This window comes from Liolophura sinensis, chromosome 7, assembly GCF_032854445.1.
Source record: "Liolophura sinensis isolate JHLJ2023 chromosome 7, CUHK_Ljap_v2, whole genome shotgun sequence".
In the NCBI taxonomy this organism is placed as follows: domain Eukaryota; kingdom Metazoa; phylum Mollusca; class Polyplacophora; order Chitonida; family Chitonidae; genus Liolophura; species Liolophura sinensis.
Window position 1 is genome coordinate 41,590,164 of NC_088301.1, and position 72,089 is coordinate 41,662,252.

A 72,089-nucleotide genomic window follows, 5' to 3' on the forward strand; every position below is an offset into this window, starting at 1 on the left:
CATTATAACCATGCCCGTAACACGACTGAAGTAACTACTGCATATAGGTTAACTGAATTTCAAGAAATAAAATTTTTATATCATGAATAAGACACACATCTGCGACTATCGTAGGCACAAATGCTTCAGCTTGTACGCTTATGGTTGTACAATTATATGTGTACACAAGTACAACACGACTTCAGTATTCAAAGGACGACTGTGACTGGTTTCATGATTTACTTTCTGTTTGCCCTCACACAAAGTCCAGGTGAATAGCAGCAATCACATGTGCACGCTTTGACGTCACCAGTAGGCGGTTGTTGGCCGGTACCCAGTGTAGTGTGTGCGTGTTTACCTAAGCGCGACTAGCAAGACGGAAACAAGTGGACAGAGCGAGAAGTATGACCACCATGGCAAATCTCGTGAGCCAGATGACCCTTGTCTTACTGAGTCTGCTGATTAAAGGTGGGTGCACTTATATCACAGTTACAGAGATGTTGGAAGACAGAATCCACCTTTTTAACCTAAAGTATACAAGCCTTCGAACAAACTTGAATCACTGAACCGTACAGTATACCACACTTGACAACGTATAACAACACGCATAAATGCTGTGGGCTGTGTATAGGCCTTAAAAAAGTACCCACATACATACACATATATAGCTGAACGTTAAAGTTCAACAGCATCTCAAAGGTAAATGAGATTAGATTTAGGTTCGGTTATCAAAAAATCGCACTTTAATATCGAAAGTATTTGCTTTAGTTTATCCCTGACATGGTTAACTAATAATCAAATAAGCTGTAAGTAAGACTGGAACTTTAACACTATATATTCAGCTGACTGGGACGCGCTTGGTATGATTTTGTGCCGCATAAAGTGAACTATAACGCCCACCGGTCCTAATAATATGATGTATACTCCGGTGTGATTAAGAGAACAGTGTATGTTTATCAAGTTAAAAAATAGGTCAGTGTTCAATTTTTTTACACTGCGGAGATATACATTGCTTGGTGGATCTGGCCAAGGCTGGATTCGTGATCAATTCTCGTCTATAGCCCAGCAACCTGGTATGCAAGATTTCAGTGGTTGGCTTTTAGCCTACAGCTTTTGTACGTTATATATACATGTGTTGTGGGACAAATGTATAGGACGGGGGTTAGGGGTGGAGTTGTTATGCAAATGTTGCGTCGAAGTCATTTTAGTGTGTATATTAGTACGTGTAAGCTTATTCTTTCTAATTTATCTGTTATTAAATAGGGCTTTTACACGTGGTTAATTCCCTTAGTATGCTCCTACATGAAAAACCACAAATAAAGCTACACAAGGAAAAACAGCTTGACCTCAGGAAGTATATGGAACGTAGTAAATATTTCTTTTTAGTCTGTAGAAGATTTACTTTAGCTAATGCTCACAGTCGAATCCATTTAAGCTAATATAAACAGTCGCCCCAAACGCAAGTATCATCATTGGTTAACTCGATTTATGTTGGCACAAAAATCCGCACGTGAGAATGGTCAGTAGATTCAAACTTCCTCAATTTTGTACGTATTCTCTTATATCAGCCAAAACGTACGTATACCCTGTCTTTTTTAGGAATGGACGCTGACCAAGGTGTCAACCCGAAGTAAAATGTGATACAGCAGAACTAAACAGATTTCATTCAAAGCGATTTAGTGTCAAAATCACTTTATACCTACAAGTGCGACATTTGTGCAAAGGCATATCCAACGCGATTGGGCGATTTTTCATGGTTCATGAAAATATAACACCTAGAATGATGAATATGTCATTTATTCGTCAAAGTGAAGTTAAGAAGTAGTTAACATTTATAAGCCGAATGAGCACGAGGGATGGTTGGAGAAGGTAATACTGACTGGCAACTGCTGGACAATCTTATCATGTGAAGCAGAGTCCCCAAAATATATATGGCTGAAAATATAGTGTGTGATAGAATATTTTCAGTCAGATTAAAATGTCCTTGGCGACATTTTCGGTGTGTTTGTTGGTGGTAGAAATTTTCAAGCTCATATGCAGAAAGATTTGCCTTGACCTGTTTGCCTCAAATTCAGAAAAGTTTTGTTTCAATATGCTGCAGATGGAGAGAAGTCAACAATAATTTTTAAAAAGTGAGCGTCCATTTCATTGGGTATAAGCTTTCTTCGCTTTCCAAAAAAATGATGTAGTATGAACATTTGGTCACTTGGTGAAAGAAATACCGGCGAATGTTAAGATAAAATATAGAATAAGCAGTTCCGCTATCTGCTATGTAATCAGTAGAACCCGGTGTAAACTCCACTATAAAATGAAGTACTCTATTTTCTACGTAATACTGTGAATTCGTCCTCTGTAAGAAAGGCATGGAAGGCAAGAAGCAGCATCGACCCCAACTGAGGTAAATTTCACTGGTGACATGTCTATCGTCACCAACATTGGTAAATTGGTAGACGATCTACTGTAAATCTTCAATCTTTTCAACCTGTAAAGCACTTTTTCCAGAAAAGGATGCGAAAAATGATTTGTTTGTGTCACTGAAGATGCAAACTTCATAAAACTGCGCAGATTATTTCTCTTAACCCTATAGTTCTCTTAGAATGTTTCATAATATTGGTCCCCGTGGTGGATGAAAGGTTGAAGAATTAGGGTAAATTCTTGACGAAGTTTAAGCTTCCTCATATACTTCGGTCCTTTTGAACCATGGGTTTGTCGGATCTTTTTGATCTGAAAATTTCAGGACAGATGTGTATAGTGATGAGGTGAAATGGGAAATCATTCCACGATAAGATAGTAATGTTGCCGAAGGATGGAAAGAACCGAGTATTGGTTACAGTGTGTAGATAAGGGGTGAGACAGAAATAGCTTTACAGACAGCCATGGTGGCAGATGCTGGGCCTCCTGGAAACGGAATCGAGACAGTTTGGCAGATATCACATTGTTATCGCTTGTGCTTGGCTTGAAGTAAATGAGATATGTAAGAGTTGGCATTAGCAGATCCCGTAGACATTTCATTTTACTTTTACACCTATTATGTTTAATGGTATGATGTCAACAAGGGCTGTGAGATCGTTAGATCGTGAGTGTTTTGTGTGGCGATTTCAATGAAGGTCACAAGTTACTGCAAACACTAGCTCGTCAAGGTTAATCTATCCAAGGCCTCCATCATTTCTCTTGTAAATAAAAAATATTGACGAAGTGTCCAGAATCTCGATATACAAAGTGGCCACCAAACTAAGTGACTTAAAAGTCCCAAAACTATTAAAGGTAATATCCGTGAGAATTTTGACGCCAAATTTCAAAGAGTTGCGATTGCAGTTTTCTACAAAAACTACCAAAAGCACTGTTCGAAAACAAAACTTTTTTATATTCCAAGCATGGACTATAGGGTTCCATGCAGCTTCGACAATAGAACCACAATAGAAGCAAAACGGCACATATTAATAGAAAGTCCCGAAACTAGACCTGTAACTTGCCAGGGTGAAGGCATGTATCATGTTTCAGTCAGTATGATGAACCATTTTAGATCAGACAAATTGTTTAAAACCAAAAGTATCGGAATAATTGTATCCAACATTTTGTCCAAAGACGGCGAAACGGCCAGAAACTCGAATATGACCTGTTATATGTCATGGTGAAACCATGTATCAATTTTTCCTTGATCCATTTCGAAACAGGTCACGAATATAAGTTGGATGGTACCTAAGTTGAAATATTTGGACAGGCTTCTGGTAAAGTTTAGAGTTTAGAGTTTAGAGAAGACGAAAACTTTTTGGCGAACTGGGAGATCTGGGTTTCTGCCAAAAGCGTCTATCCTGCCAGAATTATCTTGCTCAGTGCATTTTCTTTGACTGTTCGTCTAGTAGGATGAACGTTATACACGGTGGCATTGGATTTCAGAACACGTGACAACCACTTTGTGTTTCAAACAGGAAGTGTTTTATTAGATCTCACGTCATAAAGAGGTTTGTACTTTAAGTGTTACTAAACAGTTACTTCTCCAGTTGCCAACTATTACAATGAATATCATGTTCAAGAATATTCTGCATGAATTCTCCCTCACTTTTAAGTGCCTTATAAGGCTGTGACCATGGGTGCTGAGCAGCAGAGGTTGGGCTAACGGGTTTTATTCTAACTGTCCATTTTAAATGCTTAAATAGTAGCAACTTATATGCCCCCCCCCCGCACCATGGATTAAGCAGAATTGTCCCCTAGCACCATGGATTAAGCAGAATTTTCCCATAGCACCATAGATTAAACAGAATTAGGGAAATAAAATGCAGAAATGTTAATGCCTATAATTACTCAAAATGCTGTATTGTCATCACATTTAACATATAATAAAATTAAAGCAATTCAAAAGGATCGGGGGGGGGGGGGGCAGGAATTGTCAGGCACGTTCAGCGTTTCACATTCATTCGTGATAACTGTTGGCTTTTGATAGTGATCTGGAAACGTGTATTCCCAGATAAACCACATAATCCTACATAATACTGCTTGTGGATTAAGCGTCCGTTGTCCCTTCGGATTGTTTTCATGTGATTGTTTATTACATGGGATGACAACACAGTCTTTGAGTATTTATGGACCAGTGACGTCTAATAAATTGCGACAGACAGTATTGTACTTTTTTAAAACTCAGTTATGCTTTAAGATACAGTTAGAATAAAACCCTATAACTGGGGTAAATTGACAAGGCTGCATTCCAGCGGTAACGAGCGAAAAATTGTTAACTGCCTCATGGTCATCTCAGTTCTGGCTTATTCTGTCTGCTGTGGTCTGTTACGTTTGTTACATTTCAGGGGTTAAAATTTTTCGTCATTCAATCGTTCTTCAGAGCTCAAAAAAAATGATGACCTTAATTTAAGAGGACTTTGCATTATGCCAACAATAACCATTATGATGGCTGGTGAAGGACATTCTTGATCAGTGTGACTTGCCAGAAAATATTCCTGCACAAGACATTCCGTAATGACTGATTTCCAGGTCGAATGCTTATATAGTGTCTCTGTCGCGCTTTGATTGCAACTATTCTTAAAAGTTCCACGCTGTATGATGTAGTAACCATGGACGCTTATATCACTCCAAGCCCGGGGGTTAAGCGAAATTCAGCTATCATTCAGCTATGACGCAGATCGCCCTGGGATCTTGAACGCTCTGTCCATATTTATCAGTAAACAGTGGTACTCACTGCAGAATTCAAGAAACTTAGAGAGGGGGCGTTTGATGGAATATCCTCGGCAAAAGCCGCACACAACTAGCCTATAGTGTTGATTTGTTTTAGAACTTTCTGAACTTTGGACATTGTTTTTTTAAACGTCCCATGTTCTAAAAGTTTTGCGTGTATCAGAACTGAAAATATTCTTCACAAATCACGCACTATGTATATAACGACCTGGTCATGCTTCAGTCTCTATGTGGTGTCTTCACGGTTTATAACCTATACTTGGAATCATATTTGAAAAGTTGAGTACCCTATGTGGTTGAAGTCTATTTAATAGTAAGTTGACGAACGTGCGTATCCATTGCATCATGATCTATGTTCAACTTTCCAAAAAAAAAAAAAAAAAAAACAAACAAGAAAAACACTTATTTCATCCTGTAGGTATATATAAAGGAAACTTTGTTGTTTACCAGAAATTAAAATAGGAACAGTCATGCATGCGCCCTTTCTGGAAAAGTGTACTTAAATCACAAGTGAAAAGACTACTTGCATGCGTTAACGGAAGACTTGTTTGAGCAGTTTTATGAATCACTGACCTACATAGTCCTATCCCGTGACAACGAGAAAAACAGTCGTGAATGTATACAGACCTTACAACCAATGGCTCTTTCGCAATACCTAGGTGTTCATATACATGGCAGTACCGTAGAGCAGACAAAGAAGATTTCAACCCTTTACAATATATGAAAATGACCCGTTGGTCTAATGAAAGATGGACCCCGAAAAAATAGGATTATACGTGCGAAAGTCTTTCCTCCTGCATATTTGACTTTCATTATTTTCGCGAAAATTATAGCCTTATGAAACGGTATGGAGAGAATTTAGCTTCCAGAAGAAGGTTTGAGGATGGTCTGGAATAAGTATCGATTTCCTTAGTTCCCTTTAATTACATTTTGAAAAACTATCATATTGCCATGTACAAGTTTATAATCTTTAGGAATTAAGTTGCAAATTTCAGCCTGTTTGGTATAGCCTTGTTTTAGGGACTGTGATTCTTCTAACTTTATGTGAGATTGGGGATATTTAACAAAAGTATGATCATATGGATGCAACGGCATATTACACTGACTTGGCTATATTGCGACACGTATTTTGTGCAACATTTCATTAATCAGCACAAGAGGGCAGCTTATTTAAGTCATGCTGTGTTATTGCATTAAGCAAAGTTAATTGACCATGCTTGACCTAACCTATGTAAAGTCGGAAATTTTCAAGACATTGCTCTGTGCAAGGGATTGCCCCGATCAATTGCCGCTTGTGGTGTCTTTTACAAAACCACCATGTAAAGCTTTTGAAAGTCTTCAACTTTTACACTTGTGTCAAAATGTTGTTTAGTTTGACTATATGCATGTAGCGAGTATGTCTGAAAATATACGCTCAAATTGTTTTACGAGTTCGCACATTATCCACGATGATAATGTAGTCATATATGTTCCATACATAAACGAATGAAGGGAGATAACAACGGAGATGAGTTGACTGAGGTCACATGTGCGACAGTTTAATAAAAGGATGCAATCTTTGAAATAAGATTACATCCGACATTGAATATACAGTTACTATGAAATTCAAATCAACATTAATACAACTACATTATACAAAATTCAGTTTGGATAGTAATAATGTGATTTGAAAATTATCAAAGAATTCTGTAATATTGGAATGTCGCATTTGCCAGAAAGAGGGGCTGAACCACCATCCCCATAAGGCCTCCTAGTGCAGTAGGGTTGACATAGAAGGTGGAGGAAGGGTTGGTGGAGGTCAATATTTGAACAAAGGACATGTTATTGCAATCTTGACAATTGAACGAATGGGGAGTGATGAGGGACCCGTATGAGGGTCACTTGCCCTGCTTTTGTGTGTTGTCACACAAAGTCGATTTCAGGAAGCTGAAATCACTGATTTAAAAAGCCTTAAGCGCCAGATTTGTATGCATTCTAACTTCTAACATTCCTTATTCAATTCATGATTTTCGTATTAGTGAAGGATCACCAGTGCGAGATGTAGAAATAGACAATGCATCAGGATTTCTATAACTTGCTTTTCAGTATTGCGACAAGGGCAGAAAGATACTTTGTGGCACTGATCTATTTTTGATATTAACGCTATCTCAAGAGACTTGTAGTCTTGTTAATTGCTGATGATTCAGTTATACCATCTCGTCTTTTATTTCCAGGGTGCGATGCGAGCTACTGCTACTTTTCCTACTACTACTCCTATTACTACTGTTATTACTACTACTCTTACTCACTGGCGTAAGTATATATGCATGTCTCTTTCCACTACAATGCCGGCCGTATGCGTGAAATATCCATGAGTACGGCGTAAGATTTATTTATATATTTATTTGATTGGTGTTTTACGCCGTACTCAAGAATATTTCACTTAAACGACGGTGGCCAGCCCGGGGGAAACCCACGACCATCCGCAGGTTGCTGGCAGACCTTCCCACGTACGACCGGAGAGGAAGACAGCATGAGCTGGACTTGAACTCACAGCGATCGCATTGGTGAGAGACTCCTGGGTCATTACGCTGCGCTAGAGCGCTAACCAGCTGAGCCACGGAGGCGTAAGATACCAATGAAATAAATAAATAAATGTATATGCATGTTTGCATATTCTTTCCATTACAAATAACCTTAAGTTCAACGATTTTTTTAAGAACTAAAGAAAGCCTCAATGCAATGAGTTTATACACAATCCGAAATTGTGTATATGAAAGCTGGCTAATTAAGTTGAAAATAGGCCGTTCTTTATTTTGCTTTTGAATTCGTAGCTCGAATTAGGTACTTGCAACTAATGCAGGCCGTTAATGCTTAATGGATTTTTGTATGTGCGAAATTTAAAAAAAAATCACTTGCTGGAGTACGGCGTAAAACACCAATCAAAATAAATAAATAAATAAATACTTGTATGAGTCATTCTGTTTCTATTTCAGTGGTGGCACCATTGCTGGCATTGTGATCGGCTGCATTGTGTTTGTGGGGTTGTGTATTGCTGCCTGTGTGGTTTGCTGCATTAAAGCTACATCGAACTCTTCCCGAGGCACTGTTGTCAGGAACCCAAACATGGCCGGCAACGTAGCTGTTGTCACCACAAGTAAAGCAACATTTTTACGCTTCTGTTGCAAATATTATTTACACCTTCAGTAAACTCTGTTGTCCAAATTAAAATGCAAAATGCATAGTTTACAAAAACAGCATAAGTTTGCTTAGTTTGTCTGAACAAGCCTCTTGAAAGTGTTTAAAATGGCTTAAAACAATCGATAAAAACACAAAACTAAAAACTAGGCGATAGCCTCTGGTCATCAAACTTCCCACCACCTTTCCTTCTCGCAAATAAGTAGACAGTCATATTTCTAATGAATGAAACGCGATAGTCTGTTTATGCAACAAATACAACAAATTCTTCTTTCTCTTCTGCACAGCTGCTGCCCAACAGGGCTATGCAATGCAAGGTTACACCCAACCTCCACCTGCATACGGCGCCTATCCGAACTACCCTGCGCCAGCATACCCGCCACCAGGAGCTGTGCCTACTTCCGGACTTCCTCCATCTTACCCCAACAGTGGCCCACCCAAACCGCCAACATTGGGTTGATGGGTGACTGGGATCAGCGTGTGTGCTTCTCTGTACACATAACTGCTCACTTACGATGTTTAAACGTGTTGAATACAAGATATACCAAAACTTATGCTTATGCAGTCTATTATTATTTCTGCGTCCTTCGATGAGTCACCCGCTTTCTTGCTTATAATAATTACATTTACCCTCAACACGTTCCATATATTGATTTTGTTGTACTGTTCTTTCTACATGCTGACAGGCAATATGCCCTTAGGTCGTACATTCGGTTTGCAGATTTCATTTTATCCCTATTTGTACATGAATTTTAATATCTACTATATATTATCAGTGCTTTTGTTTATGAATGTTTGCATGTTAGCATTATGTGTGTTTGCGTACACCATGAGGGTAAGTGGCCTAAGGATACAGGTGCCAAAACATCTCCCTATTGTGATTAAACCAGTCCCGGTCATTGCCAACAGATGTGACATATTTTGTACCTTTCACAGGGAACTTATCCAGATAATCTTACCTTCCTACCGATTTTAGAAACTGTGATAAATGTTCCATAAGCGTTATGCCATATAAATAAGTCGTAATTTCAGACGTGCGTATACACCCATGTTTTATCCAACGCCTCCTCCTCCCTCGACTTTCCCTAGTCCCTCCTCACTCGATTTTCCCTAGGGCAACCTCAATGGATTTTGCTGCTCCCCTCATCACCTGATTTTCTCTAGTTGGCCCCAATGAACTTTAATCCTGTCCCTTCTCACTCGACTTTCCCTAATGCATCCTCAAGTCCTTCCTCTCTTGATTTTCCCTAGTTAATCCTCCAGTTCACTAAAATTTTACTGCGATCTCCTCACTTGATTTCCCTGAAATCAACCATATTTTCTTAACACAGGAAATCTTTGATTGAAAACTTTCACCTGAAACCCGTTGGAAATGGGAATTTTAACTTCGTTAAATGAACTTTAATCCTGTCCCTTCTCACTTTTGAATAGAATGAATATCCGTATACAGTGTGGTCTCTTTTACGCTACAATGGGTTGATTTTATATGTCACTTGTGTCTGTATGTATAAAAGATACCAGTGATTCGCTACAGCCAATTTATTCTAACAACATCTGTGATATGAAAACGTATGTTGTTATATTTCAAAAATAAACTTTTTGATAAGATTTTTTAATCACTGCCTTTCATTCCTTACCTTAAATAAGACCAAGACCAGCTGTTTTTGTTGTTTGTACTGCACGTCTTACTAATTGAAACCAGAGGAGTAACAGGTAGAATTTTTATTAGGCCGACTTATACCTCGATGCATAATATGTACTATATTTCGCTTCAAGGTGATTCTTTCAGACCCGGCGGTCAGATAACGGTGAATATACGAAACTACGAAAATCCCCTATGGAGACCACCAAATTGTAGCAGGGGGTCCACATTCAACAGATCTACACATTCTCATAATGTTATTAAAGGCCAGCAGGATGGTAATTCGACCTCAAACACCCGCCAACCGAGTGCTTAATGTCTGAACTGACGACGAAGAGCTTCCTCGGGCAGCGGAGAGCCATATATAAAATTTTGGAGAGAACAAACTTGATCCATGCAGACAATCTGTTTTTTCTTGATGTAATGTCAGTAAACCGCCAGAATTAGGAGCCTTATGGATCTGGCACATTTCATACCAACGGCCGAGTGTTAAATTTGTGGCAATTGTAAACATTTAGGGCTGTAGTAATTATTGCTCGGCCTTCATCAGAGAAAATTATATCGGGGTTCAAGACAAATGACCAATGGCATGTAACATGTGTAATGTTACTTGTTTTGCGGTGGTGTTTGGAAACTCTAACAGATAGATCGGGGCCAGTGATTGTCAGTTAACTCGGACCCCGGTTTATGCATCTCAGGGCCCGATACCCAATCGTAGGTACGTCTACTTAATACTGACATAGAGCTTGGCTTCGGTCGCTGTGAGTTCAAGTCCAGCTCATGCTGGCTTCCTCTCCGGTCGTACGTGGGAAGGTCTCAGCAACCTGCGGATCGTCGTGGGTTTCCCCCGGGCTGTGCCTGGTTTCCACCCACCATAATGCTGGCCGACGGCGTATAAGTGAAATATTCTTGAGTACGGCGTAAAACACCAATCAAATAAAGCTTGGCCATGCAAGCGGATGTAAGACTGGCCAATTATATTGGACCCCGAGATAAGTAAGTCTGGTTTGAACTTCAGCAGATCTTTTATTAATGGGTTTCAAATGCCATCAGACACTTGGTAAATTAGAACATACTTGCGAGACTATCGAACAGTTCGTCTTTGCGACAGTGAGAGACTAAGCTTTCTGAATTGGTGCCCCTGAAGTGTCACAATAGCTATGTTACATGTCCTTAATGTGCCAGTAACGGCCAACCTGTCTCTAGCACGTTTGTGGTATTTTGATGTAGAAGTATTCGATCTCAGTTTCTCTTAGTTCGTCTCGAAATTCTTCTATTTCGCAGTGTGTAAAATAGATCTAATTCTGAATGGAAGATCTGGTTTCTGCGGTGATGTGTCATAACCTGTCAGTCACACTGAAGGTGGGCCTACTTCCGTGAATAACAGGTTGGCCAAAGTACAGCCTAAAAATAAATTTACTAATAACATGCATGCAAACCAATACGGAAATCACACGCACACAACAGATACCTGCATCTAATGCCAACGAAAGTTTAGTCGAGAAATCCAGATACTGAATATGCTACGTTAAAATTCACTTTCACTTGGGTAAAGGCACATTATTTACGTGATATGCATATTTACATCACTGATATTTTACTACAATCTATACAGTCTGCAATATTTCACCCGAAGATCGCCATCCGGTAAAATCGGGCAGGGTAGTCATGCATTTGTGGTTTCTCAGCTAAACGCATATAAACACAAGGCCTGCAAAGTCCAACCAGGTATGTCCAACCAAGGCAAATGCAAAGGTTTATAAATGCAAAGTCACTTTTAAAAGAATAAATTGTACACATCACACACAAGTTGTATCTAAATCAGACAGTCTGTCAATTGGAGTACTAGTCTTGAATGATGACAATCTCTGTTCACTGTTCGGCTTCTCTGAAGAAGTGGAGATAAACGTAGAGGAGGGTGAACCTGGGGGTGCCGATCCAACCACTGGAATCGTAGATGACGCTTTTGTGGATGGCAAAGTCACAGGGGCATCGTCAGGGTTTTCTGTTCCGCTGTTGCCTCTTACTCCATTCGACAACTGGAAATCTGAACTGGAACGGGTTGCATTAGCCTCATCAGAAGTGTTTAGCTGCAACACAACTCAAATAGATATATTTGGGAGATACTACTTCCTGCAATATCCATGCCAATAAGTACCTTTATTCAAGTACGGAACTACTTTTTTCGTAAATGTTACTGAGGCAAATTGAAAAGAGACCGCTTTTCATTGGTTGCACAATGACCATTTGCGAACTGCCACACTGTAGTCTCTGCTCTGTTTTTACTCTCCTCGCTGTAAGCTTTTATTTTCAAAATAACCCAGTACGCTACAGATCCGTTACTTGAACAATCAGCACAGGTTGCGAATGTTACCCAAATGACAAAATAATAAATAGTTTAATATATACTGATAGAATTGTATATTATGAAATGACAACAGTTATATGCCGTTTGTATTAAATTTGGAGTATGTATGTCATTTAGTATAGTCGTCTAGTAATGATCTTACCTGGAGGTCATGCTCAGTGTTTTGGTCTGGACGGCTACTCGTCTTCATGTTAACGTACGTGTTTACTGATTCTCGTGGCTCTTTCATCTCCTGATGCACGGTACCCACAATAGTTTTAGGGTGAGTGTTGTGGTCAATGTCGTTTTGTGCTGCAAGTCTTTGATTTCGCATCGGATGTGTGTACACATTTAGGGTAGGGGGTGTGTTTGATACGTTTTGGTGTGTGGGGAGGTCATTGAGAACTTTGGGAAATGTAGTATCTGAATTCCCGAGCCGAAGGTAACGTCGATCTGAGGGACCGCTAGGAGAATCTAATGTCTTGTGTTGGGTTTGCTTTCGGCTAGAAGTTCCAGATCTGCTTTCTGTGTTACTACTACTTGAAATTAGAGATGCTGGATTAAGATATTGACTTTCATGTGCCCTTTGAATTGTTGGATTATATTGCTGGTTTACGGAGAAGGCCCCTTGGGGGATAATTGTTCCTCTACCATCAATATTTTCTAGTGTACCATTTGGATTATGTGAAAGATAACTGGAATTGTAGTTAGAAGGCGGGTTCTGGAACGGAGAAAAAGAGTTAGCAACTCTATTTGGGTTAACTTCCTCAGAGGGATGTCTTCTCTCCGGAATGACAACTGTACCATTTGTCTTGTCGATCACTACATCTGAGATAAGAACAAAAATATCTGTCAATATCAAACCCAGTCTCCATGGTTTTCCAAGCCTTGCTCAAAACCAGGCCATCCGTTTTTCAAATAAATAAATTGTTACACATTCATTGCCAACGATGGATGTATGTTATGGCCACTGCATCCAAATATTATTTAGGTGTTTTGAAAAAAAGAGAAACGTTTATAGTATATTCATGATGTCGATAATTGCACATTCTATGCCCCGAAAGAAGCTATTGCAGACAAAAATAACACGACAAATGAAAATAATGTCTCAAGAATATAGACATTTTAGCTTCTAAAATGCTGCAATGTCAGCTTTGTTATGCAGTTGAAAAAAAAACTGTAGATAAATTAAAGTAAGAATGTAAATAAGCTATACTATTCCACTAATGTTGGACCAGAAGACGATTATCACACGTGGTTTTAGTTCAGTGAAGATTGTCTTATGATTTGTACATGGTATATTACGTAAAGTTACCTGTTACATACCTTTATTGTGTTTCCTCCGGATGATAAATACAAGAATCACCACCACCAAAACAACCAGAATACACAAAATAACAAGTATGGCCACGTGTAGATGGTTGCTATCGCATGAAGATGAACTTAATGCAGACTCGCCAGTTGATGTAGAAGCTTCACACATCCGACAGATTTTTTGCACAGTACAGCTCCCGTCTATTTTTTTGACCTCTCTGTTGTTTTTATAAAATTTCACAGGGCTATTCTCGTTCAGCTGGAGTTTCCCTGTCAATGTATCATAGCTGCCTACCTATAAAAAACACAATATTTTACAGTTTGAATCTCTGGACGTCTTTTGTTTACATCTTCAAAACACCGTTAGCTATGTTTTAAAGTGAACATAAAGTCTACCACTAAAGCTGAATTAATTAATAAAGTAGTATTCCAGAAATGTTCTAAAAATAGTTAAAAACCTCTACCCCACTTAACAACAAAATAACTAGCAAACAATCGTCAGTAACCAGGCATTCACTTGGTGAGGCCATTCTGCCATGTTATAGCTATATAGCGTGACGTCACAAAACCTGTAGAAACTCTCCCGTACCATCGGTATTAAACAATGTGACAATGAGAAATGCAAACAAAAACGCCTGATACCAAACCAATGAGTATCAGCTCTGTTCCGTGTTCAAGGGGTCGATGTTTCTTTAGTTTGATGCTCGGCTAGGGCGATGTTCGTGGACACAAGGGCAGTGTTTTAGTGGTCCTGCCCGCCTTCTTGCATGGGTGTAAGGATTTGGCCTAGCTGGCTGTACCGACTTAAGGAATTTACCGAACCTAGCATCACCTTCTGATTAATAACAGACCCTTTCATTCAGATTTTGGCAAGATATTTTCGTCATAAATGAGTTTGCCGAGGAAAAATAACGCAAAGTCACAATATTTTTCTTACGCAAAGATTCTCCCTTGGCGGTTTTTTTGCCAGCTCACCAGGACAAGTTACTGCTGCCTTCTGCCCAACATGTACGCACTGTGACACGGTCAGTCGTTCTCAGTTCCTTGCTCATAAATGTGTGCTTCAAAATGCATCAGTTTAACACTTAAACTGACCGTAAAATTTGGTTTACTGCATCGATATTTGTCTATCCATTATAAGAAACCACACTGAAAATCGAGGGCTATTAGGTGTTTTGACGTAACGGCAAAATTATCACGGGACGTTTTCAGGGCTAGTGATTGGCTAAGTTCATAGGGGCTTTTTCAATATGGCTACTCGGAACGAATTTTTCGCCAGTGCCATATCCCCAATGCTGAACTTCATCTTCTCAAATATTTATAGCATTTTTCAAAATGCTCTTGTGATAACTGTGTCCTGTATCATTTTTTCTATGTTTATTCTTTGTGTTCACTTTTAGTAAACGATTAATTCTTGGTAAAACCACCAGTCGTTAAATGAACATATTGAGAGTATGTCTAGGGAAATAACTTAGATGCAATGTTGAGCAAGAATTCCATCAAACAACCAAAATTACAGCAACAAAAATATTGCAAAAAAAAAACCCTGACCAACAATATCAACGCTTTTTTTTTGTAATGCCTCACAGTGCTTGGTTGGCGTACGGCCACATTGCACCGAACATGAAGAGAAGCAATACTATTTTACTTACTGCTTTACTGTTGTTGTATGGCTATTTTACTATTTGATACAAAGTAGTAACGTTGCCACATGCTGAAAACAGCGAAGCCCACAGGAATAGGTAGTATAGGTAGTATAATGCATAGAGATACAACACGCTACAGCTAAGTTTGTGATTGTATATTAATGTGATGACAACGCGACAGTATCAGTAATTTTAGACTGGTGATGTCTAATATTAAAGTTGCAAATAAGATCACTGCATTTCTTTACCTAATTCTTCTTAAGCAATGGGGCTAGGAAACGTTGTTACTTCATGAGCATATACATATGGATGTGAACAGTTATAATATAACCCTAATTTAACCGGTAATATAATTTGCCAGCTATCATGCTCTCATGACTTCTCTGGCTTTACTCTCTATGATCTAGTCTCATGTTGTATACAATAGTCAGCTTCGGGGAAGATGCTTGGTCAGATAGATTAATTTCCTTTCATATACTAAAAAATAAGGTTTCAGTGAAAAGTGACACATCGTGATAATTGAATCACTGAAAATTGATAAGATTTTGGAATACCGGTTATGATTGCTCGATGAGGTCATCTTAGGAAATGGCATTTACCATATGCTGTAACAAAATTCAATTAATTAATTATCAGATACTCTAATGAAGAGCTGAATGGTTGATTTACCCCTGGTATCGTTTTTACTGCGTAACCGATCGGCCAGATAAACACACCCAGTCTGCAATAGTTCAACGATGTATGCCAAAACAAAAAAGAAATTTTATCTAACAACATTCATTTTAAGTACCCATGTACACCCGAATGTGTACTTTTGTGCACAGCTTGCCAGCTCTGCCGTTTATATTAGGATTTAAACTTACCGGAACATATACGTAAGAGCCATTGGTCAGCCTCTGAAGATTAAGCAAGCGGAAATTCACGTTTCCGTTCCCATCGTCTTTAAAAGGGCGGTAACTCTGATCTTCAGCTCCGAGGCTCACTCTTTTGATGTATGCTGTGACGTTCGCCGGATTTTGCTTCAAAGTTTGACAAGCAAAGTCTGAATGAGTCAGACAGAGGAACTTATGTGCTTTAAAGATACCTGTTATCATCGAAGCCACTGCATTTATGGTATTGCCCACCCTAAACTGCCTTGCCCAAGATTGTGCCGTTGACAGCTTAATTGAAAGATTGCTGTTACAGTCTATCGAATATCGATTTTGAAATCTTTCAGGTATATTGCACTTAAAATGACTCTGCCAAAACATGTCAAACCACAAAGATGTATTCGTCCACGAAGTAGGCACTTTGGTTAGATATTCAGGAAAGTCGTTCCAAGGTAATTTTGGAGCCATTGGAAGTACAACAATGGAGCCAACCGTTGCCTGTTCAGCACCAAGATTAGGTCTAAGAGAAACTGCCCAGTCCTCAAGCGCTAAAAATACCAAATCGAGCTTTTGAAATTGTATTATCTTTTGAAAAGCTATTGAATCTTCTTCCAGTCCAATGTAAACGACAACCCGGGCTACATTAGCGTTGAGAATTTTCACTATATCAGTAAGATCTTTCTCGTTTGGTGTTACTTTAATTGGAATAGGTTTTGCTACACAAATATTTTGATCTTTTGCCTTTTCGACAGTAAGCAACATGGCCTTGTATCCATAGTTGTTGTTACTGTAAACGATGTTAACATAAGTCCAACCAAAATGCTTGATCAGCGCGACAATAACTTCTACACTATTCCTGTCACTAACAGATGTTCTGAGGGAGTAAGGGTACAGTCCCTTTTCGTCCAAATCTGGGGAGGTTGAAGCATAACTGATGATAGGTAATCGTAGACGTGTAAAGCTTTCTGCAAGTGGCAATGAAACTGAGCTGGATTCAGAACCGATTACTCCCACAACTTTAGATAGATCGATGATATCTCCCGTTTTTGGATCAGTCAACTGAGTTTCCCCTGAGAAGTATTTCGAGATTATAGAATCAGCTTTCAAAAAGCTATAGCAGTCGTCAAATATGATTGCCCCGAAATTCTTTCCAGTTTCCTGTCTCATTTTTCTAACGGTATAGAAAAAGGCCTCCACAGAAATAACAGTGTGGACCTCAGTTCGAAACGTTCCACACCCAAAAGGTTCTTCTTCTGGAGGAGCCCAGTGGAGTGAGAAGAAACCTGCTAGTAGAATCTCTCCGGGCAGGTAGACAAACCCAGGGTCATGCACGCATCCTTGACAGATCTTACCACATCGGGACAAACTCTTTGTGCTTTGATTTAGATCCAGTCTTCCATTCTCGTAGTAGGAACCGACCTGTAAACATTAGTATTATTGGTACACATAAAACCGACAAATGAAAGGATAGCAAATATAGCTCGCTCTCTCAAACTGAAAGTAAAATTCCCTTTGGTACCTTATTCATCCATGCATATATAGACCACATACTGGTCTACTAGAATAGTAGAATAGTCAAAATACAATCATAATGACTAACATTTTTAAAAAAATGTAAGTATATATATATACATGTGTATGTGTATGATCCAGAATTATGAAATTGTATGTGTTGTAATATTCGATATTGTGTTAAATTAAACAAAACACTATATCTGGGAAACTGGATATATGTCTAACAATTTCTGATGGTCAACTGGATATATTAAACAATTTCTGATGATCCACTGGATATAAATTAAACAATTCCTGATGGTCCACTGAATATATATTAAACAATTTCTGATGGTCAACTGGATATATTTTAAGCAATTCCTGATGGTCAACTGGATATATCTCAAACAATTTCTGTTGGTCAACTGGATATATATTAAGCAATTTCTGATGGCCAACTGGATATATATTAAACAATTTCTAATGATCCACTGGATATAAATTAAATAATTTCTGATGGCTCAGTGAACATATATTAAACAATTTCTGTTGGTCAAGTGGATATATATCAAACAATTTCTGATGGTCAACTGAATATATATTAAACAATTTCTGATGATCCACTGGATATAAATTAAATAAATTCTGATGGTCCACTGAATATATTCCGATGGTCCGCTGAATATATATTAAACAATTTTTGATGGTCAACTGGATATATTTTAAGCAATTCCTGATGGTCAACTGGATATATATCAAACAATTTCTGTTGGTCAACTAGATATATATTAAGCAATTTCTGAAGGTCAACTGGATATATATTAAACAATTTTTATAGTCAACTGGATATATATTAAGCAATTTTTAATGATCCACTGGATATAAATTAAATAATTTCTGATGGCTCAGTGAATATATATTAAACAATTTCTGATGGCCAACTGGATATATATTAAAAAATTTCTGATGGTCAACTGGATATAAATTAAACCATTTCTGATGGTCAACTGGATATATATTAAACAATTTTTGATAGTCCATTGGATATATAAAACAATTTATGATGTTGTGACGGTCACAACAGCCTTGTGGCTATTTCACTACGAATTATTAATGTGTATGGTGATTTCGCATGCAAAAGAGAAAAAACTATCTATGTAAAAAAAGCTAAGAAATACCTTTATGAAATCCTGCTCTGAGAATTTGTTTATGGCGAAAATCTCCTCCTCTTGTCTGTGGGTCATGTCGCCATGATCATCAAAAGATATGCTGGTTCCGGCTATCGCCATCTCAGGGACAGTGTGCCTGGCATCAAGATCGGCATACTGAAAAGAAACTTTGCGAACCTCGTTCAAAAGTTCTATGGTTTGCTTACTTTTGAGTCCATCGCAAATTCCTGGAGTTCCGTTGCATGACTTATCATGCACATGTTTGAGCGCAAAGCTCATAGCATACACAGCATGAATTACAGACGGAATATAGCTGCCTTGTTTGAACTCGGAACACCCTGCCTCAGCAAAAGGTGGTTGACATGAAGTTTGGATAAACTCACTTAACCACTGATTTGGCGTACTTGAAAAATTATTTTTGGCTCTGAGCATTTCAGAGCGAACAGTTTCCCTGAACTCAACAAGCGGTAGAGATGTAGGAGATATACTCCAGACTGATCGCAGATGTCCCTGTTGCGAAGAACAGTCGAATCTGTTAATGATTTCTGTGCTCGTCCCAACGCTGTCTGGTAGTATCCACTTCAAGTTGCCGATCGAAACTCTTTTGTCATTGTACTCAGTACAAAGTCTGTTCATCAAGAATTTGACCCATTCACCCTGTCCCAAGTACACCACTCCCAGAGAGTTGTCGGCCGTTTCTGCTTGCTGCTGTAGCAGGATCTTGATGGCTTCGTTTATACCTCGTAGGTCGTCTATACTCAGCACACGGAGGACACAAATCTGATTCTGCTTGGCCAGCCGCTGTACTGAGGAAGACAGGTCGGTTGCATAGCTATCTTCTGTGTGTAATATTGCAATCACTGTCCAACCTAGCCTTTTGACAAGAGAGATAATTGCCTGGAAAGGCAAATCAGACATTATTGAGAAATGAACTTAAGATTAAAATGAGTGGGTGATACGTTAGTACAGTTTGACATGCATAATACAAACAGAAGCACAAACTTTCAACGGTTGCAGTATCCCGAAAAAATTTGATATCGTCTTTCTCTCAGGTCTTCGTGAAGTAAATAACCCACATTAAAAGATATGATGCCAAGAATTTAACCCACAGGTAGATAAACAGAAACAGAGTATCTCTCGCTGCATACGAGTGGCTCTTGACTAATGAGTGCGGCTTTCATCTCCCTTTTGTGTAAAAAGATTGCAGGTCAGAATCCACTCATTGTATACGTGGGCGTTCTGCCTTATTGAGCATTTGAAAGCTTGAGTTTATACTGAATTCTCGGGCCCAACTTATTTCGATACTCCCAGGACAAAAAGCATAGTAGCTACAGACTAGAGTACAGATTGCATGGCTATCTCATATACTAGTATATGGAATATTCAAGATGCGGAGTAGGGTAACACAGTGCGAGTTACGGAGAGAAACAGCCCCAAATGTGTTGGATTGACGTTAAGGAACATTTGCACACGTGCTTTAAATCTTCCGTAGCATAAATTGGTTAGCTAGCCTTTTCTTAGGTTGGCCTAACCAAAAGTAGCCCATAGCAATAACACAAACTGACAAATAAAGTACATTTTCAGGGTCTACTTTACTGCAGCAGCCTCCTCAAATGTTCTTTACAGTCAATCCGATACATTTAGGGATGTGTCTCCAGTAAGTCTCGCAGCTGTGTTGTTCGATGAGAGTTACCCTACTCCGCTTTTAGGAATATTCATGAAAAAAAATCAGCCACATAGTATAGTTCCAAATTAATCAGTCATTTTTTAGATATGTTGAAAATAGGTTTCTTTTTTCATTCCAAAACAAAACTCTAGACTGCACTCTTGGCGGTCAGTTTCGAAGGACAAAAGCTACTTACAGCTTACAGTCAACAAATATTATGAATGTGTGTTTTTGGGGGATTTATTAATTTTTCCTGACCTTGGACTGCTTTTCGTCGGACACGGCTGTTCTGAGAACGTTTGGGTATTTGGTCTTATTGCTGAGCTCTGAGAGTGTAGTGGCCATGCCGACCAAAGGAATCCTCGTACCGTCTAGCAGACCCGACACAGCCGTGGCACTTTGGCTCCTTGTGGGACCGAGGAAACCTGAAACATACGGAATGTCCGCCAAACACCAGTCAAAGAAAGCTACAATCAAAGGAATCCACCCTCCACCCCTCACCTTCGTTGCCTTGACAGCTACAACCGTTGACCCCACGACTGAAGGCTATTTAATTTCCGAATTGACCAGTAAAAGGTTAAGGAAAAAAAGTTGAAAGCCATTTTTCCCCTTAAAGAAATGACTATGAATTTATTTGGTACTTTCATGTGTTAATCTGCAGATTAAAAAATGTGTTACCTTTATCATTATTTAAGTTTTTAAAAATACCAACCTGCGAATAGTGGAGCACGCGGCTTGTCACACTTAACCAGTTTTGAGGAGAACTGCCTCCGAATGGCGCTCGTCGCACTAGCAAGCGCATATTTATCGTTCCCACAGTCATCGAACACTGTGATTCCTGTAATAAACGATTAATTTTATCCCTGATGATTTAGCATATTTTAATGTGTGTACATCATTTTTTCCACATAAAAAGTTTTCCTATTTCAATACAATGTACTGTTGTGACCAGATACTGTTTTATTGCCCTAAAGTGACACAAAATACATTCTGATGCAAGCCATACGCATCGAATCAAAGCTGATATAAAAGAAGGCAACACTTTATCGATCATCCATACATAACAATCATGTTTTATTCATTATATAACTACCATACAGCGAGGCAATCATGTCTTGTATCTTACATAACTTTTGTGCAGGGGGACAATCATGTTTTGTTCCTTACATAACTACAATACAGGGGGACAATCATGTTTTGTTCCGTACATAACTACAATACAGGGGAACAATCATGTTTTGTTCCTTACATAACTACAATACAGGGGGACAATCATGTTTTGTTCCTTACATAACTACAATACACGGAAACAACCATATCTTCTTTCATGCACAACTACCATACAGGAAGACAATCATGTCTTGTTCCATACATAACTGTCATACAGGGAGACAATCATCTTGTTCCTTACATAACTACAATACACGGAAACAATCATGTCTTGTTCCATGCATAACTATAATACAGCAAGACAATCATGTCTTGTACCTTACATAACTCTCATAAAGGGAGACAATCATGTCTTGTTCCATACATAACTGTAATACAGCGAGACAATCATGTTTTGCTCAATATATAATTACATAAAGGGAGACAATCATGTCTAGTTCCATACATAGCTACCATACAGGACGACCACCATGTTTTGTTCCTTACATAACTACAATACATGGAAATAATAATGTCTTGTTCCATACATAACTCCCTTACAGGGGGACAATCATGTATTGTTCCAAACATACCTTCCATACAGGGAAACAATCATGTCTTGTTCCATAGCTAACTGCCATACAGGGAGACAATCATGTCTTGTTCCACACCTAACTGCCATACAGGGAAACAATCATGTCTTGCTCCGTACCTAACTGTTATACAGGGAAACAATCATGTCTTGTTCCATACCTAATTCCCATACAGGGAAACAATCATGTCTTGTTCCATAGCTAACTGCCATACAGGGAGACAACCGTGTCTTGTTCCATACCTTACTGCCATACAGGGAAACAATCATGTCTTGTTCCATACCTAACTGTCATACAGGGAGACAATCATGTCTTGTTCCGTACCTAATTCTCATACAGGGAAACAATCATGTCTTGTTCCATAGCTAACTGCATAACTACAATACATGGAAATAATAATGTCTTGTTCCATACATAACTCCCTTACAGGGGGACAATCATATATTGTTCCAAACATACCTTCCATACAGGGAGACAACCGTGTCTTGTTCCATACCTTACTGCCATACAGGGAAACAATCATACCTTGATCCATACCTAACTCCCATACAGGGATACAATATACAGTAGATATACATAAGGTAACCACGTATTGTTCCATGTACAGTAGACAAACATAAAGGCAACCAGACCTTGTAGCATTCACAGCTAGTCATGTCTTACTCCATAAACAGCATATACACAGAAAGGCAACAGTCTTACTTCATACACAGCATATATACAGAAAGGCAACAGTCTTACTCCATACACAGTATATACACAGAAAGGCAACTGTCTTACTCCATACACAGCATATATACAGAAAGGCAACAGTCTTACTCCATACACAGCATATACACAGAAAGGCACAAGTCTTACTCCATGCACAGCATATAGAAAGGTAACAGTCTTATTCCATACACAGCATATACTCAGAAAGGCAATTAAGCCTTGTTCCATACACAGCATATAAACAGAAAGGCAGTCATGTCTTGTTCCATACATAGCATATATAAAGAAAGGCAATAATGTCCTGTTCCGTACACAGCATATATACAGAAAGGCAGTCATGTCTTGTTCCATACCCAGCACATATACAGAAAGACAATCATCTCTTGTTCTATACATACATGTAGTAGACATTGTGAATGGCAATTAAGGCAATGGATATAAAAGAAAACTATGCTTTGTTGCACAAAAGACATTAAAGAAAACACTGAGAGACAATACAAAGCAAAAGAGAACAAACTGAAAGCTCAGAGGAATTTCGCCATACTTAATTTCTACAGGTGATAGGTTTTAATACTAAGAAACACAGGGTTTAGCCGCAAGATACGAGGGTATAAATAAGGCAAGTAGTCACACATGTATTTTGAAATAACGGTCTAGAATGAAAGGTTGACTCGAAACACGAAAGTTGTAGACTTCAACTTAGGATTTGTATAAAATAATATTTTTTCGTTTAATAGTGGCCGGACATCTCACTGAGATTCATTGCCAGGGGAAAATGTACGAAATGAACTAAGATGATCCTTATTTTAGCTGCTTGTAAATCAAAGGGAATTCCCCTAAGTAAAGCAACATGACAGTTGTGCTTGAATGTGTTGTTTGAGTCTTCCGTCTGTTGGACCGGTTAAAACTAATTACTGCGATAGATTATTGTATTTCTGATCTAAGTCCATTGTATTTCTGATGTTATACCATTGCATTAACCTTGTTAGAACACATTTCTGAATACAGAACATTTCATTTCATATTTTAGAATATTGCGTTCTTCTCTTAGAGCATTATATTTACTTATAACATTCATTTAAGCTCATAGAACATTGCTAACGTTATGTTAAAACATTAATTAATTAATTTCTTTATGTAATAATGGCTTTTATTTCGAATTCCGGCCAAAGTTTACAAAAATGTAATTATAGGGAGATCTCACCTATCTGCACGCCTGGGATGAAGGACTGGTTGTTCACTGAGCTGGGACTGTTAAGTTTGGACAGAGTATACTTTATCGCGAGGAGAGCTTGAAGAGAACGGTAAGACACGTCTCCACAAGTGGCGTTGGGCTCAGGCGACCTCAAGCTGGAAATCACAGCGAAGTTCACATCTCCCGGCTCATTGTATGTCCTGTACTGGCAAGACTCAGTGATCGCCGAACCCGGAGTCCAGAGTATGGCAACTATTAATAGCATTAATGTTGACACACCTTGTCGATACATAGTTAGCTAACTCACATCAGTGTTTGGACCCTCAGGTGTAAGGCAAACGATGTAGTTACCGACTGGCGTGTTAATATACAGCATATATGATGGATGACGTTCACCAGTGAGTTGATTCAAGCTAAATGAGTAGTTATATGTTTGCTAACTACTTCTATAAAGCTTACTCTTACTGCTTGACCTACACAGCCTGGTGAACGCTTCGGTGAACTTCCTTTGCTACATGTTTGTCACACGGGTTATTAAGAGAAGCGCAGTACATCCGGGATTTAGTCGTCAGTATGAAGATGTATTCGGAGCCCCTTATAATACAAATGTATAGACTTTGTATTCGAACATTCTCTGCCGGTTAAACTCGTAGGGAGTGTAATGTCAACCTACTACCTTCGTCTATCCGCCACACTGAATGGTTGACACATAAACAAATCAAATATGTGTGGCTTGCGGCCATTCGTGCAGTTCTCTTTTTATATCGTGTACAGAACAGCTATGTACATTTGTCCCAGTATCGCATTGTCTATAAAAACATTTGGGCTCCTAATATTTCCTTGGCCGTTGTAAAGTGGAATGGTTATAATGCACGTTGAGAGTCGCTGTCTACAGCCCAAATGCTACCTCGATTGCCAGATATGTTCATTAATTTATAACCATTGTATACATACCTGCATTTGATTACAATCTTCTGATTGGCCAAACAGATATTAAACTTTTAAAGTTTTTCATTCTTGGTAGAGATGCAGTTATCGTGCGGTTTTCAGATTCCACAGCTCTGAGACTGTGATATTAGGGTAACCAAAATCCACAGGTCACCTACTCCTTTAAGCATATCTTTCTTTCCGTATCACGCAAGAACAATTCCTTCCACAACACCAGGAAGGCAAATATCCATTCGTGACAATTTCCATGTCAAATAGTAATTAACAAGGAACTCAGTATATAATGAATTCAATATGATTTTTGAATTCAAGACTGTTTAGACGGAACCAACGCCTACTCAACTGAAGCGCTGATGAAATTATTAAGAAATATATATAAATTAATTTCAGTTATAGACATTTATGCTTGTGACCAAATTGGGAGTCATAAGAGGATTACTGTAAATATTCAGGGTATATTGTACAGATCTGTATAGTGATCATATATTCTAATGAGGACTCTACAATGCTGTGGCTTCGTAAGTGCATGTATATTCTGTTTTTGTTACCCTGCTATTAAAGGAAAATGAGTGAACATGCAGGGGGGGGGGGGGGGAACTATTGAGAAAGGCCACATTGGAGATATTAACCTAACCAATAACAAAGGACGAGAATTTCTTTATACCTAACAGTTTCAAAATAACAAAATCAAGGGCTTTCAATTTATGTTTCAGTTACAGTAATTAAAAATGACATTCTATAACTCTTGCGACAGAAAAATAATTCCAAGGGTCGAAGTTCTGATTATTATGTGGTGCATGGCATAATAAAGTTAAAATTTTTTTCTCAAGTTTAAACTGTATATAAGGAGTCTTTTCTTGCAGATTTTGATATTTCCAATCAACAACTGATTATCAGTCAACTAATCTTTCAAATAATAATAAGTCAACTGTACGGCCTATCTTGTTTTGAACGTGGACATGGGCTGAGTTGCTTATATATATTATGCTTAGCCTATATATATATGTTTGTTAGATAGTTAAAATCATCCACGATGTATCGGTAAGACAACCCGGCCACGACTTCCTAACAGCTGCAGTTTCATCACATCTACATTTTTCTTAACCTAAACTTTTGCTGATATTATAAATGACGTCAACAAATGTTATTTTTTCTTCTCTGTTGATCCGCGTTTTACAACAATTGTTTACATGTCATCACGTGCAAGTTCGCACCGATCGCGGTGAAAACAAATGATTCAGGATATTGGTGATATTGATTTTTTGATTTGATTTCATTATTACAGCAATTTTGCCCGTATTTATGATGACATTGTGTATTCCATACGGTAAGTTCGTCAGAGTACTTTTGGAATTTTATATCAAGTCTGTCAGTATTTTGTATTTACAAACAGGATGTAAAGGATTCTGCATTTTATAGAAAGTTTGCAATATCATATTTACGAGAGCTATATATATACATAGGTATGTATGTATCCCATGAGCTTCAGCGCATGCGCGTGACGTCACACGTCACGCGAGGCGTGCCAACAGACCAATGAGCGCAGCTCCTTCAGCTCCTTTTGAGCAGCTCCTTCAGTTCTATTTCGCTCCAAAACTGACCATGGGTGAGCTCCATTTCGCTCGCGCCAAAACTGACTAATGGATGAACTCCATTCGCGCCAAGCGCGAGAGCAGCTCGTTCAGCTCCATTTTGCCCCAAAACTGACCAATGGGTTAGCTCCATTCCGCGCCAAAACTGACCAAGGGGTGAGCTCCATTCACGCCAAAACTGACCAATGGGGTGACCACGCGGTTTTGGCGCCTGAATTTCGTTAACGTCCGCGTTGACGGGATAAAAAGAAGGTGTGTGAACAGAGTGAAGCTTATTCCGGCTATCCTACCTGCCTAGACAACACCAGGCCACGTTCACCCTGAGAGCCTCGCGTATACTACTGACGCTACGCTGCCATCATGGCTTACGGAGGAGGAAGAGGAAAGGGAGAGGCTTCGGCAAAGTTTACTTGTTGGGCGTGCGCCAGGCTATTTTCCCGTCGGAGCACTTGCCTGCAGCATGAACAGGCACAGCACGCCGAGGGAGAAAGGTCCCAGTTACCTGCGGCACGTGCGCCAGGCGGTTTTCCCGACGGGACAACTGACTGCGCCATCAGAGGACGTACCACGTGGAGGAGCGAGAAGCGAGGTTCACGTGCTCGACCTGCGGGCGGACGTTTCCCCGCGGGCAATTTCGTCCGGCGCCAGCGGCGACACGGAAAAAAGAAGGAGTGTGTGTGGAAATGCGAAGGGTGATGGGATTGGCGAGTACATCGACGTGCTGAACACGGAAAGGTAAGTCACACACCCACCTACACACACTTTGGTAAAAGCCGAACGTTTTGTATCACTCGGCTGCGCGGTGATGCCCCCGTCTAGTGCGGACACATCACCTCAAAAAAGACCTTAGCCGTTGGGTTTTAGCTTTCACCAACACTTGCATAGAGGACATCACATTCTTTATTAGAGGCAGATCACACCCACCCTAACAACACCCCAAGCTTCTGGCAGGCTCAAGCGCGGTTTGCATTCGATGCAAGTCATCATCTTCGGAGAATATATATATGGACCATCTTTCGTCGCTCACGCCATGTACACTTACGCCAGGTGCCACACCACACATCCCACGTCAGTACCATCACCATTCACCATTATCACCACGCCATATAGAGGATGGAAAATATGCCATCCTCACACCATGCCATCTTCACACAGTCGACGAAAACAACGTTCCCACATCGAGCTCTGCCGCCCTGGCCAGGTCTGGTGTAAGGGGTGCGCCTTTCACAGTAGCTCCTTAATCCTTACTTCTGCTAGGAAAACTTTGGCCAAGTTTTCGATCGGGCATTGAAATGTCTACTAGACTTGCGTAGGCACAGAGCTTCTGCCCTGACTACAGCCCAAACTTCCGCCAAGCAAGCAGGGTTCTACGGTGCGGTAGTAGTTGTTTTCTCATCCTAGAGAAAACGAGACTTTTACGACCAGCTCCAGCCGGCCAGGGTGTTATTCTTGTCTGACGCCGGCACACCCACAGCGGAATAAAGCTAAAGTAGTCGCCTCTTACGACAAGCCCCTAATGGACTGAGCTGCTATTCTTGTCTGACGCCTTCACGCACACAGCGGACTATCGCTACGAGTGGCCTAGGTTAGTCGTTTAGGTTTAGTTAGTTTACGACAATCTGCCTAGACGGCTGGGGTGCTATTCTTGATGTCAGCCCACGGACACCCCACAGGGGATCTCACGCCAAAACCACAGTCACCGTCGACACCATCGCAGGAGTGACATTCTCCGTCCCATGCTTCTTGCCCTACTTCCCAGCTTATACATCAATCCTACCAAGTGGCCCTGCTGCCATGTGTTGTTCCAGCACAGCCCGGGGCATGACCCTTCACGTACAGCCCCCGAGTTCTGGCATTCACCGTCATACTCCCCAACTATATAGAGATCCGGCAAAGTCGCCGCCTGGCCTGTTAGAAAAAATTAATAACTCCATCGGCGAGCCTACGGACGCGGGGGTAGGGTGCAGCAACATCCCCACACCCACACCCCCAAACCTTAACTCCAACTGACCGTACTGGGGTTTTTTCTTCATCTTTCTCTAGGACGGTCACTTAAAAAACTACATAGACCCGATTTAGCCGCCGACAAGCCAGAGACTATTTTACTTTTTGTTTTGATTTTTATTTTATGCCAATACAAGAATAACGCAATACAAGAATAACAATGCTAAGGAAATTTACCTAATACATACATGTACCAAAATTGTTTGATGTATGTATAGGAAAAACCATAGTTCAGGTGAAAGAAGCACGGGACGTAAATATATCACACAAAATGTCACCGCTCAACTTTCACACTTAAATGTAACGATCGGAAGAATGCATGGAGAGAGCGCTGGTACAGGCAAATTTTGTTACAGGTACATAGGCTCCCTCGCCCGGCTGGAGATGTGATTGTTTGATATATAGGAAAACCACAGTTTAGGAGAAAGAAGCACGGGACGTAAATACGTCACACAAAACGTCACCGAGCAATTTTCGCGGTTAAATGTAGCGATCGGAAGAAGGAGGAATACCTGTGCACGGCCGTTTGCAAGGCGGGACTTGTATTATCATCATCATCATGAGAGAACGCAGCACGCTGAGGAGGAGGGAGAGTTTACGTGCGGCACGTGTGACAGGACGCCGGGGCCATTTGGTCCGCTACCAGCAGGCGCACGGGAAGAAGAAGAAAGAGCGGGTCTACCCACGCATGCAAGTCTGGTTAAGGGACCGAGGTATGCGTATGCGGGGTAACACCATGTATTTCTACACACAGCACAAAGACGCTTTGAGGTATATTTATGGGAAGTACAGGTCAGTCTGGTTAAGGAACCGGTACGAGAAACGATTGCCTGCGGCATGAGAGAACGCAGCACGCCGAGACCTCAGCAGTTCACTTGCCGAACATGCGACAGGACGTCTGCCGTTCTCTCTGTCTTCCTAGTGCAGGCGGGGTTATGCTGGGTGATCGAGGGTGGTAATGAGCCTTGGAGTGTTCATTTATTACTAACCCCCTGCGCGGGGGTGTGTGTTCACCTCCTGATCCGGATCTAATTCCCTGTCAAATACATTAAATCCACCACTCTCCCATACCTCACCACTACCCTCATCCTCCTCCCACTCTTCCTCCTCTTCCTCCTCTTTGACACTGCCACTGTTAAGCAAAAGCCGATTAGGGTGCAACACACAGCACCTTCTCCCACGCCCTCCACCACGATGAATGGGAGTAGTATTATTCAACACTGTATATTGTAAGGCACGCTGTAGATGGCTCTGGAGAGTTTGAGACAAGAGTTACTATTCGCTGGGACGATGTAGATGGGTCAGGAGAGTCAGAGAATGTTACTATTCGCCGAGGTTCACTTTGTGGAGTAGCCGGGAAGAAGATCACTTCAGGAGAGAAACCATCTGCAGGGTCTGCTTCTCGGTCAAATCCATGCGGTAACCCACACTCACACACACACACACACACACGTGCCTGTTCTCACCACCACCATCATCATCACCCTCCCTGACACGTCCCGAGGCCCGTGTATTATGAGCCATTTTTGTTATCGCCTTATGGGTCTGGAAGACCTCGTATTTACAATGATGCGTAGCCTCCTTATAATGAGGATGAATAGATATATAGTTATATTGATAGCTGTCTCTTCTGCATTGTCCAACAGTATACATTATAAGCCGTGATATACGCTCTGGATATCCGTCTGTTGGTATCCTCTTCGAGGTCTCACCCCGACAGGAAATCCGACAAAACTACTGTTATACAAAAAAAATCAATAACGTCATTGGCGGAACATTGGCGTTCCATCCGCCAGCATTTCTATCGCGGCAACCCGGTGATGGACCGCTATAACGACCGGCTCTGACCGCGATTTATGAGGACCAGCCCACCGCATTCACCGTCACAAGGAGACGGGGCAGGTGCGTTACTTTTACCCCAGCACCAACAATGCCCGGGTACTCGACGCTCCCTACCACGTGGCGAGTCAGGCTGACCTGCGTGAACTCCTCACCGATCATCTCCGCAGCCAAGATCCACTCACCTGGGCGCATCAACAGCGTTCCAACACAAAATCGATCGTAGACTTATTAACCAACGTATTTTTAATTTGCATAAACCTCCCCATCAGCCCATAGGTGAGGGTGGGGTTACGTTGCCGCGTTACCTGGCGGCGAAGAAGGGGCTGCACACGCTAGTGGCAAGATCTCATGGACCTTACAGGGATCATTTGTGTTTGTTCCGGTGCTTGGCCGTCCATCTGGAAAAGGCCAACCCCCAAAAGTGCAAAACCAGGCACAACGTTAACACGGCATATATCTGAAGGCGGTAGAAATGGAATCGAGGTATTTCCGCAGTGTACCGCTCAGTGCAATGCACACGGTGAAGAGCCTATTTAACGTAAACATTTCAGTGTACCAGCTCGACCCCATGGACAAGTACTCGACTCAACTGGTCCATCGCAGTGCAGAGCGCTATGCTTCTCCCACCATGCGGTTAAACCTGCACAACCAGCCTTTCAGATACATCAAGGACATGGGGCGTTACGCCCAGTCTTTCACCTGTCAGGTGTATTCTAAGAACTTGAATAAGTTATGGAAATTACTACGGCACGGTCAAATGTACACCGACGCCGTTCGCCGAAAGTACCCGGAGGGTGTATTCCACAATCGACCCACTATTTTTGAAGTATTGGCGGACATGGGTATTTACCTATGGGAAGGTGACGACGGAATATTCCCTTACGGAGCGTGTTACGACTTCGAAGCTTACCTGGCCCCTGTGGACAAAGCGATGACCGGCTCAACGGAAGGGACGTGCCAACACATCCCCATGAGTGTCAGTGCCTACACCCTGGACGAGTTAGACGAGCGCATCGATCCCAACGGCACCAAGCCGTCTTACACTCGGCGTGTGCGTCGCCTATATCAACCAGCTCCCCGTCCAAATTTTGTTACACCTATAAAGGCTCCCACCCTACCATGATTTCGATAACGATCTGACCCACCAGCTGTGCACGGACGCCGAGTACAAGACCCTGCAGGAGACGTGGAAGAAGCACGGCATGCGTACCGTAAAAGACTTGCTGCGGTGGTATAACAACCTGGGCGTGATCCCCTTCATGGAGGCTGCGGAGAAGATGGTGGTGTTCTACCAAACCATGCACGTCGACGTCTTCAAAGACTGTATTAGCATACCAGAGCTCACCATCTGCTACTTGTTTCATGATTTGCGCTCCGTGTTCACGCTCATCGTTCAGAAAGACAAAGACATGCACAACTACCCAAAGAAAAGAAATTGTGGGCGGGCCGAGCATCATCACTTTTATCGGTACCACGAACGAGGCGCTCTATCAGCGGATCGTTGAGTTCGATCCTAACGCATTGTACTTGGCCTGCCTTGTCTCACTCATGCCAGCAGGTCACTACATCCGATGGCGACGTGACCGGGAGAAGTTCGTTCACTCCGGCCGTGCGACTCGCTGAAAAATGGCTGGACCGGCAGTCGCACCAGCTTGGGTTACCCATCCGCCACCGTCTGAACAATACCGAGAAACGGGCGGACGTCCCATTCTCTTCCAGTTCCACGGCTGCTATTACCACTACCTCGGCTGTCACCTGAATCACCCACGCCAGGGTGAGCTGCACTTCAACGACGGACGAGAGTTGACGCCTCAAGACATGCCCCAGGAACTGGACACGAACGAGGCCTACGTTCGCTCCCAAGGATACGAGCTGATATCCATATGGGACTGCGAGTTTCTTCGCCTGCGGAAAATGAACCCGGCCTTGCGCGCCTTCCTGCAGAAATACGTCTGCAGGGTCAGCTAGTGGAGGCTGTCGACCAAGGCCGGTTGTTTAGCTTCGTCGAATGCGACATCCACGTGCCGGACAATCTCAAACCGGACTTTGAGGAATGTCCACCCATATTTAAAAACATCGATGAGAGCCGGGAGGACATAGACCCCATACATAGGCATAGGACATAGGAAAATGAGATCATGCCCGGTTCCAGGCGAATGCGAATTCCCAACTTTTGCGGACGCCGTCAACCAAGCCCGGCGAGAGGGGGACGCCGACCCTTCCAAGGCTCTTATCGAAGAAACGATCAAGTTGTTGGAAATTCCGGCTATGGCAAAACCGTGCCAAACCAAGGCAGGCATGTGGATGTGAAAATCTGTGACCTGACGAAGACGCGCAAGTTACTGAAGAGTGTACGTTGCCGTCCCGTCGACCAAATCGATGGCGACACCTTCGAAGTGGTGAGCAGCAAGAGGGTTGCAATTCGTTAAAACCCCACCTTGCAAATAGGATGTATGGTGTACCAGTATGCCAGACTGCTTATTTTGGAGTTTGGGGCTGGGAATCCTTGGTTAAAAGTAAGCTTCGGGCAGTATACGAGGCGAAGCGTAACAAATAGTTCCATCGATGCGACCACTATGACTTTGATAAACGTACCCCGGGGATCTCCAAAAATGAGTGGATTGGTGACGGAGTGGAGAAGGACGTCTACCTCTCCGTCTTGAGCGACCACCAATGCGCGAGTGTTGTGAACCGAGGTATGCGCACGCGAGGGAACACAATGTACTCCTATACCCACACCATAAACGTTTTTACGAGCACAAAGTACTCCCAGGCGGTGTGAGCACCACCTACTTGGATATTTGACCTGACTATCCCCAACGGTTATATACCATGCCCTTATAATGTGTTGCCGTTGAAGGCTAAAATAAATTACAAGTCAGAACACCACTGTATGCGGGTGTCATTTTCTCTTTATTCATTTTTTATTTCATAACATGCCGAACATGAAAAAAACATGGAAAGAACGTTATTTTACAAGCCACTGGCTGGTGGAGTGATATAAAACGGGGGCTGGACCCCAAAATGGCGGTCCGTCCAATCGAACACCATTAAGTCGTTATCGCATGTCGTGGACGACCTGTCGAACGTATGTAAAATAGGGCCCATAGGACAACATCGAGTCCACATGGTTAAGTTATACACGCAATATTGTCCACACACGTCCGTGTCCAGACTCTGCAGCCGCCGATCATTTTACGTTCAGTGGTGTGTCCTCCGGTTGAGCCAAGCGGTGATATTCGTGTGGAGGGGTGGGAGTCCGTACGAATCAAAGTATTCTCCCCCTAGGCGGGATGGGCACACGTCTATGAAGACGGCTACCCAATGTTGTTTCGTGCGGAGGCACGTGTCTGTGTTGATGACGCAGGCCCAGGGTGTGTTGGTCACTTGATAAGTGAGGTGGTCTCGATCGTAGGCATCCCCCAGAACGGTGCGGGTAAACACGTCCGCCTGTAGCATACGTCGCAGTTGCACCGTGTCCTTGTTGTTTTGTTTTTTTAACTGCCCAAGTCACAGAGCACGTTTCGGCAAAAGGGACAATTTAAATTTTGACATCGTAAATTATCCTTATTTAGATAGCAATATACCAAAGGGTCCTGCATATGGCGTATACATATCTGGCCTTGTAGCATTTGTCAGATCTTGCGTTAATTGTGATGACTTTAATCTGCGTCACAAGTTGCTAGTTCAATAACTAGTTTGTCAAGGATACTCCATCAAACGCCTTCATTCTAAGTTTCTCAAATTCTACAATGAGTATAACATTCTCGTTGGCAGGTATGGACAGAGCGATCAGAAATCTCTGGCGATCTGCATTGTGATCAACCACATAGACGGCGCTGTTATCCCTATGTACATATCTATTACGTACATGGCATTTAACAACATAGATGGCGCTGGTTGCCCAGTGTAACCGTCTATCTTGTATGTCATCTGTAACATCATAGATGGCGCCTCTTGTAGCATGAGATATTTACATATTAACGGGAAAGACGTAATCGTCCGTTACTTTTGAATCATAATCTGATCGGTTAGGGTGTGTAACGCTCGTCATTTTCAAAGTGTATCTAATACCGCTTAACCTGGGTCTAGGGGCCTTAAAGGTAACCATGGTAATTACATCAGCATGATGCCTTTATGAACAGTTGCAATTAAAGCGCGACTGAGATACTTGTTTAGCTGTTATTTGACATGGAACTCCTTCACGGACTACGAATTTGATCTTTGATATGGAATTCATGCCTGGAATATTCATTGTCTGCCCGGCATCATTGAAAACTGATGACCGCTTCTCTCTTGTGTGTTACCGGCTTTATTTCTTATTTGTATAATTTCTTACATACCTTTGTCTTCGGGAGTTGGTGTTAAACGTTGTTGTGGAAATGTATCTTGCCATTATCGACTTGGAACGCCCTTTACGGACTACGAGTGGTATAGGAATGTCGGACTTGACGCTTATATTTGTCTGTTTCTGTGATATTGGGGAATTCGGCGTAGCACACCACGTCAGTGGTTTCCTTCAGTGGCCTAGTAAACCGCATCTCCAGGCGCAAATCACCTTTCAGGACCAGGTTCAGTCGAAAGAAAATAGCGTTTGGCCTTTGGCGAGAGTGGTGCGAAGGATGGAGTTCCCCCTCGTCGTGAAACACTTCCCCGTGTTGGTAAACAGGTTCATGTACTTCTGAAGAAATTCCAGGTCTCAAAATCAGGTGTCAGGGGCTTAGCAGGAATTTACATGCAAGGCAAGAAGTTGTGTATAAGTGCTGGAAATGGAACGGGTTTTTAGCGTATCTTCTGTCAAAAGCCGTGTTGCTCACACATCCCACCCACTAAACGTGTCGGTAACCTGCCCAGAAATAGGTTTTGTTCGTTTTGAGGGTGTGGTCTTTTGTGCATGGAGAAATACTTGGTCAGCATGCGGCGAATGGAGTACTTGGCAGAGGATTTGGCTAACGCTTTCAAATACACCAGTTGAACACCGCTGGTGAGTTTGACTTCGCAACACAAAGATCAACACCTTCTCCAAGCGGGTCTTGTAGTCGGGAGCCTCCTCACCGGACATCAAGGCAAAACGCAATGTCAACCGACCGACTTTGGGACGTGAACTGCAGCCGTTCGTCAAACCCCATGTTAGTCTCATCCGTCTCGTCAACCTCCGTGGTGTGTCCCATGTACCACAAGGCGGAGGACAGCTGGGTGTTCTTGGCCTATGTGCCGTAAGTAGGCACGGTACGGTACATGTTGGTGGTAGCGGTTATGAGTTTGTCGTTCAGGGAGACGTCGACCTGTTGCAACAGCGAATGCATATAAGCGTCATGTCCGGACATTCGTATACCATTTGTAGTCCGTAAAGGGCGTTCCAAGTCGATAATCGCAAGATCCATTTCCAAATAACGTAACTAGTTCCCAAAGACAGCCACAGGTTAGCCAGAGCTACACTCTTGCCGTCTTCCACAACCTCTCCCTCCCCGTCCATGATTTTCGCCTTCACGTACAACATCGTGTTGGCGAAGTCCAAGCAAGTGTCACCGCCAGAGTTGGTGATGAGAAAATTCCATGGGCCCCACATCGCTCAGACTGGCAATGAGACTGTAGGTATCCCAGCGACATTCTCACAGGAGGTAAGGTCCACAAATCAAAGTCACTGCTGACCGACGGAAACACTCGTCGTGGGGAGAGCCATGGCCGGTGCGGAGCGGGGTTTTGTGCGTCGAGGTTGGCGGGAGAGCGTGCGTCTTCTGGGCTCAACGGGCAGGTGAGGACGAGTGGGAGCGCTTCGTCTTCTGGGTCCTGCGTGCAGGTGACGAGTGGGAGCGGTGCGTTGGACCTTCCGTTTTATAGACGCCCCTTTCACCCCGGCCCAGCCCCAGCTTGACCGCACCATGCACTGCGACCGGCTTTGGTCACCAGCTGTCTTCCTCCGTCCAGAGCTCGTCGTTTCAAGGCCTGGCTCACCGGCACTCCCTCGTCTCACACGTCATCCATGACTTTCACTCCCCATACGTAACGCAGTTTTCCCAAAGCTTTCACAGCCGACTTTAACAAGGGCTGCGCTATTCTGATGGCCAGCTGAACCCGATGGAGCCGTGAAAGCGCTGTAACACAGGTCAACCCACCTCCACCAGCTTGCTTGGTGTAATAGTTGATGTAGGATCGGTACATGGCGCGGCTGTCTACGACAATCATTGTAAAGGTAATGCACGCCGCTCTCGGAAATGAAGGGTCAGCACCACTTAGATGCGACGGATTGGCACGTATCGTCCCTAATATCAATTTCTACCGTCGAGAAATGCTTGCGCAGCACGGAGATGTATTCCACGTTTTCGAAGGTCTTGGAGATGTGCTGCCCGTACTTCCCTTTCGTGGTGACCAGTCGCAGCAGCGCGCCAGCCACACGCAGTTCGACGATGTCCGTGTACTCGTACAGCATGGGTGTAGGTTGCATCTAATCCTCGGCACCGACATGCAGCAGATCCGCCGGCCCCATGAGCCAATCGTACGGTAATTTCCTGAGCTGCTTCAGACACGGGCTGAAACTGAGCCCCAGTTGTTTCGGAAATGGCAGGCTGATTTCCCCGCTGCACGTCATCGAAACTGAACGTCAAATCACCGGCGTGAACCTTGAGTTGTTTGTGTCGGTCAGCAAGCCGGCCAAGCCATTGGCGAGGTCTTTGGGTGAAGGGTAATAGCCTGCGGGCAATGTTAAACGTATGCTTAGCGCGGTGTAGGTCGTCTTTGGAGTCTAACATTCTACACTTCGTCTTAACGATGCCACCGATGAGGGCTGGTGCCGGCAGCGGCTGCAAGGATGGGTTTGAGGAGCCCCGGAATGAGAAACCCACCGCGTTGAAGAATCCGTCCTTTCTTATGCAGGGGAACACTTTTCTTGACTAAGGTGCAAAGACCGGTCGGTCTTGTGCCGCTGTAACTTCCCTTTCAGAGCCCGCGATAGTGGAACGTTTCCATTTAACACCTTCTTGGCACATTGACACAAACACCGAAGTAAACCCGGATCGCTACCGCGCAGCACGGCGCGTCGAATCGCGGGGGTGGCTAGGTGACGTGGAAACGACTGATTCGGCAGATCGTGCATACGAAGTTTTATGACTTGGGCAGGCCGGCGTGCTGAATCTCCCTCGGGGAAGATGTGGGCTCGAAGTCGCAGGTGGTCGGGTGAGGCTTGCTTAAAATCCACCAGAAAATACCCGCAAACGCCGTCCGCCCCGGAGCCATTTGTTTAGCGATCGTGGTAATTTGCGACGCGTCTCGCGGGCTTTTAAACAACACCACGTAGTATGCGTTCAGACTGATGATGCGATGATCTTTGGTTTGTTGGACAAGTTCTGCACGATGAACATCACGCTGATATTGCGGTGGTGGCTGCCTTTGGTAAAGAGTTTTATCACGCGTTCGTCCGCTTGGGCCATCAAATCGTCCACGACGAACAGGGTGGGCAGGGCACACCTTCAAAGCGAAAGCTGGGTAACGTGGTGTACAACGGCTGCCACTCCCCTAACACCAGACGACGCGTTGCGGGGGTGGGTAAATGAGAGCTTGAGCGTGCGCCACCAGCCGTTTCACAAGCACGGACTTCCCACACCCTGTCGGCCCTCTGACGATGCAGGTAAACGGATGCTCCCATCGAGTATCCTTTTACGGGTGAACGTGAGGTACACTGCGGGAGGCCGCTGCGGTCACTGCCGCAGTCACCGCAAGCGGGGAGGGCGAGGTAGACGGACTGCTACTGCGACTGCTGCTGCTGCTTGTCGCCGAGGGTGAGGAGGGCGAGGTAGACGGACTGCTACTCCCTCTGCTGTACCGAATTGTTGTTTGGGAGCGATGGTCGGTGCCACCGGTGGAGTTGGGGTGAACTGGGAAAACGAGTAAATCGGGGAATGATGGTTTGGTCCGTGGACGTGTCCTGTTCGGCGGTAAACGCCGTGGTGGGTAGCGGTGTGGAGGTCAGGTCTTCGCCAGGGACAGTGCTTTCAAGCCGACGCTCACTGTCACTCGGCGACGACGGTGGTGACGGCGGTGGAGGCGGCGGCGACGACGGAGACAAAGGCTTCCCGGACCAACCGAAGAGCGTCTTGTTTAATTGTGCTTGTAGATATTTAAGGGTAGACTGGTCTTGGCGGAGCTGCATGTTGAGTTCCGCGGCTAATCCACCCTCTAAATCTCCGATGTACAAGAGAACACCGAGCACGGCTGCCACGGTGCCATTATTCTCGCGCAAGCCTTGTACCCACTGATCCATTCCTTGTCGGTAGGTCGATAGGGATTGACAGTTGCCCCCGTCATCCTCGAGGTTAAATACGTTTTGACGTCCGTGGACGGTACCCAAGAATTAAAGCTTATACGGACGAGATCGCAGGCGCGATAACGGTACACGATCGTTTGGACGTGGGTGGACCGATCAAGCCTTGACGCACTTCTTTCTGTTTCTAGGTGGTGATTTAGATGGAGGCCGGCCGTATACTCCGGTGATACCCACGATTGTAGCTGCAGACCAGCGCCGGTAAGGCGTCCAGGTACCGCCGAGTGTGTTGAACGGTGAAATATTTTGTACATGCGTCCATTCAATGTACGGTTAAACCGTTCTACCACAGACACTTTGGTCTCATTAAACGTGTGAAAGAAAACCCTGTTGTCCTTTAAAAAGTACCTGGAACGGTCTGTCCAGAAACTCTTTGCCCTCATCCGTTTGCAGGTACAACGCTCGACATCCCGCCTTGAAAATGCGTTGAAACGCCTCGATCAGACGAGCACCGGTTTTGGTGCGCAAGTGGAACCAGGCGTACTTGGAGAGGACATCAACGCAGGTAAGTAGGTATCGGTTGTCGTCCTTCTCTTTGGCAAACGCTGCCATGTCGACCAGGTCCGCCTGCCACTGACTGTCTATACCCCCAACCACAACTCGATTACGTTGGTAGAGCCGTCGAGCGATGAGGGTGCAGCGTGTACCTGTCCTGCTGGTCCAGCCAAGCCGACTAGCGGCCTGACTTACTTTGAGTCCAAGTGTTCGGGCTGCCTTGAGCAAGGGCTATATGTACATGCATTCGACAACAAATTCAGGCGCCAAGACCGACAACGTGATCACCTATGGGTCAGCTTGGGCGCCAAGGAGCTGAAGGGGCTGCGCTTAAGGTGCTGCTCAGGAGGAGCGTCACGCCTGAAGGAGTCGTGTGACGTCACGCGCATGACCCTCGCTCATGGAAGCGTGGACTCAACGACACACCCTCACCTGCTTCTCCCCAATTGCTCATCCAGTTAGACACGTTTGCAACTTACTATACTACTAGCAAGAATTCACGAACAGCCTGCGGTGGGCCGGCGTTTGATCAGAACGTAACGCGTGTGCGAACGTAAATTTGTCAAGGCATGAATCCACGGGGGGAAATATTCTTTTAAGTGGAGGCAAAGCCAAATGTAATGAAAATTCTGGCCCTTATACGATAGCCGCAGGTACATTTTAGTGGATTGCCTTATGATCATCTTGGTGACTGGTCAATGATTAAACTCACATCAAATAATTCCAACATATTTTTCAGCACCGGGGCATATCGTTTAAATTCATCAGCTAACTTCTACAAATTGCTCTCTTAAAAGGCAAATGGGGGCCTCTGTCGCTCAGTTGGTTAGCGCGCTAGCCCAGCGTAATGACCCGGGATCCTCTCACTAATGCGGTCGCTATGAGCTCAAGTCCAGCTCATGCTGGCCTCCTCTGAGGCCGTAAGTGGGTAAGATCTGTCAGCAACCTGCGGATGGTCGTGGGTTCCCCCCCGGCTCTGCCCGATTTCCTCCCACCATAATGCTGGGCCGTCCTTCGTATATATAAGTGAAATATTCTTGAGTACGGCGTAAAACACCAATCAAATAAGTAAATAAATAAATAAAGGCAAATGTTAAAATGTCACCATATTGATGTGATTGCAACATATTAACGCCTGTAAAATATCAGCGCCAAAATCTTAAAAAGTTGCCTTGCATAATGATCCTTTTCAGATTGAAACAATGTTAGATTACAAAACTGTTAATATTTATAATTTATTTGACATAAACATAGTGTTAAATTGCAACATTTTCTAATAAGTTTTGTGAAGTGTTTAACTTCTAACACATTAAAAAATGCTTTCCCTCCTCCACAACTGCCAACTTGTTTGGGTTTAACATACAAAAGTTATATATCATATTTCAGTTTTAAGAGAGTATAGGAATTTCTTTAATAAGTATAGATTGACATAAGGATTTAAACGTTATGAATGCTTATAAACGTCAAAATCTCAGAATTATCAGAAATAAAAGATGACATCTCCATGTAAGATTAATAAAATTGGTATTTCCTCGTTGTATTCCCGTTCAATTTAACTTAGTGTACTTTTCAAGGATATATTGTTTCTTCCCACTTTTCCGTACTTTTCACAAGAGAGCAAGAAGATCTATAGGGCCTATACTCAGAAATGTGATCCACGGTTTCGACCGACATAGCCCCTCTAACCGTTTATAACTCGCCGGCCCGAATTCAGCTATAACCGAATAAAAATTTACTGCAATGTGAAGCGACATTGAAGGGGAAAATGTAGCTTTTCATGTTCCAAAAAACAATCAGAAAGTGCAGCTGCCTAATTTAAGCTGCGTAGTAAGGAAACGTAGATGAGTTTCAGTGATAAAAGGTCTGGACATATTGAAGTCGGTTGTCACCATACAGTCGCGTCTTGTTCTTAAAATGAAACAGTGATTTTATTTAGCTTCATTCTGATAAACAAAACAACACAGCATTTTGACGAGATTCCAACGACTTTCAGTCGAGCATCTTGTTGGATTGCTTTTTCGTCCAATTTCTCACTTCGACGTCTATTTTATTCCGTTGAAAAAGGGACCACCACTTAGCACCGTCCTACTAACACACGGGCTACTCACTTGCCAGACATTTTAATACAATGTTTTCTCCCCTGTCACCGGCGTATGAGTGAAATATTCTTGAGTACGTCGTAAAATGCCAATGAAATAAATGAATAATTACAAGAACATTATTGATCTATAGGCCTTCCAGTACACCACAGGCCTGCTACTGACTTGTATATCAGAAAACCACAGTGTATTGAGTTACCGTAATACATGGGTGATCACGGGTGCTTCCCTACACAAAACACAAAAACGTGGGACTGCCTACTAAAACACCACACCATCTCGGGACACTGGTATAACACACCAGTGTGGCATAACACTTTAAGTTCATAAGGCACAAACCAAACCATCACAGAAGCTCTGCCGTACCAGAAAACCCCTAGATGTCCCTACAGAAAAATCACGGAATGTCCTCACAGAACCACCATGGAATGTCCCCTATGGAAAACACCAAGGGAGATATCCCACATGGAAAGCTACGGAACAGACATGAACATGAAAACCGTTAAGTAATTTGTATGTAATCTACTTACATAACAAACAGCACAGAGATTGTCTTCTGACAACACAGATAGTGCTATTCACTACATGAAAATTAATAGGTTTCTTGTGACACCTGCTCAAATAAACACCATGGTTTGTCTTTTGTCAATAACTGTTTGTGTCACTTGTCTACAGGAGGAGACAATAGGCTTCTTGTGCCACATGCTTGTGCATCTTGTGCCATCTTCTGACGGGGACATATAATTATGTGGGAACATCATAGATTTCCCCTTACTCATAAATGCCTCCGGGCAAAAAACACCACATGCACTGAACAAGTAGGCCTACCCCTTTACTTAGTTCTGATATCGGTTGGCAGCTTTTGCTTCACATTAACCACTGACGTGGAACTCAGATTCATTTTAGTCCTGAACAAGATTCAACTGCGGATGGTCCTGGGTTTCCTCACACCATAATGCTGGCCACCGCCGAATAAGTGAAATATTCTTGAGTACGGCGTAAAACACCAATCAAATAAATAAAATAAAATCCATTTTGACGTTGTAAATTATCCTTACTTGGACAACAGTATACCGAAGGTTCTTGCATATGGCATGTACATATCTCGCCTTGTTGCATTTGTTAGAACCTGTGTGATGTGACGATTTCAATCAATGTGACAAGCTGTTACTATAATTAAGACGTACAGCATAGAGAGTAAGACCAGAGCAGTGACGACAGTGTGATAGCTGGCTAATGGTCACACGTAACCGGTGAAATACGTTTGTCAGCTGCGGAAAGTAACTCTCACATCGAGCAGTGTTGGAAAAGTTACAGGGATAAACTGCTCCTAATGTGTCGGTTACCTCTGTCAGGGTTTGATTCTAATTATTCATGCAAATACATAAATAGTAGCCATATACACGCCCCCTAGCACAATGGCTTAAGCAGAATTTGGTAAAACTAAAAGTATGCAGTGATGTTAATTGCAAGCTATTAGACGTCACCGGTCTAGAATTACTTAAAATGCTGTGTTTGTCATCACATTTAACATACAATAACATTACTGAAAAAAACCAGTGTGTCACGGCTTTTCCATCAAATGCCTTCACTTATACAAGTTTCTTAAGCTTTACAATGAGTATAGTTCTCTTGCAGTAAATGCGGACAGAGCGTCCAGTATCTCTGGCGCTCTGCTTCACCCAGGGTTATGGTCTGTGTATTCATCGTGTTGAATGTGATCGCCACGTTGGATACATGAACAGTTGCAATCAAAGCGCAACGGAGATATATATTTTGTTATCGACAACCTATGTGCTAGCATGATACACGCTTTGAATACTGATTTCACTCAGACAACCAGAACATACCTTGCGTGTTTTCAACATCACTGAAAACTTTTGACTGCTTCTCTTTCCATGATTAAGTCCAGTTTTCATGCGCTATGCACTTTCTTCACTCTTTGGTGGTTTGTGTTGTTTTAGGAATTGGTCTTGCGTTTATTGATCTTGAACGTGCTTACTGGTTAACGACGACATTGTAGAGTACAGATTTAGTATGTTGACTTGAGGACAGCATGGGCTGAAAAACCAAGTTCGAAGGTACTGAATGGAAGATTTCAGATCAGTGTTCTCAAGAAAGGAACAGATCTCAAATCTACTCTCCTCTACTTAGACTTTTATATTGTCGGCTAATGTGTACCATACCAAAGAACACTTATAGTTCACTTCGTTCATATTATAGTTTTGATATCGTTTTGATGGATATTCTCTCCATTTCCATGTGTTCTTTTGTCTGATACTGAGAGATCTATTACATGCCATTAGATGTTAATTTTACAAATTTGATAAAACAATCATCTAATGACATATTACAAATTTCCAAACATGAGACAACAAAGCTTTTCTCTCAGAAGCAATACCAATGCATAATCTAACAAGTGAGTTTTCTTTTGATTTCAATCTTGTATTTATTTCTCTGTGGTAGAGATTATGTGACAAGCGAAACATACAAATATATACAAGTATCTTAAACAGCATATATGATCACAGCCAATTTCCAGGTAAACTTAAGCTCTGTTAAAAAGGGACCTTTAGAATAATCAAAAACAAAAGGAGTGAATATTAAAGCCATAAAAACTCAAACTGCAACATGTTTTAGTTACTATCAGATGTAATAATTTGCCAACCAATATATTAGATAAACCATCCAGGATAGTGGAAATCAACAAAATAACAAAACTTTTACATACACACCATATGCACATAGCATTCAGTGTATGATACAGTGGTGATACATTTCAACATGGCATTACACATCTACTGATATGTTGTTAGATTCTTCATACCTTAACAAACATTCACATCTAACCAGTCCACTATTTGTGGAGATATACATTTATTATCAAATTTATACTTTTGTATTTTGTCTTCCACCATCCAAATTCATAAGTTGCTTTAAAAAAAAAAAAAAGAAAGAAAGAAAAGAATAGAAACTTGCTGTTGGTGACAAACAAATTTTGATAAATCTCAATATTGAAATGACAGAAGATTTTCAGTTATCAAAAATGAACAGTACGCTTTTCAGCTGCAACCAATTGTGAGGTGGGATAATTCATGCACCCTTTCCATGCAAAGTTACTTTGATGTCTTCCACCAACAAATGAAGTCTCATCTTTAAAACGTTTTATACCCATGTCTACAGAAAAATTTCTCTTTGTTGTTTACAAAGCTATGTCTCTTTTGCGGAAGTTAACCAAAACACGTTACAAATTTTTTTTTGCATATCTGCGAACACTGACCCCAGCGTGAATAAGTTCAAGACTTCATCTTTTTTTTTTTTAACTGATACCTTCTACATATTATAAATTATGCTGTATTCAACTTTGCATTACATTCTGTTGTGCATCTGGGACAGTCTACAGGTATTATGCAAAGCCTTACAAAATTAGAAATACATTCTTAAAATTTGTCTTTGTTTTTGTAAGTTAAGAAAAATGTAATTATGACTCATCTGCCATACACGCAATTAGAAATATTCTTGGAACTGAATTCCATATTATGTCATTATTAGCTCGCATATTGGCACTGTCACATATAATCCATCCATGGTCTCTAAGCCTACCAGAGCTACCGCATTGAAGCTCAGGCAGCACTACAGTGCATGCACATTTTTCATTGGTTAGTAGAGTGATCTCCCTTTAACTTTGCAGGAAACATTTCAACTTGTATCAACCTGCAGAAGCATGAGACTTGCAGTAGACAAACACATAACTTGTAAAAAATGCAGAGAAAACCTACACGTAGCTTTCCACATGTTTAAAAACCACATATACAGTATCAAATTTCACCTGTGCATTATTTATCTACTAAACTTTTTTTTTGCTGATTTTATATTATTATCTACAAATTCTCCCATCTTTCTTGTCTTTTCTGCTCATTTTAACACAGCCTGAAAAAGTTTGTTCAACCACACTCCCAGATTCATTATTAAGTCAGTAAGTTACTGAACAAGTACAAGTCAAATACATCATTTCAGCCCAATCTGCTGCAACTTTCTAATCTGATGACCAGCAAGTTTTTCAGTGAGAATTTAAACAGGCACTAAGCAAAGAAAATGTAATTCTTAAGATTCATGCACGCATGTATTTCAAGGTATGGCAGGGGAGTAAGCTTAACCAAATATGATCAACTGTAAAATACATTAAAACTGAAGCTGTCTGATAATGACTGATAAAGCTCATTTGACAAAGACACCAAACAGTAATCTGACTAATAAATTGGTAAACTGTGTCTTTTGATACCTGACAATGTCAACATTCAAGCAAATGACTTCGCTGCCAGTTTGTGGAAGGTTTATTCATTTGTCAGCTAACTGCATGTACATGTTAATACTCAACGTGCAAGGTAAATCCTGCTGGATCAAAAATGCACTCTATTGTGTATATAAAATGATAGAATTACCAACAACATGGCCTTCATCTTCATTTACAGTAATCCATATGCATTTAGAAACCGTGCATTATCGCTATTTCAATTTCAGGCTTCAAGTTACTGGTGTATATCCAAATGTACATCTTTGTACTGGGCATTAAATTAATCAGCTACCCCTTCTACCCATCTATTCAGTACTGCGTACTTGTGAAATTGGTGAATAAACTGGAATTAATGAATGATTATGGCTCAACAACACATTAGCAATAATTACATTCCATCTACGGTGAATCTAGAGCCTTACCAGGGAAAAATATCTGAAGTTATGCTTCCTGATATGCTTAATTCTTGATTGTTGTTCTTTCGATTTCTGCCAATCCATCACCTTTCTTACACCTGGAATGATGGACCTTGATATCATTATCCCTTTGTGATAAAAGACCCTTTGTTTTCTGTGTTTAATTATTGTGATTCCTTGATGGAAAATTCCTCTCTACCTGTCTTCAGTAATAGTTATTAAGCTGTGAAGATAGAAAGACATGCCAAAAGGGGTCTACTATTACTTGTAACGGTTAAGTCTCTTTTCTCACTGTGCATGTAAGTGGAGATGGATAGTATCCACAAGTCCCAGAGAGAAATATATTAGCATGAAATTGACAGAAAAAGCACAAAGGGTTACGTAGGAGTTCATATATACAAGAGAGAAAATGTAAACAAATGATCATACATGGGGCTTAGAAAAAAAGACAGACATTTCTTTAGCAAATGAAAGCATCCAGCACCTGTACTTGAAATCACAAGTCAAGTCTTCCTTAGTTAATTTTGCCATGAAAGTCTCTTATATCACTAGGCAAATATAAGAATACCCACGCTCATTTGTCACCTGCACTCCTATGTATAAAGCCACATTGGCCACACTTGTGCAATCAGCTAAAGCAATGTATATCAAAATATACAAACAAACATTTCAAGGTTCCCTCTGGTATCAGAGCGGCTAAAGTCAGGTTCTGATTCCATATGGCATATAAAGGTGCATCACTGCTGACATAAACCAAGGCAAGTCACACCTGGTCAGTGATCTACCTGCCTTTTGTGAATCCACAACTCCTGCTTTGATTGGAAGTACTTACGGCACTTCCAGCAGCGGTGATTTAACGTTCTAAGATGTCTATCTGTTTTTGCCAGCATATCAATAGGCAGGCGCTGGCTGTTCCCGTGTCCATCAAACACAAACAGCATTTCATCATCTGATTCTGATCCTTGCTGCATTTCCTGCTCACTGAGAGTTCGTGGCTCATCTGGGCCATTGCTACTACTTGTGCTGGTACTACTGTGGCTGTTGTACATTACTTTACTGCTCTTAGGGGGAGGTTGTTTGCGCTCCCCGCCTCCGAAACTCGCAGAGCTCAGACGGCCTGTGGCTGTGCTCCCACGCGATGTACTTGTAGCTGATTTAGCCGATCTATTATTATAGTTAGAATTGACGGACGGTGCTCTTTCTGATCCTGACCGTACAAAATTAGAACCAACTCCATTCCCACGCCCAGACCCCGACCGAACGAAGGAAGAAATGATGCCCACACCTCGGCCAGAGCCTGCACGTACAAAGCTAGAGTTTGTTGTGCCTCTGCCTGATCCATATCGCACAAATGGTTGTGTTTTGATATCAGTTTTGATGCTTGTCCTGGACGGCATTGAATGATTCGCTATTGGGCGATGAGAACTGTGGCCATTCTGAGCCTCCGTGCTCTTGCTGTGGAGCAGGGAGCGGCGGGTTGAGGGCGATGCAGTTGTGGGCTGTACAGTGCTCAAGGCAGTATTGCGCCTTGATGGTAAACTCTTGCTCATTGCTGTTTTCCCCAGCGAGCTTGTCGGCCTCTCGGATCTACCTCTGCTGATGCTGTGATCATCTTGGCTTCTCCTCCCACCCTCGCTAGACTCACATTCTTCTGACCCAGCTTTACATCCATTTTCTGGAATTACAAAAAGCAATCCTTCACTCTCACAGTCACTGATTAAAATTATTACAAAGAATGACACTGCACTTAACTCAAGATTTGGTGACACTGATATTTGTCAGAATTTAGACTTACATGTACATGTACAAACATTTAGTACTAAAAACAATAAACCAAAGCATATCTGAATTCCAAATAACAAAATCTGAGGGTCACTCTGACAAGACGTTCTTAGCACCTGATTCAGAAATTATAGCCACTACCACCAAAATAAAGCTCCAAAATACTGTATCAAGTCATTGTGGACATTACATTGTTTCTAATTTTGTCAGATAGGATGCCATAATGTATACAGAGATTTGAAACAATGCAAAAACAAAGAGAGACTCTGACAGTTCAGCACAAATCTGAGCTCACAACATTCAGACCAGACTTGGTTCAACAGAGTACAGTGCCACTGTTTTGTTTTGATATTGGTAACGTGTCAAAATATCTGTTAATATTCAAACTCTCCTTTTACTAACTTGTCTAGGATGACATACCTTGTTTTTCATTTTAACAATGAGAGCTTTCAAAACTGACTTGGTCATCATATACACACATATATATATATTATGTACCCAAGGTTCTTTCCTACTTGCCCTGTAACCATTTTTCAAATGTGATATGTGCCACAACAAATAGTTGTTAAGATTTTCAATTCAAGGTCTCTGTCACGGTGGTCTATGGTTTATCAGAAGTCGGTCCAAGATTGGCAAACTATTCAAAATCATACAAATATAGCTGGCATCCTACCAACACTGTTTGATACAACCATACCAATACCAGTGTACTGAGCCAACTATGTGATAAAAGTCTTTTGACATATTTTGTTCAGTAGAATTCTGCTTGGCAGCATGTCACAAATGACTACTTTGCGGATGAAAACTGGTTGTGTAATGCAATCAAGGGAATAAAGTTGGTGAGCTTAAGACTTATGGGTTAAATTTATGAGTATCTCCAGTGACCAGGGTCATAAGCAAGTTTAATGCAACACTCAAAATATCCAGGTATGTTTTGTTTGCTAATCAACATCATGGAATATTAGAGCAAGAAAAACTTTGAACTTTTGGTCACTTATATCTATTACATACAGATGTTAACAATATTATGTGCATACATCAAAAAAGTCCCAATGGCTGACACTTACTTAATGCCTATTTTGATGGTCGGTAACATTGATTTAATAAAGCCTTTCTTAATAGGCAGTAACACCAGGTGTTGAGTAGAAAGTAAATACGGTCACTAGACTAAAAACGCTATTACATGAAATATATATGTATCATGACTAATGCACTTTCCCCAAAAGTGCATTTTAGTGGTTAACAAAGGTAACAAAAATATTACTTTTGGAGGTGAAAGTTAAATTTTTTCAAGAGCAGAACCCTCGCTTTCCAAGCGAAAAAAAATCTCAAAACACCTCAAAGATCAATAACAGAACACTCAAAACTAGGCAAAATGAAAAAATAAAAATTTAGTCGTAGACGAAATTATAGGTCAGCTTCTGTTGTTTGGTTTGTCAAGTAGGCTAGACAACATGCAGATGTGTTTCAAAGTTCTATGAAGCTTGTATTACACGAAGGGGACAAGGGGCAGAATCTATACTATAACATGTAGCGCTTCACATATTTATCTAGTTCAAAATTCAGTCGCTAAGACGACTTTTTTAGTTAACAGGGTGATCATAAGCTATTTACTGTCTGAATTTCATACAAAACCTCATCCTGATACTGACTGATTTTCATAACGGTATATCTGGGAGAAAGTTGCATGGGGTATTTAATCTTGCAGTGAATGTGTTCACAGAACTGTGCTTTATGTCAAGGGCAAGAAAAGGAAGGGAGTCATAGCTGAGAAAGGAGTGAAATTTTGCTCCAGAATGCAAAAGAAAAAAGGTGTTTAAGTGTATGAATGTACAATATGTATGAATATTTTCTATAGTAAGCCTATCTAGGTTTCACAAATGTTGATACACGTATCCCATGGCATCCTGTAGTGACCTTTTCATTGTCATCACATATATTTCTGGCTACTCATGGCTTCCCACTCATTGCCCTTAAAATGTTTTTGTTGTATGTTCTAGGTGAAGATGTTCAACTGTTCAACACATTGGTTCACATTCCTGAACCCCAAAAGTTGTTATTTTGGAGGCACTGATAAAGTCATTGATATCCAAATGTATGTTTGCATGTATTATATGCTTGGGGTTTTATGTTGTGCTTGACAAGTTTACAGTCATGTGACGACGAGGTATCATTAGGTGTATGTACATATCCCGTGTCTTCTTGTGGCTGGGTGAGACCACGCCGCCAAAGTGATGCTGCCACTGATGTATCATGCCGAAAACAGCAGACATGACACACCACACAGTCACATCATGCTGACACCATGCCAACCAGGCCCATTTCCTTGCTCTAATCTCTCACTGCTGAGAGTCAAGTGAGGCAACAATAAGTACCATTTTTAAAGTGTAATCTTATCAAATGAGTCCATGGATTAAAGTTACCCTTGGAAAGTTTAGCCTTAGATATTCAATGACATCAATGTGGCTGTCCCAGTGTGCCTTTCAGCATACTAAGATAAACACTCTGAATCTCCCATTTGTATGTCAGGACAATCATTTGTATTTGTCATGGTACCAACAGTGTAATTTCCACAACACACAACCACGACTACACAGGCACTACTACATCATTTTAATTTTATTAGAATACTATTTCAGGGTTCATGCAGCATGATACTTGATAATTCCATAACTTTCCCCGAACTTTTTAGAGACAATTCCATGACTTCATGCAGCCCGATACTTGATAAATTCCATAACTTTCCCCGAACTTTTTAGAGACAATTCCATGACTTTCATCACCAGTTCACTGACCCTCAGGACTATTTAGTGCTTTCCAGTTTTTGGCAAGACATTTCATCTCTTAACCTCTTGCACATATTTTGCATTGCTATCAATCGAATATGACATATAACAACAAAATGAACATTTGCCCCACTTAAAAGTCGAAGATCTGAAACTTACAACTAGCAGTTTATGAACAATGTTCTAACCTGTTTCCAGTTGTTATAAAGAAATTAAATGACCTGCACAAGAATTCCAGGTTTTAAAACGCCTGGAAATCTTCACTTTAAATTCCATAAAAAGCATTTTTCAGGGCAACATGAATCCAGGCATACTTATGTTGTTGAGCTTTGCTTTTCTAATCAAATGATATTGTGCATTATAGTTGTGGTTTGTGCGTCATACCTGGTGGAAATTGGTCAGATTTGTATGTTATTTGTAAATCATCACCTTGCAAAGAAAAATTCATGAAAATTTTCATCTACTGCGTAATTGTACAGTGCAAGGTAATGGTAGTTCACAAATTACAATTTACATTTGATCAATAAACATTTAGCCCATCTCAGATCCCAGGTTACTTAAGAAATGACCTGCGTGAAAATAAACTAATCTGTACAAGAGAGACAACCTTCTTCGCGCTGCACTGCAACAGTCCTGTTTCCTCTTTTACCAACTGTGATTGTTAGGTCATTAAATTCGTCTGCTAAATCTCCATGGCCTTGACCTCGCCGTTGGACAACCTTCACCTTGATCCTTTTACATTGCCCCACCTGGTGGAGTCGACGGAAAACGGCTAAGGGGCGGTTATCGATGCAATACCACTGGCCGGAGTGTCTTTCTACTTCAACCATGGGAATGTCCTCTGGTCCTAGTGTGCCGTCCAAAACACCCTGGACAGCTTCCTCAACAGTCACCCCAGTATCCAACACATCCCCACCACCCCGAAGGTCTCCATCCACATATTCCCCGACTATTTCATCCGGGGAAAGGAGCAAATACTGCGGCATGATCACGACTGTTTGTTGTAAACAACCACCGACAACGCCAACTCCGGCCGTGGCCCCTTCTGTTTTCTGCACACTACACAGGAACAGACCACAGCGGCTCGACCTAGCCCCACTGTTCTCCAAAATATCCAATAATCACTCCATAAAATCGGCATTGAGTCAAATTACAGCAAACCTTAAATGAGTCATCGGTAGGCAGTCATCTGTCGACGAATGCTGATGGAACTGCACTGTACTGTAGGCCTATCTGTCATCGAAGGCTTCGCTGGTTAACTGCGCTCGTGCCGTATACGTAGGCCTGGGTCGGCGGCATGGAATAACTGTACAGCTCACACGTCACGGCAACTCGACGAAACACACAGGCCCCTATGCAAATTCCACTCACAAAATCTCGTCCACTGCTCCCTATTACCAGAATATTTGATGTACAGGCTTCGTACGTAAACCATCAGACAGTCCAGCGTGTTACTCGGTGGCTAGTATGCCGGGAAGCTGCTTCGTAAGGCTAATTCTGAGTTACCACTTGCCACGATATGTCGGCATCCGGCAGACATGTTGTCTATTGATCAATCATGCGCTAGTTGTGATGACCTGGTTTACACACATGCAGAGCAGTCGATAGCTCAACACAGACCTGCACGCACTTGTCTTCCGACATGCACTGAACTAATGCGGTACCTGACGAATGGTAGCCTAACTACCTGCTCGGGGTCGGTATCAGTGTATAACAGCCGTTGATCATGCCACGGACGGGTGCACATGTATATATGCTACTGTGTCGGTACCCTATTTGTTGTATACATGGAAGGGGTCTTTATGTACCGGTACATACTCGGGATAGGATACAGTTTAAAAGTTACACTTAGATTTGAAAAGCTTGCGTCCTGCGCACAAAAGATTAAAGCAGTGGCCATATACAACACGACAGAACCTACATTTTAATGTATAATAAATGGGGAGATGATACATAAAGCTGAGCTGAGCAGCTTTAAAGGTGTTAGCCCGAGGGTTGTGTTGGGAACGATTTAGTTGCTCGACAACTAGCCATGAACTGCAAAGTATTTCACATTCATCAATGTTAAATAACAGGTGCTTGTTTAAATCGTTTTATTTGTGATCCTTAATTAGTTTATTTATTTGCTCATAAGATTCAGATTTTTACTTTCGTTTTATTCTTTAATTTTCCCCTATATATTGTGTCTGCATGTACATGCGTAACAGATTATATATTAGCGTATACAACACACAGGCATACCTATGCAAGCGTGTCGGACCCACGTACAGTGTAAACAACACTTATATAATTTTAGTAGGCTACAGCCATAAAAGTACGGGGAAAACAGCATAGTGTCCACATGAATTAGAGTGTCCTCTCTCTGGTGAACTCTTCCACTTGCATGTGGTATATATATGGCATGCATGGATACTGGTGGAAGTCAGGCCGAAGACAACGCATATTAGAGCATATAAATATATATTATGTATATAGCCTATAGTTTACACGGCCTGTGTGACCTTCGGCGTGTGACACGCCTATAGACAAAACAAAAGTTGGGTAGGCCTATATAACTGTATAGCATGCCATATAGATGAAGATTTTGCATGGTTTGTCAACAAAACATGCATGGTGATCATTCTTATATGGAATTACGTTAGTATATCCCATGCATATCGCATTAAAAGGTGTAAAGGTCTAGTCTACCCAACTTACGTTTTTGTAACCATCTCTTATGTGCATGCATCGATCATATACACACCACAAAAAAAAGAGAAAAAAACTGTAATGCATGCGTGTTACATGCATGTATATGTTTTAGCTTTTCCCTCATTGCATTGGGACCGGGAGTTAGGACGGTGCGGGGGGGGGGGGGGTATCATAGCGGGATATGTTTGCCCCCTCCCAATCCATCACCCGCCCTAATTAGTCTTCATAATAAATGATATAAATATAAACGAATAGGTGGATAAAGTAGTCTTAAAGATAAAATGTTTGGCTTTGGAATATATCGATCTACACGCATTGCATCAATGTATATTGAAACTTGAATCATTATTAACATTTCACGCTTTTATTCACCTGAAATTGATTTTCAATGTCTCTCTCAGGCTATACGGAGGTTCAGTACATTCCATGACCTTCGCCCTTCCGTGTTGAGATGCCCCTTTTCCAAGTGGGAAATATATATAAATTAAAATGTATGTATAGGATTTCTAAATAATTAACCAGCGAGAACTGAATTCGAGTCAAGGGTCTGATCCGCCATGGCGTGAAAAAGGAGTGTCCAAAAATGCATACATGCATATACACTACTCATACAAATAAAGCAAACATGCCGATATCGTTACATGTTATATTTATTTGTTATAAGTTACTATAAACTAGCACCATCTGAAATCAATTAATTTTGTGTTAATGCAAAACTTAATCAGGCGAAGTCTGCTCACGACGAGTTCTCGAGCAACCATGCATGCATAAAGCTTATGTCTATATGCATGTCGCCTTGATTCACGCGTAATTAGGTCCGACAGCACGAACGTGAAATAGAAATAGTTGAGACTTTATCCGCTATCAGTTATTCTCCATCGTGTGGACTCGGATAATTGATTTTCGTGAACAAGACGATATGTGTCTATATAGTAGTAACGGATAATGTCAAAATATATATACATGTAAATGTATACTGCAAATTGTATTTCTATTTACATTTAACTCGAATTGACAATATTTTTAGTGTCGTTATTTTAGACAGAATTCTTAACAAAATCCATTACATATGAAAACAGGGGGGAAAAAGTAAGATAATTAACATAAAAAGAAACTGATTAGACAGAAACAAAAAGGTATCATGTGGCCATGAGAAATTGTCACAACCACAAAATGTTGAACTCAAAATTTATAGGATAGCCCTAAAATAGGATATCCCTATTAATATCCGAGGGGAAAAAAGCAATTAAATTACCCCTTATTTATTTACTTATTTGGTGTTTTATGCCGTACTCAAGAATATTTCACCTATACGACGGCGGCCAGCATTATGGTGGGAAAAACAAATGGGCAGAGCCCGAGGGAAACAACCATCCGCAGGTAGCTGTCAGATCTTCCCACGTACGGCCAGAGAGGAAACCAGCATGAGCTGGAATTAAACTCATGGAGACTGCATTGGTGAGAAGGCTTCTGTGTTATTACTCTACGCTAACCGACTGAGCCACGGGGGCCCCTCTAAATTACACTGAATAAACAACTTTTTTGAACCCTTAAACATTTACGTTATCAAATTCTATATTTTGTATTTAATAGTTGAATTCTGCTTTGTAGACACTTTTCTGCATGTTCAGTGATCGTTCTTAAATTACTAGGCAGATAAAACACATACTATATATTTATCACGGGAGCCGTTATGCCATCCAATTCAACACGAAAAACGGATTCACCCAGTCAACACAGGCCTCATTTGTTTCACCACAATTCATGGGGATTCATACTGGTGTATCAATTCTACTCTTTGGTAGAAAGAATATAAAGCACCAAGCATTTCATCACGGTGACCGATTATACGAAATACATAGACGAAGCGTAGTGGTAAAAGTATGTGAAAAGTGACTACCCATTCTGTTCAACAATGAAACTTGATAAACACTGGCAAAACTTTACCCATTCTGTTCAACGCATCCTGTCTCTACGGGTACTAGTATGCCACAAATTGACAGCAGTATACGCTCGATCCTTCTATTTACATAATAATTTCACCAACTAAATAATTTTGAAACATTTTGAGGAGGAATGATTGTGTGTAAAGTAGATAATTCCCATGTGGATACATTCCTTCATGTATGTTAGAATTAATTATTTCATTGCAGTTCAATCGGGTACTCTAGAATACTTCATTTATGGCCGTGGTCAGGTTTTTGTGTGGGGGAATCCTGTAAGAGCTTTGATTTCCCTTACAACTTCATACAAACTTGACCTAGAACATTTGATTTGATAGTTGTTTAATGCCACACTCAGGAAATATTTTTAAGTATGGCGTACAACTCCAATGAAATAATTATTTATTTATTTATTTGATTGGTGTTTGACGCCGTTCTCAAGAATATTTCACTTATACGGCTGCGGCCAGCATTATGGTGGGAGGAAACTGGGCACAGCCTGGGGGAAACCGATGACCATCGGAGATGAAGGCAGCATGAGCTGGACTTGAGCTCACAGCGACTGATGAAATAATAAAATATTCATCATCTCTTTACAGAAGTATGAACACCCTTACACTTTCACAACATAAACACACAAAAGGCAAAGTTTCAGTACGAAAATGAATGGATTTATGTTGATTTAACCATGAAGACAACACAAAAGAATCAGATCTATCAGCTGTACAAACAATGAGCGAGCAATATTGTTTAAGACTTCATGAACATGGATTATTACTCACATATAATGTCTGAATTGGAAGTCAAGTAGCATAGCAATATCTTATTCCTCAAAACAATTTAATATTACGGTGTACATCTAATTCATATTTTGTCTGCATGGTGTTATTGCTGTAATTTTAGGGAGCAGAAATTATACTTCAACCTTTTTCTTCAACACTGGCACGCTTGTTACAGGACTTTGTTGGCACAAGTAGTAATTCACTTTAATAATTTAGATCCCATGAACTAACAGGTCGATACGTGAGCACAAGCAGAACACTGTTCACCTCGACACGTGGCCCACCGGTATTCACCTGAGTTATCTCCCCTTAACGTTTTGTAAACCACTTTGTACCCTCACCAATGCATCTGTCTATGCGATACAACGTATTTATTACCGTGTTAACATTGCTGTGCTGGCTAAGGTGATCTCGGGCTAAGAGAGTTTTCGGCAAATAAGCCCAAAACAACAATAAACACATTGAACACATCAGGACAAATCTTATACGGGAATGAAGACATTTCCATAAATACTGTTCAAATGCATTCAGTTTTCTGAAGTGTATGTAAAGATGAAAGGTAATGAAGATGTCTTTCGAACACTTGCTCTCTAGAAGATGCTAGGATATGGTGTTCAGGATATTTAATTCTGATGTGATATCCTGAATAGCATAAGAGTCAAGCAGTTGTCTTCAAAACAGCTGTTTACAACATGGCACAAATGAAGTCTTCTGGTTGTCAATAATATATCGGCTTCACCATGTTACTATTTCATATATTTATCCTGCTGATCTGCTAGAATTTTTGCTGAGGACTTGGCATCGAAAAACAGCTGATTGATCTCCTCTATTTCCTCCTTGCCAATGGCTTCCTTCCCATTGATCCTTGCTAAAATGTTCGATGGGGTAAGTAATTGGACAGCATACCTGAGAATAAAATGACACAAATGGCTGAAGATGTTTTGTGATACAGTACTGGAAATAAAATTAACAGTTGGTAACATTTGGTACATGTACCTCAAAGTGGACTTGCTTGCATTTGAGAGATGACCTATCACATGTCAAATAAGTCACTATTTAGGTAAGATGAGAACTTATATTTAATGGGAATAATCCTCTGAAAACATCATGATTGGCAATTATTTTTTACACTGAACTCCTGAATTGGTGGTCGCAAAAGATCAAGTTCATAAAGTTCACAGCATGAAGCCTCAGCCAAATATTACCAATGAGATCTGAATCAACACTGGCAAGACTAGCTCTGTTTATTTTCTGAAACAAATCTTCAAGTGCAGAAACACAGACTGTGCTGAAGAAGTTTTTGTCATTTTACACTGTCTCAAAGTTTTCTCAAAATGTAAAACAAACCAAACAATCAGCAACACAAGATTTAGCATGTCTGCATACCTTAATGTGGTTTTCACACCTGCCTCTCCCAGCTGCAGCAATGACTCTTCACTGATCTGTATTCCCTCAGTCTGAGCCCGAATTCGCAACACCTGGTCAAATACAGGAGATAAATTTACCCTAAAATTTGAATTTTCACTCTTAAGTGATCTTCAACAAAAGTGTGGAAATTAGCAGTTATTATTTAAGACAATAATTGCAATCAAAAGAATATCTTACCAGCTTAGGCTGACAAAGGCAATCTTTTCCTCAGAATAACATTAATGTTCCTTGAGTATTGCATAAAAAATGCAGTAACGTTAATATGTAAGAATTGGATTTCACTCCCAATATACAATATCATTAACAGGGGTTACAGACTTTCATTGAAACAACGATGACTGCCATGCTGTTCATCTTTAAAAGACAATCTGTATTCCAATCATGACTTACTTGGGTCATTTCTTCCTGCGAATAAGGCAGCGTTCGGATGATCATCAGTCGGTCCAACAAATCTAAGGGAATACCATGTGGAGACACTATATCCTCTGTTCCTCTGTCAATAACAAAAAAAAAAAAACCCATTAACATTACATAATATGACAATTACCCAAATTATAGAAGGTCATTTAACTTCTGTAGAACTATTCATATATGTAGCAATATCACTATTCTCAATTCAGTTCCCCAGAACAACTACAATACAAAGTACACTTGACTTTTTGTGAAGATTTATATATCTATTTTTCAATAAACTCACCGTATGGTACACTTTCCCCGATTTGTTGCAAAGATAACAATGGGTGCAATTGTTGACTCCAGGGCACGGTGGAGATAGGTGAAGCATTCTATGTCCAGCATGTGAACCTCGTCAATAAACAGGACACCAGGTACCAGCTCTGCAATGCCTTGGTCAATGTACTTGTTCACAACTTTGTTAATCTCCTTGCGAAGCTTGTCTGAAGTTGGAAAATGTATTCAGGATAGAGTTGTTATTCAGATGTTATCCCCTAATTATATAGTGCTAAGATCTTTCCATTAAATCAACAAGAAAATTATTATATTGTCACAGCTATGACTGTTTATCATATGCGTAAGGATTTCAGAGCAGTGACATCACAAGGAGTTCTAAATCACTGTGGTGGTAAAGACTCTGTGGGGAGTTAGTGCACAAATTTACCACAGGGCTCTTTGATATGCAAATCTCAAACTGCTGTTGGCAATTCATGTTCTATGGGAGGAAATTGCAACCCTGTGAACAGGTAAGCAAAAGGTTAAGGTATGAGGTAAAAGGCTTCCTTGGTCTTTGATATGCAAATCAGTACCGATGATTGGCTATCTGTGTACTATTGGCGGTCATGACAACCCTGTTATGGGCCAAAAATTTTAACCAAACTGGACGCCAACCCCAAAACCGACAGCATCTGATGTCCCTCTCAGAATACCTCTCCTTACTTCATAAGGCTAGCTAAAATTCAATGTAACAAGGAGACTGATGACTTAATTCGTGCTAAATCATTAAATTTACGACATAGATGGAAAACAAATAAAACACCTTGATCATGTAATCAGAGCTGCCACTTCTTTCAAGACAATTTTCCCTATTAAAAATATGACTAACCTGTAATTTCTGTTTTTTTCGGCTTCATCAGTTGCCCCATCATTGACATTATATCTTGGCCTCCCTGCAACAAACAGCTTAAATTTGAAATGGAATACTGCAAACTAACCCTCTCTTGAGCATTTAATATGTTAAATAAAGCACCAAAAAGGTATAAATCATAGGGAAATCCAAAGTTAAGGGCAACCTTTATTTTCCACGAAGGTTTAAGATCACCTGTGAGAGTTCACTGGATACACTCATAGCACTAACAAAAATAAAGATTCTTTATTGCATTTACTTGTTGAATGTAACAGACCATAATGCAACTTTTTCTCAATTTCAGGCAATTAAGGCAATGAACTAGGATAAGCTAGTTACAGGTGTACATGTATACAAATATTCTTGAGGAGACAACATTACTTGTGGTCTTGCATTAGCCACATCAAGGTCATGCAATGTCACATCTTGTATAACTTCTTTCTTCTTGTGGACATCCCCTTTGGGAAGTGGTACATATTCCTCTGCTTCCAGGTCGAACTCTGTGGCATAAGTATCTGACCTTCCTTGTCTCTGTAATCAGAAAAGATGTAATGTTCCTCACTGACCAAAATGATTAGCAGCTTATGGCATTTAACAAACTGTGGTTATAAGCAAATGTTTGGGATGCAGCTGGATTTCTGTCCTACCTTCACTGCCCCACTGTTGGCCTCGATATAAATGACATCCCCAATTTCCACTTTTTCTCGTTGGAGACTTTCATAAATAGATGGGTCTAGTTTCAGCTGTTTCGTGCCTTTAGCTGTCTTCAGCCCTATTACAACATGGCTCACAGTTTTACCATAACCTGAAACAAGCACATCACAATCTAAATACACATCACAAATTCTAGTAATAGCTGCAGACACTCAAAACGAAAATAAATATCCTTAAACAACACGCACAATCATCTTACAAGAGGCAACACCTCTTATTTTTACGCTATCCTGTCTTTGAATCTATCCAAATGTTGTCCATTATAAATTCTGTTAAGAACAGTGCTTGCTCTTGTGACCATACTCCACTGTACAAGCAAAAGTATTAATCTCTTTCATCAAATGTATTGATATGTGTACCTCCCATTGGATTTTCTGTCTCAGTTGGGGTTAGCTCAGTCACCTCCCCTTCATAAACCTCTTTAGTTTCCTTTATCCTAAGTCCAATGGCTCGTCTGAAGTTTTCCATCAACACTTCAGTCTTCTTAATTTCAGAGGAATACACTTCACTTCCAACCATGGGACAAAATGGCACCTTGCTACCCAATTCTTGTGCAATAGCCAGTGCAATTGCAGTCTATAAAAACAAATTACATGTAAAACAAATTAGGATTTGTGGTTGAAAGAGTTTAATGTTTTGGATGTTTGGGGAGAGGTGGAAAAGTTCGAAATCTGAAAGAAAATGAGCATGTGTGTCAGTTAAATCTTATTTTTACAGAATACTGTAAAGTACTTATTATTAACTGGAATTTATTTTCGCGGATTTCCTCAAAAAATATATTCGAAGGAATTAATTTGCGCATATTTAAGAGAATACTGAAAAACAAATCTTAAAATCTTCCCAGATATTATATGGCCGATATTATTCAAGCACGTCAAACATGTATCATCATGGGTGGCTTTAATCCTCCTTTGTTTCCTGCGGTATTGCTAATCCTCGTAATCTGGATCAGAGATTAAAACACTGGGGGATGGGTTATCACAACGTAAGATCCTTCACACCTACCGTGAGCAGTACTCAAACAGGTGTCACTTCTTTTCAAATCATTGATCAGCACTTTATAAACACCTGGCAAAGTGGTTTTGCATTGTTTTCAGTTTTAATAGTCCTCTGTAGCAGGTCACAAACCACAAACATTGCAATAGCTGTCAAACAGCCATTGTGTTGTTGTACACACTTAACAGTTTGTTAGAAGCTCACTCATAGGACCACAGGAGAGAGGCAGCCAATGGGATAGTATGTATTAGAGCGACATTCATTAGAAGCCCGCACCTGCTGGTATCTACTATTCTTTCACTTTATGGGTATAGCGAAGATTGATCAAACTAAAGACATATAAACTCCCACTTTGTGTTATACCCACCAAGCCTTAGCACCAGCATTTGTATATATTTAAACCATAATTTGGCTTCCCTGCTGTTAAAAAATTTAGCTGGCCTGTTGGGCCTTCTTAGCACACACGTCACCCTGGGAATGATTACACTTCATTATTTCTACTACCTGTAGTATGTGATTCAATACTGAATATTTTTTTTTACTGGAATTATTTTTCGGGGTAAATTATTGACCGCGAAATCCGTGAAAATTAGTTCCACGGGAAAATAAAGTACTCCACAGTATCGCACAAAAAACAGTTACATGAATGACAAATTCTACATTTTTACTCATGAAAGACTTTTGAAAGACAAAGTATTCTCATTAGGCAATGGCTATAGCTGCATGTCCTTAGTTATACAAAGATATTGTCGTATACTCTTAGATGCTTATTAAGAGTAGTGTTCTCCTGTGATATATTACCATCTGATTATGGACAAAGTACATTCTGCACTGACACTTACCTTTCCTGTCCCTGGTGGTCCTGCCAGAAGTACAGCTCTGCCAGCCATCTTTCTTGACTTGATCAACTCCACAATAACACCAGCAGCCTACAATGTAATGGTAATGTTAGTTGTGATTGGCCACATGTTGAAATCATGCAATGTGTTAAGCAGAGGAATTATCTATGTTTATTCCTCATTACATAATCAATGATCATGCATTCATCAAAGTCATGCTAAGAGGAATTTACCAAAGCTCTGAGTTGTGTCAAAGAGTTTCATACCACCATGTTTAAAGAAAAACTGTGTGGTATTTGGTAAATTTATGTACACTTAGTTAATATCAGATATTATTATTTAAGACTCCTTTTCACACAGCTGACCACTGTTACCAATCTACATTTACTTATCCAAAGAACAAAACCCTTGCCCTTGCATTTTCATCCCATTTTAATGCTGTTTAAAGTTTTCAAAGACACGTGGACTTTGAATACGGTGTGTTTCTGACAAAAGGCCTGCACGATCCCTTGATGAGTGAGTGCTTGGGGTTTAACGTCGTACTCAACAAATTTTCAGTCATATGACGACGAAGGAATCCTTAGGGTGCATGTAATGTGCCTCCTTGTTGCAGGACAGATTTCCACCGCTCTTTTGAAAATGGGATGCATACATACAGTGTACATATTCATTTGACTGTGCACCTGCAATTATTCCAAATATTTCATCAGTTTTGTTGTATAATTTCCTTCACTGTACAGGCAACAAATCTGATTGTTGGTCAAAGTTTATAGTAGTTCATTAAATAGATCTTTCCTACAAATAAATTTTGCTGTTTGCTGTATAAATTTAGTGCATGTAAATTAATTTTTGGACCAGCACTTAATTCTTCTTTTTAATTTCACATCCTTATTAGGCAACAATACCCCATGATGCCTTGTACACACTGTTGTCTTAAGACAAGTCATGAAGACCCTATGGGGAGTATCATGTTTGGGATTAAACACCATTACAGTGGTAATAAACACCATTCAGTGACAGTTGTTCACACTCCTGTTGTAACTCAGCGAGCACGATTCCTCCCCTGTTAAGTCTTGAAAATGTTCACATCTTGCTCCACTGAAGGACTCCAGTGCTGTTTATAAGGCTCAGTATAAAGTAATACTAGATAATAAGCTACATGCATATGTAGAAGTTGCATGATCATCAAAGCAGCCATTATGACATTAACAGCTAATAGTTTTCATTTACCCACATCCTGGAATGCAAGCTTTCCACATGTAGCTATTTCTTCTGCTAGGACAGTTTTGCCTGGTAGTTTATGGATTGTTGTTCACAGTTGGTCAGATGTGCTTATATATTGGGGAGAGTACATAGGGGGAGAAAAAGAACTAAGTGGCTGTATCCATGTTTTTGTCCGACTTCATATTCAGCCTCAAATAATGAAACTGATATGTACATGTATCACTACTGAGTTTGCTATTTTACAAACATGCATATATACATTATGGCAATTTAACGTGCTTCCTGCCGTCACCATAGTGAAGGGCAAGTGGCCATGACTGTTCTCATATGCTCCAGAAAATGTAAGAGTCGCCTAAGCATATCTTTATTTACACTTTATTTATAAAAGGGACGGCCTGAACACAAGAATGATAGACCAACAACTATAAAACCCTGGATTTGAGACTAAACATTAGTGAACATAACACTAAAACAACTGCCTGGACATTTATCAACGCAAAAGAGCCACAGAGAGCACATTTCAAGCTATCCAGAATATATATGAAGAATTCCTTGTTGTCAGGCCTCCAGCATTATGGTGGGAGGAAACCGGGCAGAGCCCGGGGGAAACAGACGACCATCCACAGGTTGTTGGAAAACCTTGCCACTTATGGCCAGAGAGGAAACCAGCATGAGCTGGACTTGAACTCAGTGACGCCATTAAAAGAAAGGGCTAGATGAAGTAACTATCACCAACACTACATATATTTGGGTACCCTTCACTCGGTATCTAAGAACTTAGACGTTTTGATAAGTTAACCCAAAGTCATAGGCCTTATTTACTAACGAACTTAGTTGGGCACTATTACATACGTACATAATGTATCTATCAGTACTTCACTTAACAAGTAAATATCTTAATGTGAAAACGTCAGTCCTTCAGCTTAATTTACCAGATTCACGTCTCTTAGCGTTTGACGCGTGAAAGTTAACTTTACCTCTCGCGCAAGTTCTTGTCCCACCAAACCGGCAGCAGACTGAATTGCATAGCCATTTTCGTCCAGTCCTAAACCCTTAATATGGCTATGAGATGCAATCCTCTGAGTCTTCGATGTGCTTTTCACTTCTTCGATCTTCATACTGAGTTCTTTCAACTGTCAAACTGCTAAACCAAGCGCCGAGAAACAAACACTTCTGTAAACATGTGCTTATTCCCTCAAATGTTACAAATCTTCTCCGCGTGAGCTGTGGATAACGTAAGTGAGTTAGGCACCGATTTGCGACATTAGTGTTTACAAAATATGTTGGTATTCAACGTTAAAACGTTGAATATTTTAAACACACCAAAGCAGTTTGTGATTTTGTCAATAAAACTTAAATATAAGTTCAAATGTATTGAAAAATATGCGCCTGTAGTGGTTTTACGACATGGTTGCTCATGTCCGGACTTGCGCATCGCGCATGACAACGGTTTCTATTTTAGTCGGCCATGTTTTACTGTGGTGGCGTGTGAGAATGATACAGTATTGATAACTTGAGGTGATTTCGCCAAGTGGATGCCTGAGGACATCACGCAACCGTGTTTTGTACCGGTAGATTAATTAGGGGCAATCTAATTACAGCAGGTATAGTATTTGTCTTGATGTGCATTATTTGCACCCATAATGAAAGTGATTTTCAACAACAACATGGCATGAAAAATGCATGGTGGAAATACATGTAATTTTCCTTGTTAGTAATATTTGATTAAGTAAATTAATGTCTGAAATGCAATAAGATATTTATTTGTCGTCGCCCTTTTAGGTATTTTGCAAAGAATAACTGTTACTTAGAAATTGCCACATCCCAACATTAATAATAGTGGAATAAATAGGCCTAAATAAATGAATGATAATAAATAAAAGATGTCTTGAAAAGTGGTGATTAGTGTCATTGCATACAAGTACTACATGTATATTGGTGAATTAGACCCCTCAGAAATGGTCTGTTTGGCTCTAATTTCAAATTAGAGCTTATAGGTTATTTTCGTCCAGTATAAATCTCATATTGTATTTTAGAGTTTATAATCAATATTAAGAAGACAGAATAGCCTTTGCTTGCAGTTGAGATTTAGTAAGGTGTAATATGTACTGTAGCTGTTGTCACCTTATGCCCCAATAACTCTCCATTGAATGTGTCATCATTTCCTCTTTCCAAATCTGCAAAAGCAATGTTCTTATGTTCTTATGGAAAGCCGTCCTCCAATTATTGCATGTTGTATACAAAGTAATGTAAGTGTTGAGACTGTTAAAAGGGCAACTGATAATATTGTATGTGTCAGTTATGTATTTAATGACATGTTTTTTTTTTTGTTTATTGTATCATTTCATTTGTTAGTTGATTTTTTTATATCTGTATTAAGAATTGTAGTATTATTGAATAAAGAAGGATTTGTTGAGTTCCCAGTCAGTGTGGTATTGAATAAATGATGCGCTGTATGATATGAGTGAATCTTACATTTGCAGGAAAATGAGTGACCAGGAGGCCAGTGGTGATGAACGGGATGTAGAATTAGGTGAGGGAGAAGAAACCATTGAGGAGAGAGAGGAACCAGATTATGAAATGCCTATATCAGCACTACCTCCCAAAGTCATCCTGCAAGAGGAAAACCAAAAGGAGGTGTCTGCTAGTCCGGCCTTTCAAGTTCTTGATGATGTAAGCAGTTGAATAAAGATGCTTGATAAAATGTTAATGTGCAAGAGCACTCCCCCTCAGTCCATGAAATCATGTTTAAATCTATCATAATATTAAAAGAAAGCTGTGTTAATCTGAATAATGAAAGAAACTTGTTTGCCTGTGGTTTGGCATGATTTTAGCCTTGAAAAACAGGAAAGTTATAAAAACATCAAGATTTGACAAAATAAACTGACAATTTTTTTATTTTTTTTTATTTTTCAGTGTTGGCTCTCTTGTAAAACACAAAATAAAGCCTAGCTGTCATAAAATATGCATGTACATCAGTGTTTCTCAAAGGGGTTTCTCAAAACATTGCAATCCTTTTGAGAAACAGCCACCAGATATGTGCACTAGTAAGATTAGTTTCTTCTGTTTTGTTGGAAAGTTTAAAAAGTCATATTTCTTAATTTGACAGCTCTTTCAAGAAGGAAAACTGACTGGAACAAAGGTTGCTCTGTTAAAAGCAAAGTATACAGAACTTCATGAGACCTTAAAAAAGTGAGTTACTAGTTATACCATATAATATTTTTCTGATCCATAAATGGGTGTGTAAGTCATAATAATAAAATTGTGACATGTTTTCTTGAAATTGATATTAGTAATAGAAACTACAGGGAAGACGAAATGTTTTGTATTGCTCACAAACATATTTTAAATTTCCTAGTTGTCATATGAAATGTGTTGTAATCTGTTGTTTCCAATTTAGAATGTTTCGTATGTCCATTATAGCTCAAGGAACAATGAGACTAATCTCTTAGAAGAGGCCAAGCTTTACACCACAGAACTAGAGAAATTCCAAGGAGAGTTGGAGAAGGCAGATTTATTCCCTGAAGGTTCCAACACAGAGGTGTCCAAACTTAGGCAACAGTTGCTGAAGCACAATAATGAGTTGTCAGAGGCAGAGGACAGGCAATACCAGCTTGAGTACAAAATTGAATGGTGAGAAATCATCTCTCTCTAGTGACTTTGCCTAGCAAAAGATGTTTTGTATTAAGACATCTCTGCAGGAAAGGAATAATAAGTATTTGTGATAATGTGATATGTGTCGTGATAGTAAATTATAAATGTAAAGAGACAGGTCAGTGTACAGAGTACATGTCTCAGTTTGTTCCTACAAATGATACATGAAAATCATACACTGTGCTTATCACCAAAGTTGAATATTTAATAGGGAGTTTCTGCATGTATTCTGAAGTTGTGACTGAGCTTGGTCTTGGTATTGTCACATTTTAAGGTACATTGCAAAATGTGCAAGTTGATCCTAATGTAAAACTGTAGATGTAAGTTCAGCATGATGCACAGACATTAGCAGATATCAGTTTATTCGTTATTTGGAACAGTGTCTGAGATGATTTGCCACTTTATTATGTATTTGTTGTCTTTAAAGTTTACAGGAAGAAAAGCGTATTATAGAAAGAGAGTGCTCAAGGATGCCAAAACAAGGAGTAAGTCCCTTAAAAGCAGTTACTATGACAGGTGATATGTGGAAATGCATATATGGTTATACTGGATTAGTGAACGAGATTCCATTCACTTATACATTGTTATGTGGTGCTACACTGGACTCTTGCTCCTGTTATAACATTAATGTTAGTAGGTTAGTGGGTATGTTACTTTTTACTCATTGTGAAATGTGTTCTACATTATCAGTAATATGGCAATTGTTACATCAGTATAATATAAAAGTTAAGTCGTTTTTATTTAATCATTCGTTGTGATAAATTAAGTATTATTGAGTAGGATGGTGATTTCACCAGGTAACTTTCATAATGTCTCTGTCTAGGAGATAGAAAAGCAAATCAAAGAGCTGCAGACATCATGTGATGATATGAAGAAGGAAATAGCCCAACGACAAATAGAAGCTCGGAATTTGCGTGAAGATTTGGAGACGAGGCAGAGACAATTTGGACTCGATAAGAAAGAATTTGAAGGGATCACAGAAGAGCTGGAAAAATGCAAGGTATGCTGTTTCTGTTGTAAATGTTTAGTGTACAGCGATGCCTGTGTATGCCAAGTGGTTAAAGTAACTGGACACTGAGGAATGAAAAAAAAAACATGCTCTAAATGGTACTGTTAGTGTCATTATTCACAAGAAAGATGGGAAATCTGATGAATGTTAAAGGAGAAGAAAACTTAAAACAATGACACTACAGGCTGAAAAGAGTACATTTTTTTCTATCTGGTGGTGCCTGCTGCATAATTATGCGATTTTTCCTCGCCATACACGTAAAGTCTGAGAACGGCAAAGCTGTCATAAATCGCTGAGTTCATGGCATCCTCCATCTTTAACACCCTGTAATTTATGCTAGGGGTGTGTTGCCCCCTTAGCCAATGAGAGTTCTTTAAACTGCTGGCTTGTTTGTGCAAACTTGGAACCTGCGTCCAACTTTTCGGTTTCCCGATCGTCAAGCGGAAAACGAACTGTACTGTTCACTACCTTCTGGAAAGAAAAGTTTTACCGGAAATGTAGGAACTGCACTTCGGCAGTTTCCGACAGCAATTCTCCTCCTAACACAGAAGACTTCAGGAATAGTTCTTCAGCAAAATGGAGTTGCCCACAACGGATTTTGCCGCTGACTTTATTTATAATTTATCAACTTGAGGTACATATTGGAATTTTCCTTTATGGCATGCACCTGCGAGAAAATGCATACTCTTTTCAATGGTTTTTGTTTGATATTTAAATTTTCTTCTCCTTTAATTAGGTTAGTCATGTTAGTTAGGAAATGCAATGTGTCTGTAGGATTTTGTATGAGACTGTTCTTTTTCTCCTTTGCAGGCTGAACTTGTAAGCATTAACACTTTACCTGGACAAATTGCAAAGGAAGCTGATAAACTGATGAGGCAAAAAAAGTAAGTTCTGATTGTGTTGTTGACAAGTCATCGACATAAATTTATTAATGTGAATATTGCTGGAATAAATTTGGGTGTACATGTTCTTTGTCCACCCTCATAATTTACATGTCTGGATGTTGTGCTCATTGATTAAAATTTTGACAGACATGTGAATGAAATTTAATTGTGTTTATCTGTCTTTCATGTTTCAGTGATAAACAGAATCAAAAAAAGAAATTGGACATGGAATATAATGATTATATGAATCAGTTGAAACAGCTTGAAGTCCGACAAGGGGCGTTGGCTGATGAGAAATATGATATTGAGGATGACCTCCATAAGCAGAAAGTGTCTCTTAATGAGAAGGAGCAAGAGTATAACATGCTTATGAAAGAATTTGAGTACATCAAGGAGAAAGAAGCTGTACTGATGGGAGACAGGTGTGTTGAAAGTCATTATTCAAAATCCATGTTACATTAAGTAAACATTTAGCTCTGATTGGATAAACAGTTAAGCTTCAGAAGCATTTGAAGTATTTCATTCCATGCCTGGAAGTCTAAACCTGTGTTTAAGCTGGTGATTTCCTTATATCTTTTCACTTTAAATAAAGAGTTACATTTGTGTTAGTATGTTAAATAAATATGTTACTGGTCATCTTTTTATGGCCTTTGAACTGTATTTAAACATTTAAGGTATTAACAGTATGGCTACTACTTACAGGTGCCACTCTTAACATTGATAATGATGTTGATTCTGATATTAGTGCTGGCACTGATGTTGATAGCAGTAGACACTGATGTTAGTGTCAGCACTCTATCTGTGTTAACACTGGTATTGGTTTTGTCATTGTTACAGTTGTGAATGTACCTATTTGGTTTTAGGGCCACTCTGGATGTCAGTCTTAGACACATTCACATGGAGAAAAAGTCACTCCATGACATCCACTCGCGCAAGAGCAGAGAAAAGGAGAAGGATATGAGGAACCTGAAAAAGCTGGAGTTGCAGCTTAAGAATGCTGAAGACTCCCTCAATCATACCAAATCAGTCTATGAAAAGATAAAAAGTCATGTAAGTTGGCAATCACAAATTCTCAATAGCTGTGTCATCCCTCACCCTCTCACAACAAAGGTGGACTGCTAACTGTAGGGTTTTGTCCTCATCTTGTAGTCAAGCGGCCTGAATGGCGCATGATAAAGGAAAGGATGTTGAGAATATTCTTCCAGCCCACTGACTGCCAGACAGATAGAACAACTTATAGAGCAACTAGAAGTACAGTGCTCTACATCATACAATGTGAATATCACATAAGTTGCTCAGATGAGAAATGAAAGGTATTCAGTTGCTCACGAGACATGAATGATCGACTTGGTTATAGTTTTGACCTTTCACAAGATGTAAGAAAAATGTGTGCTGTTCAAATTTTTCTACATGTTAAATTTCTCTCTGCTATCTGTATATGAAGATTTCTGAATAGTATCACATAGAGGATGGATTGAAGGCACAGAACTGTGTATTGTAATGTACTGATAATTTCAGTGATCCATGAATTCATCCTGTTTTTTTTTTGACAGTTGTCTCCCTTCATATGTTATTTGTGTATATGATTGATTGGAGAATATTTCACAATTTGACAGTGGCCATCATTGAAGTGGGAGGAAACCAGACATATCCCGGGGGAAACCCTTGTCCATTCACAGATTGGTGGCACATTTTTCCATGTTCAACTAGAGAGGATTTTATGTGCTAAAAACTTCTTGAACCTCAGCTTATCATTAGATAAAATACTTGTGTAGCACACAGCATAAGCTTGAGTGCGGTGTATGTGTAAGATAATGATTATTTTAATTTTAATTATTTATTCATTTTAATTCAGTATCACCTTTTCATTTGCTTGTAGGTTGACAGTATGCCTAAAGATGATGGGTCTTTATTGAAGAAAAGGGAGGAACTACAGAAGGAAGTGGAACAAACCAAACGTGCTCTTGCCCAACAGGTAAAAACATAAGAAACCTTTACAACCAGCCTGTTTGAGGATGATTGGGTAAATTTACACTAAAAACTTTTCCATCTCACCAGAAACTGTGCCAGGGAAGAAGACACATCTAGTCTTGTGAAGCTGTAAGGTGGAATGATTCCTGGGAGCTCTTTCAAGGCATAAAATTAGAAATTGACAAACAGCAAGTGACAGGTCTCTCAGTGAGGCAACAATTCATTATATATGTATATAAAATCATTTTATCCAGCATGTTTTTATGTACGTAGTTATTTGTAAACTCTTCTACTAGGTAATAGGGGATACTATATATGAAATGTGTATTTATTTATTTATTCGAGTAGGACTTTTACTGTGTAATTACTTACACTAATTTTGCTAAACGACGACTGTTAGGTTTACACGTTTTTAGATGCAGAAAGTCAGGGAGAACCCAGGGGACACCACTACAAATGCTTTATGATGCATGATGAAATGCCACACCTATTCAGTTAGAGCTTGAATCTGTCACATGAACTCATATATGTACATCAGTCATTTGTAGTAGTTTCCTGTAAAAAAAACCTTTTTCACCACTGAGCCATAACTATATTACATGCATGTAGTGATATTGATTAATGAATTCACCTGCCAAGCAAAAGAAATTAAAAGTTGACTAATTTTCTTGGTGAATACTGTTTATTTGTCAATAGATGGACAGTACTACTGCTAATATTCCATTAAATGGTGCTGTAAATCTGTCTTTTATGCATAAATGCACTTGTATATTGTTAATGTTGATTTGACCCAAAAGTAAGACAAAAAAAAATAGAATAAAAAAATCTTGACTGATTTGCTAAGTTAAAAAAAACACTTGACTGATTTCTGGATCCTGTTCAGTGCATGTATATATATATATATTGTGCATATAAATACATTTACAGATAATTTGATTATTTTTCCTACACACTTTGGTTTGGTCTGTATAGAATTCCTTGACTGCAGTGGAGCATGTGAAGCTTGAGGCGAGTGCAGCAGAAGAGCAGAACCTTCTGTATGAACAGAGTGACCTGAGGATTGAGGTGGTGGAGCTGACCCGATTGGCTGCCATAAAGGTAGGCTCCGACCTGTTGACTCCCACATGAACAAATGCACAATCCACACAAATAATCACCCCCACCCTCGAAGCCCTCACGCCCGACCGCTCCTCACCTAACCCTTTAAATTAACCCCTTTGGTTATTCAGATGTTGGATGTGATATAGGGTCATGCACTTTTGCTAAGAGGAATGGGAACTGAAAATCTAAAAAAGTCAAACTGCATGTATATGTATATTTACAGTAAAGGATTCTTTATGTAATACCAAAGGGGGCCTCTGAGGCCGAGGGGGCTAGCACGCCAGCTCGGTGCAATGACCCAGAAGCCTCCCACCAATGCTGTCTCTGTGGTTTTTTCTCCGGATGTACATGGGAACGTCTGCAGCAACCCGTGGATGGTCAAGTTTCCTAGAGCCCGGTTTCCTCCCACCATAATGCTCTCCACCATCATATAGCCAGCAAATACACCATTCAAATAAATAATACAAAGTTTGGATTGATACATGATATAAACTTATAGCTTGTTAATTTCTTCTCCCTACAAAACTACATGTACATGAAGTTGTAAGAGAAAAGCAAAATGGT

The 72,089-nt window shown here is 40.6% G+C and overlaps 5 protein-coding genes across 5 annotated transcripts in view; 2 read left to right on the forward strand and 3 right to left on the reverse strand.

Annotated features, from left to right (window-relative positions):
- Nucleotides 1–289: 289 nt before the first annotated feature.
- LOC135470532 (uncharacterized) lies at nt 290–9,956 on the forward strand. Its single transcript, XM_064749536.1, has 4 exons — nt 290–447; nt 7,377–7,455; nt 8,139–8,299; nt 8,628–9,956. The coding sequence occupies exons 1-4, from the start codon at nt 384–386 to the stop codon at nt 8,798–8,800; spliced, it is 477 nt and encodes a 158-aa protein (XP_064605606.1). The 5' UTR covers nt 290–383; the 3' UTR covers nt 8,801–9,956.
- A 1,032-nt stretch (nt 9,957–10,988) lies between these two features.
- LOC135470421 (uncharacterized) lies at nt 10,989–24,474 on the reverse strand. The gene is made up of 8 exons (XM_064749351.1): nt 24,145–24,474; nt 21,200–21,325; nt 20,746–20,912; nt 18,831–19,718; nt 16,153–17,577; nt 13,656–13,938; nt 12,493–13,157; nt 10,989–12,072 (listed from the first exon to the last, which is right to left on the reverse strand). The coding sequence occupies exons 1-8, from the start codon at nt 24,425–24,427 to the stop codon at nt 11,782–11,784; spliced, it is 4,128 nt and encodes a 1,375-aa protein (XP_064605421.1). The 5' UTR covers nt 24,428–24,474; the 3' UTR covers nt 10,989–11,781.
- Nucleotides 24,475–43,582: 19,108 nt separating this feature from the next.
- LOC135470095 (uncharacterized) lies at nt 43,583–52,255 on the reverse strand. Its single transcript, XM_064748843.1, has 2 exons — nt 51,318–52,255; nt 43,583–47,817 (listed from the first exon to the last, which is right to left on the reverse strand). Exons 1-2 carry the CDS (start codon nt 51,694–51,696, stop codon nt 46,916–46,918), a joined length of 1,281 nt encoding a protein of 426 aa, XP_064604913.1. The 5' UTR covers nt 51,697–52,255; the 3' UTR covers nt 43,583–46,915.
- A 3,751-nt stretch (nt 52,256–56,006) lies between these two features.
- Nucleotides 56,007–64,106, reverse strand: LOC135470374 (ruvB-like 1). Its single transcript, XM_064749276.1, has 10 exons — nt 63,884–64,106; nt 61,686–61,772; nt 60,207–60,423; nt 59,781–59,938; nt 59,515–59,664; nt 59,113–59,176; nt 58,252–58,450; nt 57,945–58,047; nt 57,513–57,604; nt 56,007–57,032 (listed from the first exon to the last, which is right to left on the reverse strand). The coding sequence occupies exons 1-10, from the start codon at nt 64,022–64,024 to the stop codon at nt 56,873–56,875; spliced, it is 1,371 nt and encodes a 456-aa protein (XP_064605346.1). The 5' UTR covers nt 64,025–64,106; the 3' UTR covers nt 56,007–56,872.
- A 270-nt stretch (nt 64,107–64,376) lies between these two features.
- LOC135470593 (coiled-coil domain-containing protein 146-like) overlaps nt 64,377–72,089 on the forward strand; it is a 14,435-nt gene continuing 6,722 nt past the window's right edge. Inside the window, exons 1-11 of the mRNA XM_064749627.1 lie at nt 64,377–64,510; nt 65,390–65,579; nt 66,016–66,098; nt 66,330–66,539; nt 66,988–67,045; nt 67,384–67,560; nt 68,380–68,453; nt 68,648–68,875; nt 69,317–69,503; nt 70,333–70,428; nt 71,397–71,522. Of these exons, the coding sequence (XP_064605697.1) occupies nt 65,394–65,579; nt 66,016–66,098; nt 66,330–66,539; nt 66,988–67,045; nt 67,384–67,560; nt 68,380–68,453; nt 68,648–68,875; nt 69,317–69,503; nt 70,333–70,428; nt 71,397–71,522 (1,425 nt within the window). The 5' untranslated portion in view covers nt 64,377–64,510; nt 65,390–65,393. The remainder of the gene's footprint in view (nt 64,511–65,389; nt 65,580–66,015; nt 66,099–66,329; nt 66,540–66,987; nt 67,046–67,383; nt 67,561–68,379; nt 68,454–68,647; nt 68,876–69,316; nt 69,504–70,332; nt 70,429–71,396; nt 71,523–72,089) is intronic.

Coding starts and splice junctions, on each gene's coding strand:
- LOC135470532 (XM_064749536.1), top strand. CDS start 384: ATGACCACCATGGCAAATCTCGTGAGCCAGATGACCCTTGTCTTACTG. Junction 448..7,376: donor ACTGAGTCTGCTGATTAAAG/GTGGGTGCACTT, acceptor TTTTATTTCCAG/GGTGCGATGCGAGCTACTGC. Junction 8,300..8,627: donor CGTAGCTGTTGTCACCACAA/GTAAAGCAACAT, acceptor TCTTCTGCACAG/CTGCTGCCCAACAGGGCTAT.
- LOC135470421 (XM_064749351.1), bottom strand. CDS start 24,427: ATGTATCGACAAGGTGTGTCAACATTAATGCTATTAATAGTTGCCATA. Junction 17,578..18,830: donor CAGAGCAGGATTTCATAAAG/GTATTTCTTAGC, acceptor TAATGTTTACAG/GTCGGTTCCTACTACGAGAA. Junction 12,073..12,492: donor ACACTGAGCATGACCTCCAG/GTAAGATCATTA, acceptor GTTGTGTTGCAG/CTAAACACTTCTGATGAGGC.
- LOC135470095 (XM_064748843.1), bottom strand. CDS start 51,696: ATGCCGCAGTATTTGCTCCTTTCCCCGGATGAAATAGTCGGGGAATAT. Junction 47,818..51,317: donor TGCAGTGCAGCGCGAAGAAG/GTTGTCTCTCTT, acceptor TTGTAATTCCAG/AAAATGGATGTAAAGCTGGG.
- LOC135470374 (XM_064749276.1), bottom strand. CDS start 64,024: ATGAAGATCGAAGAAGTGAAAAGCACATCGAAGACTCAGAGGATTGCA. Junction 59,665..59,780: donor CCAACAGTGGGGCAGTGAAG/GTAGGACAGAAA, acceptor TTCTGATTACAG/AGACAAGGAAGGTCAGATAC. Junction 59,177..59,514: donor TGGCTAATGCAAGACCACAA/GTAATGTTGTCT, acceptor TGTTTGTTGCAG/GGAGGCCAAGATATAATGTC.